The sequence below is a fragment of the Phodopus roborovskii genome, unplaced genomic scaffold (genome assembly GCF_943737965.1).
Source record: "Phodopus roborovskii unplaced genomic scaffold, PHOROB, whole genome shotgun sequence".
NCBI classification, from domain to species: Eukaryota; Metazoa; Chordata; class Mammalia; order Rodentia; family Cricetidae; genus Phodopus; species Phodopus roborovskii.
In genome coordinates, this window is record NW_026126460.1 from 5,027,815 (window position 1) to 5,099,903 (window position 72,089).

At 40.3% G+C, this 72,089-nt stretch overlaps 3 protein-coding genes and 1 non-coding gene across 4 annotated transcripts; 2 read left to right on the plus strand and 2 right to left on the minus strand.

Moving 5' to 3' along the window:
* Window positions 1–900: 900 nt before the first annotated feature.
* Trnak-cuu (transfer RNA lysine (anticodon CUU)) lies at window positions 901–973 on the minus strand. The gene has a single exon. It is a non-coding gene; the product is annotated as a tRNA-Lys (tRNA).
* A 12,280-nt stretch (window positions 974–13,253) lies between these two features.
* On the plus strand, window positions 13,254–19,408 carry CUNH2orf69 (chromosome unknown C2orf69 homolog). The gene is made up of 2 exons (XM_051190230.1): window positions 13,254–13,598; window positions 18,508–19,408. Exons 1-2 carry the CDS (start codon window positions 13,323–13,325, stop codon window positions 19,330–19,332), a joined length of 1,101 nt encoding a protein of 366 aa, XP_051046187.1. The 5' UTR covers window positions 13,254–13,322; the 3' UTR covers window positions 19,333–19,408.
* Window positions 19,409–24,045: 4,637 nt separating this feature from the next.
* On the minus strand, window positions 24,046–44,268 carry Tyw5 (tRNA-yW synthesizing protein 5). The gene is made up of 8 exons (XM_051190231.1): window positions 44,180–44,268; window positions 39,816–39,970; window positions 32,590–32,659; window positions 30,209–30,253; window positions 29,265–29,402; window positions 27,345–27,432; window positions 26,522–26,638; window positions 24,046–24,631 (listed from the first exon to the last, which is right to left on the minus strand). Exons 1-8 carry the CDS (start codon window positions 44,255–44,257, stop codon window positions 24,378–24,380), a joined length of 945 nt encoding a protein of 314 aa, XP_051046188.1. The 5' UTR covers window positions 44,258–44,268; the 3' UTR covers window positions 24,046–24,377.
* A 261-nt stretch (window positions 44,269–44,529) lies between these two features.
* Window positions 44,530–52,425, plus strand: Maip1 (matrix AAA peptidase interacting protein 1). The gene is made up of 5 exons (XM_051190232.1): window positions 44,530–45,015; window positions 48,220–48,291; window positions 48,531–48,657; window positions 49,991–50,138; window positions 52,175–52,425. The coding sequence occupies exons 1-5, from the start codon at window positions 44,581–44,583 to the stop codon at window positions 52,251–52,253; spliced, it is 861 nt and encodes a 286-aa protein (XP_051046189.1). The 5' UTR covers window positions 44,530–44,580; the 3' UTR covers window positions 52,254–52,425.
* Window positions 52,426–72,089: the final 19,664 nt, after the last annotated feature.

The window sequence follows — 72,089 nt, forward strand, 5'->3', positions numbered from 1 at the left end:
TCCCTGCCACCAGCTACTCATCTTCCTTTTAATGTGCATGATTTGCTCATCCATTCTCTCTCTCTCTCTTTCTCTCTCTCTCTCTCTCTCTCTCTCTCTCTCTCTCTCTCTCTCTCTCTCTCATTATCCCACACTCCCTCATCTCTTGCTCTCCTGGAATTCTCTATTTTATCTCTCTGTGTCTCCTCTGCTCTCTTTCACTCTCTGGCTTCCCTTGCCCTGGTCATCCCTGTTTGCTTTTCTTTCCTCTCTTCTCTGCACTCTTCCAGATGCCTCTAGATAATTTTTCTCTCTTATGCACACTAAAAACCTCCCCCCTCCTACAATAGAGCATTGACATCAGCAGTTTCCTTACTGCACCTCCTCACAAAACATTATTCTACCTTTGTGTTTGAAATTCCCCAAAAGAAATAACTGACTTGCAATCTATCTACTTCCCCTTCTTGTTTCTTTATTAAAAGCAATGTCTTTGATGATAACACGAACCTGTGTCCCATTCATGATTCACCTTCTTCCCAGTGAATAAGATACGATGTCTTAGACATTTTATCTTGATGGGGATGTGATGGGAGAGGTCATTCTGTATGTTTCTCATACTGGCTAATAATAAAGCACTGTTGGCCAACAGAAAGGAAGATAGGAGGGACTAGGAGACAAGGAGGAAATAGGAAGTAGTAGGGAGGAGTCAAGATGGAGAGTCTGGAGAAAGCAGTATGCCGCCAGCTCCCTGGTAAGAGAAATACATAGATCAGCAGAAATGGGTTAATAATTAAGGCAGAGCTAGCCGATAAGAAACAAGTAACCAGGCCAACAGTATTGTATCAAATACAGAGTCTCTGCGTATTATTTGGGGCTGGCGGTGTGGCGGCGGGAGGAAAAACCCGTACTCGTTACAAATGGCACCCAACGTGGGGCACGAACCCACGACCCTGAGATTAAGAGTCTCATGCTCTACCGACTGAGCTAGCCGGGCCGCCTGAAACAGAGTACCAGGTGATCCTACATTCAAAACAGCTAAACAAAATAGCCTTACAGACTACAGCCAAGATTTCTACATCTTCTCAGGATCCCCCATGACAGTGCCCCCTATCAGCAGGAAGTAGTTTGGAAAGAACGACGCCCAAATTCCCAAATGTTTATAAATGTTTGTTTTCATTTAAATGGACTTGGTTATAAATGGTTAATGATCCCAACCAATATCTTTTTAAAGGTAAAAAGGGAATTATGATATAGATATGAATACTTTGTTTTGGAACAGATTTTATTTTGGAACAGATTTTATTGATACAATTTAAGGTCAATAAGGTGATATGTATATTTTTCCTCTTGTTTAGGTATTGTGTTTATTGAGCTTAGTTAGAAATGTAATGTATAATGGAGTACAGATTATAGATAATTACCTATGATAGTCAAAGCTTAGAGTTAAGTTAGTTAGGTTTTTCAAGATACACAGAGATGTATTTGAGATAGATATTCTTCAAATCTTTCAAAGACCTACAGAATATGGCATTTAAAATGGTTTAGGGTTTTTCTTGACAATGAGACATAATTGTTCCTGGCAACACCACCTGCGTCAGAAAGGAAGATGAAGATGGACATTGAAGAAACTCATTATGGAGTTTACTTCCAATATGGCAAGACTAGCCATTTGGACAAGATACTCCTCTTGTCTGGACTGTTTGACTTTGTGATGTATAAACTGGACATGCAGGACCCACAGGAAAGTGACTTCTGATTCAAGATGGACATTGCTAACAGAGATCCTGCTTCATGGAAGAGTCTGTGAGACAGTATGCAGGACACAGAGAAAAGTGACTGATAAACTGCCAATACAAGAAGACAGTTTAAAGTTTCCTGCGTTGCTGAAGAGTCTGCCAGACACACTATGGCCTATGGGCTGAAGATGGAAGATTACAAAAGAACTTCGGGTGACCAGGCTGTGAGTTGTCTCTGTCATTTCTAGAGTTTATATACTATCCTTCTGTGGTCTTTGAAGGAGTTGAAGACAGATAGTAATGGTTATAGTTTTCATTAGTTAGGATTAAAGATAAGTTACTTAGACTTTAGACACACAAAGATAGAATAGATGATGAAATATTTTCTTCAAATCTTGCTAAATGTTAATGGACTAAATGTTGTTAACTGTGATTGTTACTTGATAACTGTTGTATAATATATTTTGCTATGTTAAGGTTAAAACCCTTCTTTTTATTTAGACAGAAAAGAGGAGATGATGGGAGAGGTCATTCTGTATGTTTCTCATACTGGTTAATAATAAAGCACTGTTGGCCAATAGAAAGGAAGATAGGAGGGACTAGGAGACAAGGAGGAAATAGGAAGTAGTAGGGAGGAGTCAAGATGGAGAGTCTGGAGAAAGCAGTATGCCGCCGGCTCCCTGGTAAGAGAAATACATAGATCAGCAGAAATGGGTTAATAATTAAGGCAGAGCTAGCCGATAAGAAACAAGTAACCAGGCCAACAGTATTGTATCAAATACAGAGTCTCTGCGTATTATTTGGGGCTGGCGGCGTGGCGGCGGGAGGAAAAACCCGTACTCGTTACAGGGATGTCCTTCTGTATGCTGAGAATATATGTTTCTCTTATTGATTGATGAATAAAGCTGTTTTGGCCAATGGACAGGCAGAATATAGCCAGGCGGGAATTCTGAAGAAAGAGGCAGGAAAAGAAAGACAAAGGACAGATGCCATGTAGCAGCCAGGGAGTCAAGAAGCCCAGGCATCACCAGCAAACCAGGGCCATGTGGAGATACACAGATTAATAGAGATGGGTTAATAATTAAGAGAGAGCTAGCCAGTCAGAAGCGTAAGCCATTGACTAAATAATTGTAACTGACATTAAGTCTCAGAGTGGTCATTTCATTAAGTGGCTGCAGAACCTGGTGGGTGAAGAGAAAACCAGTCCAGTGACCGAGATAGACAGAAAAGAGTCTCCTTCTACATTATCTCCTAAACGTCTTTCAAATTTGATATTTTTCATTTTTGGCCTATTTGGACCCTAATACTGCTTACTTAAACCACCTTTACATGCTGCTAGCTGGTCTCCCGTTCTGCTGTCAATCTCAGTTAATTCTAATTCATTGTCCTTGAGCTGTTGCAAAACATTAAGAAATTTACTTGCTTAAGATATGCAATGCAAACTCCTCTGACTGGGTGCACAGAAAAGTTGAAGGAACATAGGAAAACCCAGAGAATCACTGGGAAGCCAGAGAAGAGTGATGCCATAAGCTTTGTCATTTTAATGCTTAAAAGTCTCCTAGACCTGGCCTAGTGAGAGTGGCTGTCACGGCTGAGCCACGAACACTAAGTATGCGTGAGGCCACTCCCATTGTCCAGCAGAGCCGCTGCTGTGTTTGGAATTCAGCCCTATCAGAATTTCTAGCAATTATGAAATTATTATGGACATTATGAAATTTACTTGTTTAAGATCTGCAAACACCTCTGTTAGCAAAATGTTCTCAAAGATACAGCTACATTTTACCTCTCCCGTTATATCCCTTTATGTTTTCAAATCCCAACATTGAAGAGCTGTAAAGTTTGGACGTCTAACCCGTAAAGTTCCCTTAGGCCTTCCTGCTAGTGCATGTACTGCTAACTGAATTGGCCAGCCCATACTCCCTTCCTTTTGCAATACCCACACAGCATTAGGCTTGCTACAGGAGAGCTACAGGAGAGGAACTGTTCTCGTCTGACCCACTAGCTTGTAAGCTATTGTTAAGGCAGTGGTTATATCTTTTATCTTTGAAACCAGAAAAATTTTGGGTGTTCATATTATGTGACAACATTTTTTTTTTCATAAAAGCCAGGTCCCATGTGGTATATCTATTCAGGAGAAGGACGATCTGGATAAACCAAATACATATAACCAAAACGGAAGGCATAGGATACACCCCTAAAGAACTCCAGGACTCCTTCTTTTGTTATTATTTTAAGAAAAGAATGCTTAATTCCAGTTTTAGGATATAATGGGGACACACAATTGAGAAAAGTTAAAGACAAACATGCCAACTGAGAAGACTAACAGGTGGAATTTCAATACTTGAGGCTCCAATGCTGATTGCCTAAAATGGATTGTAATACAAGACTAGAGAGTAGTCCCACTGAGCATGTAATAGAGTACTAGAAAAAGCTGATGATGCAAGTAAGGCATTAAATGCTGGCTAAGGAGATATTATTCCATTTATAAGGAAGTGCAGTATAACAAAAGGCAACAATTACAAGAAGAGTATTTCAATAATGGAAGGTACCAGTCCAGGTATGGAAGAACAGGTCATTTTTCATCTTTCACAAATTGGAACATGCAGACACACCAGCAGACTGAGGTTCAAGTATTTAGTGAGATGATCTTGAATGTGTTACTTAACCTTGCTAAGTTTACATTTCCTCATTCATTAAATTGAGATAATGAGATTTTTCAGTGTTCGAATAAACGAGTGGTTTGTTTCAGCTGCAAGGAAGAAATATCCAGCTCAAATTAGCATAAATAAATAATTGTCAGAAGATCACCGACTAGGTCAATAGAACAAAACAGAGATAGAGGCTCATGCCAATGTAGTGATTGATCTTTGATAAAGGAACAGGGTTATTCAAAGGAATAAAATCCACTTTTTCCCACAGGTGGTTGAGCATCTAGAATAGCTAGCTGTGTATTCGAAAGTTAATGTCGACATGGAACATGTAATTTTAGAAACATTAACGCAGAATTCATCATAGGCTTAAATCAAAGCTTCCTCCCTAAAAACCCATCTGTCACCCTCCTTTGCTGTATTTTCTGGAGACTGGAGTCCTAAGAGAGTGGGTTGACCTTGAACTCTTGCATCTGTTTGTCAGCTTCTTCAGGGCTGGGACTCCAGGCAGGAACTGCATCCTGCCATCCCAGATCTTCATGGCAGGCATCTCTGCAACATGGGAACTTGGACTGAGAGGACTTACCACAGTCTGAGAAGACATGCTGTGTCCTAGCCCTCGCCATTATGACTGTAGACAGCACTTTGATCAAAATAGCATTGCTATTTTGAAATGGAAAACTGTGAGTCTTCCAACTTTTTTGTTTGTTTGTTTTGTTTTGTCTTTGCCAAGAAGGATGTACTTTTTGAATCCCTGACCTTTAATGTGTATCTCAGGACCAGCAAAATAAGGTAGATGAGATTTTAATGTGGGTAGCCTGAATTATCAGATCAATTTTTAGAGAAGTAGCAGCTTTAACAATATAACATCTTCTGACCCATAGGCATTGGATTTCTTTCTACTTATTTATGTTTTCTTTAATTTTTAAACAGCTTTGTGGCTTTTGGTATGCATGTCCTACATTTCTTTCATTAAATGTACTCATAAGTGTATTTTTACTAGAGTAAATGAAATTTTTATTACTTTATTTTTGGACTTTCCATTACCCATGAACTGAAAACCACTGCATTGTTACATATTGATTTGTAACATTGCTCAACTCATTTATTACTTTCAGTAGGTTCCATAAGACTTTTTCATATACAGTATCAAGGCATCTGCACAGATTTATGTCTTCAGTTTGGATGCTTTTTTTTTCCTAATTGCTCTAGTTAAACTTCTAGCATGATACTGATTAGAAGCTGCAAGAGTAGACATTTTATCTTGTTCTATTCTTAGAGTGAAAATATTCAATTCTATAACCATTAAATATTAAATTAGTTGTAGGTTTTTCATAGTGACTTTCATTAGGTTGAAGAAATGTTCTTCTATTCCTAGTTTGGTGAATGGTTTTTTATCATGGAAGTATGCTAGATGTTGCCAATTCTTTTGTGTGTGTCTATTAAGATGTCTATGATATTTTTAGTTTTATGATATTCATATGGTATAGAATACTGATTTTCAGATGTAAAACCAAACTTAGATTCCTAGAACAAATCTCAGGAATTGAGGAAGCAATCTGTTTGTTATGTTCTCTTAAGACAGGGTCTTACTATGTAGCTAGCTGACCTCAAACTTATAATCCTCCTTCCTCAGCCTCCTAGGCACTGGGACTATAGGTGAATATCATCTATCCCAGCTGGAAATTCCACTTGGTTATGACACATAACCCTCTTTATACATTGTTGGATGCCACCTGACTATAGTATTTTGTTGACAACTTGTCTATAGTTGATTATATTCTTCTTACACTTTGACAGTGAGTGATGGATGATGTATGCAGACCCTGTTAGTTAACCACTGAGTGTTCATCTATATTATCTTGATATGCATGACTTACATTTTGCAAAAGTGTGTGTTCAACTCATGTTACAGGAAAGCAGAGTGTACAATGTGTTACTTTAGCTAGCAAAACTTGCTGAAATAAGCCTTCTAGGGCAAAATTATAAGTTATAGTGGCATATCTCATCATTTAATGTCTGGTCTCCTCGGGGTCTAGTTTCAGCATGTTCAGCATGGAGGTTCCTTAACACACATACAGACACACAAATAGTCACTACCTGTTCACACACACACACACACACACACACACACTGCCCACCACCAATTTGAAACAAAGAATAACAGAAAATAATTAAGTTTTTGGTAGAATATCAACTGAGATTCCATTTAAATCCCATGGAAGAACTTGAAATCTTTACCTTCTCCAGTTTCACCTCCTCTGTCTCTTAGAGGAAGCCACATTTAAAGACCTTGTCTCTTTTTTTCCATTCCCTGGTCTTACATACTCATTTGTAACCTTTTAGCAGAGACGTTGAGGATTTGTAGCCTGCAGGCCAAATGTGACCTGTACATACATTTAATTTGATACAAAATAAGTTTAATTAAATACTGACATTTATTTGTTAGCAAATGATAAACATCTGTGTATCTGGTTTCTCCTGATAAAGACTTGAAATGCTTGCAGGACGCTGCCTTCATCTTACAGCTGCCTCACAGTGAAGAGTTGACTTCCTTCTTCAACTGTGACACATCCCTTCAGTCCTTCCCAGCCGTTGCCACTCCTGCTGTGTTAGAAATAGCCAGGGTTACTACTGATGACTCCACACGGCTTCTGTTGCTGTCTAGGTTCACACTCTCGCTGTTGTCCTTACAAGTCTTTCTCAGACCCCTTCTAAAAGTTTAAACTTTCTTCTGCTGTATTGACAGGCAGGACAAACATTCTGAGGTCTCACCACTAAACCTTTTGAGAACTGAGAAGAAGCCCAGACATAGGCCATAGCACTTTACACACTATGAACAATAAAATGGTTAGACATGTGGAAAATTCACTCATCTGGATATAGCAAGTTTGTCCTTGTAAGACCTCTTATTGGTACTGAAAGTCCAGTTGTTCTGAGAGAGGCAAGAAATTAGAGTTCATTTATATGGATGCTTGTAGGAAGAAAATCAGACGTTGGCATCACTGGTTTTGTGGAAGAAGATGGACGAAATGAGAGAAGACAGCACAGCAATAACAAGGCGACATAAAAGCGGGAGCTACAATGTCTGTGACTTACCATATAACAGCACACGTACCTGGTGGGTAAAGGTATGGTTTAGATGGGATATAAGTAGATTAGCCTATTTCCTTGAGAATTTGAGTATGAATGAGATAGTATTTTACAGCTTACATTGTTATGTATTCCTATGTGGTAAGCTATGTAAAATTAAGTTTATATTTTGTTATATTGTGTTAAATGTTTCCACTTATAATATTTATGCACATTATTTTTTACCATATTCTATGTATGTATACTTTTCTTGTGTTCAAGACATTTTGTATATTGATACAATTTGGGATATTTATCTTGCTGCCCTTTATAGTTCTACCTCTTGTCTTGACACTTATACTCTACCTCTATTTTAGGGATTTACATGTAGGTATATGTAAATAGTTATATTGTTTAAGTATTTGTTCCTGCTTTACTCAGGAAAGTTTTAATCAGTCTTTTTAGCTAAGTTCCCGAGTATTACAGATTATCTTCACTCACATTTCCTGTACCTATGAGATTAGTCAGATATAGATGCTTAATCTTCAATCCTTCATAGACATGCAGAACATGGCATTTAAATGTTTTAATATTAGTACTCCATTGACATGAGACACTGTTGCTCCTGACAGCACCGTGCATTTTCCCGAAAATATGTTGGACACTGTTGTTGCTCCTGCTGGAGTTCAATCTCGCCTCAGCTAATGGCCTGTTGGGCATAGAATTGCCCCCACCTTGACCACTGATTTGGACATGCAGTCCTATGTGCTTGCAGGAGACAAATATAGAAGACTGCTTGACCTTGCCAAGTCAGGGTAAGACAGCCATTCTATTTCCCTGCTGTTGTTGTGGTCTGTCAAGTTCTCTTGGCCTTAGCCAAATCTGGGTGTACCAACGTCGCTGTGAGACCTAGGGTGACTGTTCAGGTGGCTTGCTGTTTCTGTCCTTGCTGCACCGTTTTGGAAGTTGTCCATCCGCATTTCCTGTCTACTCTAGTATTGTTATTTTCCTTCTCAGGTCTTGATGAGGTTGAAGATTAAACTATCACAACTATTATTCTCTCTTCCTAGTTAGATATTTTAGGTACTAGACTTACGTTTTCCAGCTTAGGACAACTCTATTGTAAACTCCATTATGCCCTCACCCTAGGACTAGATATGTAGGTCATTTTGTTCTCGATTTTCCTTTTCTTAGAGCACACTTGTTATTCACTGTTTTGTATATAGTTTTGTATTAAGCCTAAATCTTTTCTTTAGACTAAAAGGGGAATTGTAGTGAGGTAGTCCTTCTGTAGCACTGACCACGCCCATTGGGGGGGTGGAGCTATGGGCGGAGGTGACCTGAGGAAGGAGGTCGGAGGGGGCCAGGAAGGCGTTCTCTTTCTGGCGTGACTCGGACAGGAGAGGATCGGGTTGAATTTCCTGGTGTTCATCTGTCTAGGTTGTAAGTTATTTCTCCCTGAATAAACATCTATTCGGCTTAAAAAAAAAAAAAAATATTTAATTGTAGTAAACTATTTCTATATAGAAATCTATTTCTCTCTATTATCTAGTATTCTTGAAGTCCCAAATTTTGTAAACCAATGCTGGCTTTGGAGTTGGATTTGGCTTTCCTTCTCTAAATTCAAGCATGTTGTTAAGATTAAATTCATGGTTTCTGCCTTAAATCAAGAAGCCAATTGGTGTAAGGCAGAAGAAACAAAATCTGGGGACTCATATCTTATGCAGTTTTCTCTCTGAAATCCTAATTTTCTCACATACTTTTAATGCTTATTGTTGTCTTTCCCTAATGCATACCTTAAAACTTGAAAATTTTACTTTAATATTGATGTGTAACTTTTCCACAAGGAATAATAACGATTCCTAACAGCAGTCTTTGAACTTTCCGGAAAGAAGATGGGGCCCCACATCATCATTTCCACTTGACTCAACCTGATGCATCGGAACTACAAACATCACCCTAAAACCGGTTTGAGACTGTTTTGCTCGAGACAACTCATGACTAGCTAGCTGTAATGGTGCACCTTTTTATTACACCCTGGCCAGTTTCAAATAGAACTACAGTCAAGAATTTTCTGCCACACAGTGCCTAACTACATATATCACAGCCAGTTCCTTTTAAAGGTAAAAAGGGAATTATGGTATAGATATGAATACTTTGTTTTGGAATGGATTTTCATTTATTGATACAATTTAAGGTCAATTTTGTGATATATATATTTCTCCTCTTATTTAAGTATTGTTTAGAAATGTAATGTATAATTCAATACAGATTATAGATAGTATCTATGATAGTCAGATATAGTTAAGTTAGTTAAGTTTTCTAGATATACAGAGATGTATTTAAGATAGATAGGAATTCTTCAAACATTTCAAAGGCCTACAGAATATGGCATTTAAAATGGTTTAGGGTTTTCGTGACAGTGAGACATAATTGCTCTTGGCAATACCACCTGCAACAGAAAGGAAGATGAACATTGAAGAAACTCGTTATGGAGTTTACTTTCAATATGGCAAGACTAGCCATGTGGACAAGATACTGCACTTTTCTGGACTGTTTGACTTGTGATGTATAAACTGGACATGCAGGACCCACAGGAAAGTGACTTCTGATTCAAGATGGACATTGCTACAGAGTTCCTGCTTCATGGAAGAGTCTGCGAGACAGTATGCAGGACTCAGAAAAGTGACTGATAAACTGCCAATACAAGAAGACAGTTTAAAGTTTCCTGCCTTGCTGAAGAGTCTGCTAGACACACTATGGCCTATGGGATGAACATGGAAGATTACAAAAGAACCTTGGGTGACCAGGCAGTGATTTGTCTCTGTCATTTCTAGAGCTTATATACTATCCTTCTGTGGTCTTTGAGGGAGTTGAAGACAGATAGTTGTGGTTATAGTTTTCCTTAGTATTAAAGATAAGATACATAGACTTTAGACACACAAAGATAGGATAGATGATGGAATATTTTCTTCAAATCTTGCTAAATGTTAATGGACTAAATATTGTTAACTGTAATTCTTACTTGACAACTGTTGTATAATATATTTTGCTATGTTAAGGTTAAAACCCTTCTTTTTATTTAGACAGAAAAGAGGAGATGATGGGAGATGTCATTCTGTATGTTTCTCATACTGGTTAATAATAAAGCACTGTTGGCCAATAGGAAAGGAAGATAGGAGGGACTAGGAGACAAGGAGGAAATAGGAAGTAGTAAGGAGGAGTCAAGATGGAGATTCAGGAGAGACCTGGATGCCAGCCGCCTCCCCGGTAAGAGAAGGCCATGTGAAAATACATAGATCAGCAGAAATGGGTTAATAATTAAAGGCAGAGCTAGCCAATAAGAAACAAGTAACCGGGCCAACAGTATTGTATGAAATACAGAGTCTCTGTGTATTATTTGGGGCTGGCGGCGTGGCGGCGGGACAAGACCAGAGGCGGCAGGTGGAAAAACCCGTACACCTTACACGTACCTCTAATGACAAATTGAGGGACGGCTGCTGCTTTCCCAGGAAAACACCTCCTGCAGGGTTATACAAATGAGTGACTGAGCAGCTGCAGGTTCTTCCCACTTTGGTTTGTTGTTTCACTCTTCAGCCCTTCTTCTGTATGTCCCAAAGGCCTCAGTTATCTTAGAGATACTGAGATTACTTCAACATATTAAGTATCTGATAAATTAATTTTCTCTCTAAACTCAAGTATGTCCTGTTCCCCTTCAACATATGACTATTTCATTAATCAGTTAACCTGGAAAACCAGTCCATACGAATCAAAAGCTACGCTAGCAATATATGTCTATACTTGGGTTTACAGACTACTCCTCTGCCCAGTGAAAGCAACATGTGATTTGCAGAACTAAAGTGAAGCCTGGCTTCCTTGGTGGGATTACACCAATTACTGTACAACTAACCTCTATTTCTTTTCACTAGTGATTTTTATAAAGCAATTGAGTTACTTTGTTTGATTAACTTTTTTCTTGGTTTCTACCTTAGTTACGTTTCTATTGCTGTGATTACAAACAAACAAAAAACAAAAGCCTACAACCAAGGCCACTTATAAAAGAAAGCATTTAACTTGGAGCTCATGGTTCCGGAGAGATAGAGTCTATGACCGTCGTAGTGGGGAGAATGGTAGCAGGCAGGCATGGTGCTAGTGTAGTAGTAGTAGAGAGCTTCTTATATCTTGATCCATAAGCATGGAGCAGACAGCACATTGAGAATGAATGGCTTTTGAAACCTCAAAACTACATTCAGTGACACACCTCCTCCAACTCTACATCATAATCCTACAATAGTTCCATCAAATAAGGACTAAGTATTCAAATATGAGTGGGTGGGGTCATTCTCACTGACAACACCTCAGTTACATTTATTATGTCAGATGATATCCAATAGTTTATGTCAAAGCATGGTAAATTATCCCTCTCTGAAGCCATTGAGAAAATGGTGGCTAGTGAAATCCAACAAAGCAATTCAACTTTACTATTGGCTAATGTTTTCCTCCTACAAATACAAGAACTTTTAAAAGGCAGAGTAGAGCTGGGAGATGACTTAGTTGGTATGGCACCCCACTTCTTTCCCCAAAGTGTGAGCACCTGAGTTGGATCTCCATCATTCACAAAATACAGAAAGACCACAGCCCAGGGGTTGAATCCCAAAGCTGGAAGGGAGAAACAGGCAAACCCTTGGGGCTCCTTGGCTATCCCATTGTACCCTAATCCATGAGCTCCAGCTTCAGTGAGATGCTGCCAAACAATAAATCAATAAATAAAAATGTTGGAAAGATGGAGAGGGAGGGATGTACTGTTGACGCAAGAAACTGCTCTCACCTCAAAGGTGAACTGAATATGAGTGAATTCAAGTTTTACAATACCAAACCAGAAAATTTTATATAAATTAAGACATTTCAAATATACTGCTGGAAACACTGGGTGGAAAATCTCTGCTACAGGCCCCAGATGTGATAACATTCTTAGCTTCTGGGCTGTTGGAAACTAGTGCCCTGCAAAGTTAATACATTCTAACGGTCATCTACATTTACTGGGATGCTGGCTACTCAGACACACAGGTGGGCTAGGATAGGCTATTAATTAAAGGAGCTGAAGGCAGTCCAAGATAAACTATAATTAGGCTCTGGACTTGCAACATTATAATTTCTCCCTAATCACTCCAGCTCTAATAAGTTAATCATTCTTGCAGGAACTTCCATTTAAGTTTCAACTTCTTTCCAGCAATCTCAATTGCTACACCCAAAGTCCACTTCAGGCCTACACCAGCAAACAAACACATGTACATGTCTGAAGTATGTCCCATCTTTAACATAAATTTGGCTCAGCCCTATCTCTACACTTTTCAAACTGGTTTCAAAACCCTAAATAGAAAGTCCTATTGGCTGTAAACACCCCACAGTAAATGTGCGAACAAGAAAGGCATTCCTCCATCCTTCCCTAAGCCATGTGCCCTGATCGCTCTTACCAATTAGAAATGCCCAAGACTAGATGTGAAACCTACTTGGGGACGTTAGGATAAAGGAGACTCCGTTCACTTTCGGGCACGTAAAAGACTTCCAGAATTACTACTCTACATTGCCTCTGACCGGATAATCTTCACCGTGAAGATGAACCTACCCAAACTTTTAAACACAGGACTTGATTGCACAGCGACCCTAAGCAGCTGCTACTGTGCATGAGCCCAAACTGCCTCCAGCTCTAGGCTTCGGGATCCCACACTAGCGTTCGAATTTCCCGGCTAGACCTAGTCCACGCCCCCCGCTCACCCCTCCCTCCTGACGTACCTGGCGCGCTGACGTCACCGCGAGCCTGGGCGGTTGGGCGGCCGAGGCCCCGCCCCCGCCGCCCGGAGCGCGCGGCCCTGGCGGCCCGACCCCCATGAGGGTGTTCCTGCGGCCGAGGTCTCCGGCCCTGCTGCTCCTGTTCCTGCGGCCGCTGCTCGCTTCCGGAGACTTGGCGTCCGGCCCGCAGGCCCGAGCCATGAACCCGGGCGGCGGCGCGCGGGGCTCCCCGGCGGACAGCCACCGCTTGCAGCGCTCCACCGTGCCAGGCTCCGACCCACAGCGCAGAAACGAACTGCTCCTGCTGGCGGCCGGGGAGGGAGCAGCCCAGGAGCCGAGGCACCACGTCCTCTACTTCCCCGGGGATGTGCAGGTAACGCGGGCCCGGCCTCCTCGACACGCCCACGCGGGTTCTCCCACGGGGTCGGGGCCGCTCCAGTTGCTGTCGGAGCCCCACCTGGGGAAGGGGTCCCGGAGGGTCGCGGTCTCCGGAGGGCGACTGTCAATCCAGGTGCCACCGTGGGAAGGAGAGGCACGACGGGGACAGGGACACGCACGCACAGCTCCAGCCTTGTCTCAGTCGACTGTGTGTTTGTGCTGTTTAGAAAACGCTGACTAACCAAAAATACATCCATTGCTTAAGTGTGACCTTTTCTGTAACCCTAAAACACGGTAGTGGAAGAAATGTCATTGCCAGCAATGCTAGCGGTATCGAGGCCCATTTGAATCCAGCACATCTGTTTGGTTTGTTTGTTTTTTTGTTTTTTTTTCCGTGTTGCTGGTCTTTATAGCTGCAGACAAATGACCATGCTAGAGCTGTCCTGGAAGATGGGTTTTAATCTAAAACTTCATGGTGTAATGAATACATTAGCCACATGAGGGTATCTGGATTAGTTAAAATGAAGAGTCAGAATTCACTGTGTCATTAGTTGTATTGCCAAGTGTTGAATCACCACAGGTGACTTGTGTCTACCATGTTGACAGCGAAGATAAAGACAGCATTTCCGTAGAAAATGAGCCATCCCAGTAAGTTCTGTTAGTGCTGGGGTAGACATCAAGTTAGAACATAGCTAGGTATCTTCCCCATACTAGAACTATAACTTGAACTTGGAACTTGAAAATGATATACTTAAAGGTCATAGTGCTCTTGCTCTCAAACCAGTGAATTGACTAGTTAATTGCTAATGGAGACCGGTAAAAAACCTTGGATTTCGATTTAAGGAAATCTATGTGTCCTTGTAGTCAGAATGGAAAACAAACATGTTGCTTCTGACATTAACTTCCAGAGATTTGTGACCAGCTACTTCATGCATTCTGGCAGCGGCAGTGGCTGTGGTGGCGGCGGTGGTGGTGGTCATGGCAGCCGAGCACTTTCTGGTGGAAGTGTGCCAGAGGGACCATCCACCTGTCTTCGAACAGAGCCTAAAGTGTTGTAGTTTCACCATGATCCATCCCATTAGCTCTTTGGACAGTGGCAGAGTGGAGTGTGGCATTCATAGAGGACTAGGTCTTCTGGAAAAGAAATGGAGGGAAGTGCATCATCGCAAGGCTTCAAGGCCAAACTGCCTAGATTTAGCACTCCATTCTGTACTTTTTAGCTTAAAATCTGTGCAGATGTTAAGTTTTCTTATTGAAGTACCTCAGTTATAAAATGGGGCAATAGTTCAAATGGCATCAGTCAAGGTTAGACGCTGGAGTAACTCAGTGAGCACCACCCCTCCTCATCTCTGGTGCTCCAGTGCTGCATTCCGGACCTTTTCTCTACGTTTTCAGTGATCTCTTTCCATTTTGTGGCTTTACCTATTGCCTATGCCCTGACAACCCTTGGTGTTCATTTAGTTTAGACATAAGCCAGATATTTACGGATTCACCAATTGCATTGCCAGTTAGTAGCCATCTAAAACTGAAAATCTGTTCACTCCTAAGCAGTCTTCCTTATCCAAGTTAATGAAAATGTCTATTTCAGTTTAGAAATCTGATGTCAAGCCAGGTGGTGGTGGTACGCCCCCTTAAACCCAGCACTGGGAGGCAGAGGCAGGCAGATCTCTGTGAGTTAAAGTTCTAGGACAGGCTCCAAAGCTACAAAGAAACCCTGTCTCAAAAATTGGAAGAAAAAGAAACCAGAAGTCATCCTTAGATGAATTTCATACATCATCTCTAATTAACAACAAATGCAATGCCTCCACCCTCTTAGTATATCTAAAATGATGAGACAGTGGCTTAAAAGCGAAGGTCTCATTATACAACCCCCTTCAAAATCCTTCATATGGCTTCCATGTTCCTCAATAGTAAGACCTAGTTTCCTGAGGGTACCAGAATTGCAGATGTCACCAAATCTTGCTTTCCTAAAGGATAAATGACCATGAGGATTTGTCTTGATCATTTTTCTCTGGGTCTTCTGGCGCTTTCTTAGGCAGTTCCCTTCATTTGGCCCCTTGCTTGCCCACTGTGTACTTGGGCTGTATACTTTATGTTCTGTAAAGATGGTCCCTGGGTGCATTTTTAGAGTGTACCTTTCCCTCAGTGTAGCTCTCCTCATTGTCCTCAGTTGGTTCACAGGGTAGTCCGTCTGCTTTAAATCCTTATCACGAATGTTTCTAAACACTTGCAAACAAGAAGTTTGCTGAAAAGATTCTTTGGACCCCACTTCAGTGCAGTGTGGGATGGGCCTTTCAGGTCAGCAAGCATCTAACTGGGCTAAGCATCTTATGTTCTGCTTCACTGGGGAAGAGAAGCATAGCCTCCAGGCCTTACCTCCTACAAACATAAGTGCATTATATCCCCAGTAAGATGAAAACCCCTTTCAGTGGGTTAATTATAGTTAATTGCCTGTGTGAGAATCAAATTGACTGTGGGGGCATCTGGTTCTGTCTCAGGGTGTGGAAGTACTTACCCTGGTTCTTGGATCTGGGCTTTGATGTAACAGTAACAATTCCAGTTTTCATTTTGCTGCTCAGTTCCTCCCTATTAACATTTTCTCCTCCCCTTTTGATCATGTAATGAGGGTGATGATGTTTAGATTTATAGCACCTTCTGTGAGGTGCTGAAATTCATAAAGTCAGCTTCACTCAGGTCCATTAAATAATTAATGTAAGTAATTTTATAGTTTCAGGATTTGGGGGTTCTCAGTTATAAGAAGCTTGCTTATTTATTTATTTGTTAATTAATTCTCAATGCTTTCACTATGTGTAGCCCCAGTTCCTCTTGAATTCTGGAGCCTCTTGGGTTCAGCCTCCTAAGTGCGAAGTCTACAGACATGTGTCACCACACCTACCTTATAAAAATGAATTAAATAGGAGGCAGGAAAAGCAACTCAATGTCATTTTCACTACACAATGAGTTTAAGGCCAGCCTAGACTACATGAGACCTTGTCTCAAAGGGGGGGGGGGTGGGATCCAAGATGGCTTTGTGGGTAAAGGTGGCTCTTGTCACAGTGGACAACTGAGTTCAGTTCCCAAGACTCACATGGTAGAAGGAGAGAACCACTCCTGCAGGTTGTCCTCTGACCTCCACACATGCTGGCACACACAAAATATAATGTTTACAAACAATAACAAAAGGTAATGGGTAAGCCCTTCCAAATCTAAGCTGTTTCTTTTATGACAGTTTGTGTATAATAAACCTGGATGTACAGAGGGTAATGGCAAAATCCATAAAAAGTCAACTTATCCTCTTAGAATGTATTTAGAACATACATCGCAAACTACTAATAGATAAATGACAAATTATTGATGAAATAGTAATATTAATGAAACCATAAATGAAATAGAAATATTGGGGAATTGAAAGTTACAGTGAAAAAATTATCAAAGGACACATAGTTAACAAAAATAAAAAATTGCCAGCAGACAGAAAAATGTTTAACCTAATTTGAAATCAAATATGCAAATTAAATCAAGCATTGCATATTCTTATACTATCCGGATTTTAAAAAATTAGCTATTAGCATTGAAGTTAAGTAAGAGTGTAGAAAATAGCTCAATCTTGTACATTTCTAGTGCAGGTTTTACTGCTATTTTCAGTAGTATTTTAATGATGTCTAAAAACTATTATGCAAATCTGTATTGGTATAGAGTCATGCCTTTCAGCATATTTTTAAGGAAAAATTACATCTAAGCTTCTGGTTGCTTAGTAGAGAGGGAAAGGATATTTTCTTGTTACATAATTGCATATTTGGATATGTACTAGAGAAAATTGAACTGCTAGCCACCTAAATTTTAATTATTTCTAATACAGGTAAACTTATCTTTGTAGATAACTTTTTTGTAGTCTATTTTTGATAGGAAAAAAATGTACATAGCAAATATTCCAACTTTGAAAGGTTTTAAAGTGAAAAAGTCAAGCCTCCTGCTACTCAGAGAATTGAAACAGGAGAATCACAGCCTGGGCTGTATCATGATAGTGTCTCAAAAAAGGGGGGAAAATAAATATCACCATTAATAAAAGTAAATGGAAGAAAATACACATATATTGTCGAAACAAAAATATATTATTACTTTACATAGAACACATCTAGATAAATGAAATCTATATACAAAAGGCAAATGGAATGGACAGACAAGAGTAAAAATCTAAATAACAATAAGTAAGTGAACAAAATTTCAATGTAATCCTAATTTTAATAATCTAAATTTGAGCTATTCCATACATGTGAAATTGAACAAATTAAAAAGAAAACCATGGGAGGCAATTTTGTAGTCTCTGTTACCAACTTTAAATTATGATTATTTAAACCTAGTTTTGCACCTATAGGAATTTTAGAATGTAGTGACAAATGTATACTAAGATTTTCTGTCCTGTCCTTGCTGCTTGGTAGCCAAAAAAACTGAAGTCAGGCTTAGCAGTTAGGTTGGTAGCAGAATCTCCATGCCTATGACAGATTTTATTATAGATTTGCAGGGCAGCAGCTCATTGAAAAGGAAGTATTTTTAAATTATGTCTTGATCTAAAGAGCTAACCAAATTTATATTAGTTGAATTAGGGGACTTTATTACATGTGTACTAAATCAAAATTATAAATTTATGAAACTAAAATTTATCTTTCTAAGTTGTTGTTCAGAAATTCTTAATACTTAGTGTAAGTAAATTTATTACCTTGTCTCTTAATGAAGATTAACCTGAGTGAAGTGTTTCATTCAAAATCAGAGCCAGAAGGTGATAACAGCTTTTAGGTTTTGAGTACGTTAACCATAGGTTGGTCATCAAAACTTCCTCAATAACAATGTAAAGTTTTTCTTATAGGTAAATCCACTTTTAATGCCTATTTCATCTTTCTTTTCAGAATTACCATGAAGTTATGACTCGTCATCCTGAGAATTACCAATGGAAAAACTGGAGTCTAGAAAATATTGCTACCATCTTAGCCCACCGTTTTCCCAATAGTTACATTTGGGTGATAAAGTGTTCCCGAATGCATTTGCACAAATTCAGCTGCTATGACAATTTTGTGAAAAGCAACATGTTTGGTGCACCAGAACACAATCCAGACTTTGGGGCCTTTAAGCACTTGTACATGTTATTAGTTAATGCTTTCAACTTAACTCAGAACGGTGTGCTGTCCAATAATAGCAGTGTTTGGGATAAGGATTGTAAAGCATCTAACTGTGAGTCTAATTCTTCTACTGCTAGTAATGGTGGCCAAGAGGAAAAAGAAAGGACCTGTGAAAATGGGGATGAGTCTGCTGTGAGTTTTGCTCCACTATCATTGAATGGTGCATCATTTACTTTGATTGGATTCAGTAAAGGCTGTGTTGTTTTGAACCAGTTGCTGTTTGAGTTGAAGGAAGCCAAGAAAGACAAGGACATAGACACTTTCATCAAAAGTATAAGGACGATGTATTGGCTGGATGGTGGCCATTCTGGAGGAAGCAATACTTGGGTCACATATCCAGAAGTCTTGAAAGAATTTGCTCAAACAGGGATCAGTGTTCACACTCATGTAACACCTTACCAAGTACACGATCCAATGAGATCCTGGATTGGAAAGGAGCACAAGAAGTTTGTTCAGATACTTGGTGACTTGGGTGTGCAGGTGACTAGCCAAATTCACTTTGCGAAGGAAGCTCCCTCCATAGAGAATCACTTCAGGGTTCATGAAGTGTTCTGAGACTTAATGTGCTTGCTTAGTGGGAGAACCAAATACTTATTATAAACACAGACGATAGATTAAGTGTAATTAGATGCATTGTCACTGTGTGGGCTAATAAGATGTACATTCCAAAAATACGAGTGTCATATGTGGTAGAATTCCTTGCGTGTAAATGTGGGCAGCTTTAAATTTTGATTGGATTAGAATTAGTTTGGAGTCTAGAAAGGTAGTTTCTGGTAATTTTATGTCTTTTAAAAATGAAAGAAACTTGGTGTTAGTCTTTTTAAAAGGTAACAAAATTGGTGTTGGAAATAGTTGATTTTCTGAGGCCTATTTTAAACTAACACTGATAACTGCATTCAGCTGTTGACTACACTTCTTCCTGTGCTGCAAGGTTTTGGCGGGTGTGTGTGTGTGGGTGGGTGGGTGTGTGTGTGGGTGGGTGGGTGTGGCTCTTGCACCTGCCTCCTGGGGAAAGTGAACCCTTGGACTCATTCTCAGTTCAGTGTTCCACCAAGTGTTTGTTTTGTTTTGTTTTTTAAAGTCAAAATAAATTCCCTCATATCCAAGATTATAGAATTGTATAGTTGGGTTTTAAAACATATTACAGTAAGCACTGTAACGTAATTCTTAATTGACAGTTTTTAATTATCTGTTGGTGTGCTCTCAACAGGAGACAGATTCCACGGACCTAAATCAGCATTTCTTCAGAAGCATGGTTTTGTCTGCCAAGAGAAAATAGCTTCCTTTGCCCAAATGTAAAATTACATTGAGATAAGAAAGGTTACAAAGGAAAGTTTGAAGACACAAATAATTTAAATTTTGGCCCAGAAACTGAATTTGCTTAACACTGCTCCATAATTTGGGTGAAGTTTCCTTCTGCCTATTTTTCTTTACTAGATAAATGCATTTTGAAACACCAAAATCTTAATGACTTTTAAACAATATTGGAACAAAGATGCATAGTTATAAAAAGTGGCACTTTTTATTTATGAATAAATAAATAAAGCTTTATAGGTCACAGAATAACCAAACAGGGAAATAACATGCTACTTTTGGGACAGAAAAAAAAAAACGTGTACTAAAGATTAGTATCTTAACATATGCAAAGTGTTCTCTTGGTTTCTTCAAAAATTACATTATCGCAAATTTCCTTAATTTTAAGCACTGTGATTGGGTGACTACATTCAATTTGTTTAATAATCGTCAGATGTGTCACATAATGTAAACTAGCTGAATTACTGAATGGTCATACAGAGGGAAGGCTTTAATTTCCACAGAATTAACTGAAGTGGAATGAAGAGGTTGGCTTTTTGTTTGTTTTTTCATTTTAAAGAATTCATTTTAAAAGCCCGAGTTAGTTCTTCACCTCTCCACTCATGTGAAAGTATTCCCTTGTTACAAGGTAAAGTGATATTGCTCCAAGGGACACCTAGAACTGCTGTTGCCTCTGGAGGTAGTGTTGAATAGTACAGACACTTTGTGGAAATGATTGTTAACTTATACACAGGTATTTCTGTATACTACTACAAATTCCACATCTGTTTAAAACTGTGTATGTTAAGTTGTTGTGTGTGTCCTACTTACTTGATTGTGCCTTCGTAAAGAGTCACTGAGAGAAGTGGTCCTACAGATGTGAACATTGTTGCCAGCACAGCATGAATACCAAATTGTATTAAAATAATAATTCCCAGGAATGTTATTTGAATGTTTGCCTGTTCACTTAGACCATCGGAAAGGAAGCCTTCACTGGCCGTTTTGTGTGTCCGCTTTTGTTTCCCCGTGTCTGCTTTTGCTTCCCTGACTTTCAAGTGAACTTTCCTTTTCATTAAGTATACCTCTTGTTAATTAGTTTATAACTGTTGGTATTATACTCATTTCTTCTGTTGGTCTCCTAGAGGAAGTCCTTAAAAACCTTTTCCTTTTCTTTGCTGGTCGTCTTAGCTGTCTGTATTCCTTTGACCCCATAAAAGACAGTTGGAATATAGTGTGATTCATTTTATTTCTGAGTATCCAAGCACCCACCTAGTGTAAGGAGAATCTAAGCCACAAGGATCTAATGTCAAGTCCCAGTATGTTAGTGGAGAAATACACAACAGCCTAGAGCTTAGGAAGGATAATTTGAAGGCTTTCCTTTTAGAAAAACAGGAGGGAAGGAATGGGGTAAGTTAAGTGATCTCATCGATAACAAGAAATGCTTTAACTGAAGTGGCCTCACAATTCTGAGTCATTTTAGCATCCCCTGGTATGTTTAAGACACCCATTGATGACTTGTATGTTTGAAGCAAGGTTAACACCAGAGTGGCAGCCTGTCAGTTCCTCCTGTAACACTGGAGGGAAGGAGTCATGTTGGCACATTCCCAAATTCTATCTCAACTTGCCTTTCACCTCCCTGAATGACCTATCCTACTCCACAATTCCTAAGATTTAACTTCAACTTTTTATAGGTACGATATATGCCTTGTTATTGGGTTCTTTGCAAATGTTCACATAGCTGCTACAAAAGGAATCACTTAATGTCATATGCTAAGGTAAATATTACCTCTTGAAAGCTAATAAGTTTTGAAATGTGTTTTTGAACATAATGTACAAAACCACAGATGTGTCTCCTGGGACTACTCAGCCTCATCTCAGCAATTGCTGTCATTGGTTAGTTGTGTACCTAGCAGAGCTAATTCTGTCTATGTAAACATTTATACAGAGCATGCATTGTACAAATGGCAGCAGAGTTTTAAGGTTTGTAATGTTTGTATTAAACTGGATCAATTCCATGCCAACTCACAGCTGCCAGACTCCGTGGTTGAATATTTTGTACTGTGTTCTGCCATCTTCCCACTGCCTGTTAGTTTTCACTTGTGTTCAGGTCTGTATATAGTAAGCTGTACATAAGTTTTGATGGGAGGAAACTAGTTTAAGCCTCAAATCAGCTGGAAGACTAGGGTAGGACTAAGATGGTCATTACCATTGTAATCTTTCTGTAGAAGCTCACTTAACTAGAACCATATATGCAACCCAGTGTTGTAAGGAGGTTTTTTGTTCAGGCAGCCCTGTGGCTCTTGAGCCCCAAATAAACACATAAACACTGTATTAATCATGAAATTGTTGGCCTGTGGCTAGGCTTCTTATTGGCTAGCTCTGTCTTAATTATTAACGAATTTCTACCAATCTATTTATTGCCATGAGGCTGTGGCTAACCCGCTATACCTTGACATGTTGTTACTCCTCTGGCAGCATCAAGACTATGTGGCTGGCTCACTCTACCTTTCCAGAATTATCCCCTAGTCCTGCCTATCTACCTGCCTCATTGGCCAAACTGTTTTATTCACCAACCAATAAGAGAAACATTTATACTGGGTGATTATATTTCTAACATTCATCCACTCAAAAAAATAGTTCAAATCCAATGAATTAGTTAATGAGTATGTTATTCATTTGGCCTTAAAAGAAAATAGTAAAACATTTTTGTTTAAAAATATGACCAGGAGGATTTTCTTAAAACTTCTCAAAGGATTCATTACAGTGCTACAAATATACTTCAAGAGGAGTTAACAAGTCTTATAAGAAATAGACTGGCTAGCATCAGTCATTATGTGCTGGCCCTTCTGGGTTTTGTGGTCTGTTGTAATCTATCAGTTATACTTTCAAGATGAAGGTGTAAACATAGACCCTCCAGTTTCCTTCTATGCTGCCTAACAAGAATATTCTATAGGTCAATTTGGTTCTAGTTATAACTTTTCTATATGACCCTGTCTTTTGCTGCTGGGATCTGAACCCACTTAACCATGATAGGTGAGTGCTCTACTACTCTGTTCCCAACCCTCTATGACTGACTGGTTAGTTTATGCAAAGCTAAGTAAATACTGTATGAACTAAGGGTTTACATCTTTTCCTTTAATTAAAGTTATTAAGTAAGTGCTTTGCTCAGGCTAAGATTAAAAAAATCTGATAATTAGACCTGGCTAGTATATTAAAACATTTTCCCCAATACACATTTAACCTTTCCTCATCTCAGTAATTTCAGTTTATCTTCCAAAGACAGCTAAGTCATAATTATTTATACTTTTCTTTTTAATGCCTGAAATTAATCCAGCTCTAAATAGAGCATTAGTAAATGAGTTACCTTCAAGAGTAACTATTTCCTGTAATTAAAATGTATAAAATTGATGGACTCAGATTACTTTAGATGGGCACACGTAAAGACAGTTGTTCTTGATGGCACCGAGCAATTAAGTACAAAGAATATAACCTGTGTGTGCGTGAGTGCACATGCACACACACACAACACACACATGCACGGCTCACTGTCTTTAGAGATTTATTCATGGGCTAATGTGGATAGAACTCTCAGGATCTATCTAACACACCATCAAATCTACTCATTTTTAGCCCTGGTAATTTAGCATCTGTAAGCTTTATTAAATGTCTAAACCGTCCTGTTCTCTCATACAATTCCTCAATGGAGTGCATCCCACTCATATGTTTAATTTTATAGTGTGTGATGACAACAGGCCATTTCAGAGCATTAAGGCTAAGGGCTTGGTAGAGAATTCTGGAAAGCAGCTTCATGTAAGAAGGAGCCTGTGGATTCCAGCTGCATACAAATGAAGACACACAAGGCCCCAGCTGCTACTGGCAACCATCCCATGACCACGAGAGTAGCTAGACCTAAGATAATGCCAATCCTGTGGTTGAAAAAGTGGGGTGGGGGTGGGGTACACAAAAGTTTCTGGAGGCACTGCTGAATCACTACAAAGACTAAAGAAGGACATCCATCAGTAGACTTCATGTAGTGTGACTGAATACATTTTAAGTTATTTACATCTTAGAGCTTAAAAATGGTTCCACTAAGCATTCTCAGTCCATACCTCCTTTATACCATGAATCTGAGACTGATTTACTTCTAAAAAGTATCTTTAAATGTTTATATCTTGTATAATTTTCAAATACTGGAGCTGATTTTAATTTATTTTGAAATTTTTACTACATTTCATTTTTTTTTTTTTTTTTTTGAAGTTCTACACTTGATCTTAGTCAAAAAGCTAAGAAGAGAGAAGAGATTTTACTTAAAAGTTCTTGCTGTAGGCTTTGTCTTGAATGCGCAAGACCATTTGGCGTGCATAGAAGTCCCTGTATTCCTCTGGTAGTTCAGCCAGTGTTTTTAAAGCTCTGTCCAAGATTTGCACAGCTCTGGATGCTGCTACAGGATCTTTGTTGCCATAGGTATCTGTTTTGTCATAGCATTCCGATGGAAGGTGCTTCCAAAAGACATTCACTCCCACTCCAAACTCTTCAGAAATTACATTATGGAACCATAAAGCTGTAGAAAGTTAAAAATAAAACACACAGTTAAAAAACAAAAAAACAAATGTCAGTGAAATATCAAGAATTGCATATAGCCAATGTAAGAAACAGTCTTTGTAGCAGTTCCTGTCGCTTGCATACTCCCTGCTTTCCACTCACTCATGAACAGCCAGTCAGCTCAGTGTCAGGAGCACAGCCCTGTTCTAAACTCCTTAGGAATTTTTATTTTTCCCATCTAGCTTGAAAAAAACTAGTTGTATTTGCTTTGAGATTCTCTGATTTGGGGCAATCTTTTGTGTCCCATGTTTACACTTCCCAGAGCACACAATCACATCAGAACACGGACTGTTTTTGTACTCAGAGCATTTTAGTTATTTGAAGACTATGCCTGGTCTTTTGTGATTCAATACAGTACTTGTTCTCAAAAAAAAACATCCTGTTCCAAAGGCAATCTGGTTGCCTAATTTAAGCTAGCACACACTGTAGCTTCTGTTTTTAGGCACTCAGATCTAGCCTCTATTTTTTCAGCTCCTTTACCATGACTGTGAAAACATACCAAATCCTTTGATGATGGTGGTAAAGAAAAAAAACTTGGTCAGATTATTTAGCTATATTATTCATTTTCACTAGAAAATTTACTGTTTTCAACTAACATTTTCCAAAATGTAAGTGCTGTAAGAATATTAAAGAACACCTCAGTGTAAGAGATGTAATAATAATCATGCCAAAAGTGTTTAGTTTTATGAAAGGAGGGTTTACATTTTAGAGACAAATTCCAAGAGTGTTCATAGAAAAACAATACTTCTATTTATAAAAGTAGTCTTCAATGTTTTGGTTTTAATTATAAGATCTTTCAGAATCTTTATTCACTTATTAATATCAGAAAAAACTAAACATTCTGTTAATTAAACCTAAAGACAGAAATCTTGTTTGGCATTAAAATATATGCCAATACTTAATTTTGGGAAAAACTAAATACCGAGTAAGAAAAAACTACATAGCTCTAGTCATATTCTAAAGACAAAAAGCAAAACTCTCACTTATAAAATGGCAATAGACTTTAGATAAGGTGCTGTTGCTGAAAAACTACAGTAGTACTAAGTCAGTGCATCATGGTTCAGATCAGCTACATGAAGGGTGCTGCCCTCTGATGAATATCAAGATTAGCAAGAATGCCATTCCTTGTGCTCAAGGAATTTACTATCTAACTTCAAGTATGTCACCTGACTTTCACTGTTTATGTTTCAAAGGCTAATTCTATCACTGAATAAAGGTGTCAATAGTTTATAAACTACAAATTTATGAATTACAACAATTAACATAAGTAAAACTGGTCAATTAACTCCAATACTTATGATTTTAAAAATCTTAAAGTATTCACTTAAGTGTTAATTACAGATACTATATCACCACAGTTATTAACAATATGGAAATTTTATGAGCATCCAAACTAATGCTTATTTATTGAACATAGGAACTCTTTCTAGTTTTGAGATGTTATTATAATATTTTGGTATTTAATAAAAAAATTTATAATCTTAGAAAATATTTACCATTTCTAAAATGCCTATATATTTTCGAAATAAAATGATTTTTAAAAAAACACCAGGTACAACCTTTCCCCAGATATAAGGTTTATCACTCTATGCTATTTAGCAGAATAACTTAGAATATTATCTTAACAAGTTATGGGTTGCTTTTATGACAGGAATACATTGAGAATACATCACTGTGCAAATAGCACAAATGGAATGGCCTATAGTACAGCCTATTGCTAGAGGGTATACACTTGTACAGCAGTTTACTGTCCTGAAGATGGTGGGCAGCTCTGACACAATGGTAAGCTCCTGCATATCTAGACACAAATAAAGACAGAAAGCACATTAGTGTGGTCTAGAAATCTTACCAGGAATGAACAGAACATCACCAGCTTCAAGGGAACACTCATACCTCCTCGCCTTAGGGAAGAGTGGGTATTTATCCAGATCAGGGCTGTCAATATCAAGCACTTCCGATTTAGAACCTAGAAAGTCCCCAAGAGAGATCATACAGATTGAACCAAGTTCACAGTTTTATAAAAGTAATCTTAGCCAGGCAGTGGTGGCACAGGCCTTCAATCCCAGCACTCGGGAGGCAGAGGCAGGCTAGTTCTAGGACAGCCAGGGCTGTAACACAGAGAAACCCTGCCTTGGAAAAACAAAAACAAAAACAAGCAAACAAACAAACAAAAAAAAAAAAAAAAAAGAAAAAAGCAACCACAAATATAAACTTGAAACTTCATTCTTTTCAATTACTGTATTCAGATTGTGAAAACTATTCTTCTGAAATGTACGATAATTTTCAAGGATCATTCTGTAAACATGACAACCAACATCCACTATCCATGTATCCAGGCAGTACAATAAGATAATCTGAATTTCTTTTTGTTGTCTTTTTTTTTTTTTTTTGAGACAGTATTTCCCTATGTAACAGTCCTGGTTGTCCTGGAACTCACTCTGTAGACCACGCTGGCCTCAAACTCAAGAGATCTACCTCCAAGAGTGCTAGGATTAAAGGCAAGGGCCACCATGCCTATCCTTGAAAACTCATTCTGTTTACTGCCTATCATCACTACACGTACACAATGAAAAATACAGTACATAATAAGGAAGAAGTTTCCTACAGTGTGGTCTTCCTATATTATTTAAAAATAACAGAATAAACTGTAGAAACATAAATTTAAACCATACCTGATAAATATAAATAGTGTGCATCTCGAGGATTGAACAGAATAACTCGCTTTTTTCCTGTCACTTGTATTAAAAAGTTATCCATTACCTAAAGATCAATAAGATGTATGTGTAAGTATTATCTAAAATTCAAGTCAATGGAACCAATGGCATTCTAAATAGTTAAAACACATTTTTTCCTTTTTTGGGGGGTTGGGTGGGGTTCACAGCGTCTCCCTATATTGCTTAAACTGGCCTTCTGATGCTCCTGCCTCAGCTTCTGAGTAGCTGGGATCATGGGTAGGTGTCACTGTTAAGCCCTATTCCTTTTGTCAGATTTGACCCATATAAAACCTTGCAGTCATAATTCAAATCTAATGATGAAAAACTGGTACTACACATACAACAATGTCTTTATTGAAGACATTTATTTCCATGTTTTTTAACATGGGAAAGACAAGCAAACTAGGAAAACAGGAAGAATAACAGCATAAGTGCACCTGAGGCTGCCCTCGGTTAATGTTTGTCTTACTAAGTTGTTGAGGAATGCCCTGAGCTGAACAGAAAACACCACTGCAGCTACTGTTAAACACTGAATACATGTCCACCCACAACATAGTTACAAAAATTGTGATTATGACACTATTTGTATAGGAGTACAATCAGGCAAATTCCCAGAGTATGCTTTTAAATGAATCCATGTTAACTTCCCCTGTGTACACAAAGGGTACCCTCTCTTGGTACAGAGTGTGAAAACCATTAAAAGGCAGAAAGGCACATGATTCAGTTAAAGAATTAAGACATACACTCATGAGATGTATGTATTGTCATCAAGTCCCATGCTGGATTCCCAGCTATCAGTCTGGGGGCCCATTAGCTCCTCCTTGTTCAGGTCAGCTGTCTCTGTGTGTTTCTGTAGCCTGATCTTGTCCTCCATCTCTGCATCTGGATTCCAGTTCGGCTCAGTGTTTAGTTGTGGGTACCTCTGACTTATTTTTAAAAAATGTATTATATATTCTATTGTAACTGAAGGTCAAAGGAAACAACTTAAAATTTAAAGCATAATCTATAAAGTTAAAAACATATGAAGCACATCACTTTCTCACCAATCATTCAAATAAAACTTCGAAAATATGCTAAGATTCCATGTCTGTCTCATCTGATTATAGAGTTACTATGTTGAAATCTCCTATAAGTTTTAAAATATACTAGGAGAACCATGTACATAACAGTTTGGCATGCTGCCATATGCCTGAATTCCTGCCAGCTGAAGCAGAGAAAGAAAGATCTAAGGTCAAGTCCAGCCAGGGCTTCAGAACACAACTCCCATTTCAAAACAGCAAACATTTGGAAATGTACCAGGTATTGCATAGTTTCTTGTTTGTTCAGCTGCCAACATCAAACCATACACAATACCGTTTAGAATTTGCTTACCATGCTTACATATAGGCAGCAAATAAAGCCAATGAGAGCACAGAAGCAAGATCAAAGTCTATACATCCGGCTCATCTACAAATCAGCAAACATTTGGTGTTCTCAAGGGACATATGTCCTAGGGGCCTTCAGGTACCCCTAATTCTTATTCTTGCAAGCCATTCCCCACAATCTCTTCCTTTCCCCGAAATAATGACTTGGATGGCCAGTCAACTGTTCTATCACACCGTGTTTGCACATCTTCCCCATTAAACCATAACTCATTTCACATCTACACCTTACAGTGTGTGTGAGGATGAATCAGGAGCCAGACCACATAAAACTAGGTTTTGCTATCAGCTGACTCCAAATTACTGCTGTCCTACAGATGGCTTATTCTCACAGCTCCGTGTTCCAGCCAATGACTGCACAGATCTCTAAAGGAGCCTATAAAGCTCAACCTGTGAACATTAGAGCCATAAGAGCAACAGATCTCTGAACCTTTACATTTCTTATTTTGTAACATACATCATAATGAGTCCAGAGTTGCAATCCAGGTGAACTAATTCGAAAGACACTGGAAAAGAATTGTTCCTCTTCAAAGAACATTGGAAACTTAATATCTCTTCCTAATGATGGAAACTGCTGTCTGATATCTGCAACATCCTGCATTGACAGACATACAAAAATACTTAGATTAAAAATAACATCTGGAGAGAAATTTCAATAGTAAGCAATATTAGCCTAACAATTACTGTTAGGCACAACACAGGAATAGTAAGGATGAAAGCATCTGTTCAGTGCTGTAAAGCCCAGTGATGTGACCACCACCAACATACGCGCCTCCCCCAGCCCCCGCCTGCCTGCGCCCCCACTGGTGGTTCTCAACCTGTGGGTCACAACAGATACTTACAATTCCTAACAGTAGCAAAATTACAGTCATGACGTAGTAATGAGATGATTTTACGGATGGGGATCATCACAACATGAAGAACTGTTAGGGAGGCAGGATCAGGAAGGTTGAGAACTGCTGCTCTAACAATCTGAAGTATCACTACTGTCAACTTTACCCACTCACACAGAGGTTCTCACTTTCAGAAGAGTCACACAATTTATATCTAGTCTAGCCTTATTAATTTGACTCTGGATATACAGAAAGGCTCATTTAATAAGTCTTCAGCAATTTTAGATTAAGTATTTTTTATTAGCTGAACAGCCATCTGTATAATATATAGCAATAGGGATCCTTTTTGCATAAAAATTAGATGACTCTAAGATTCCATAGTTCTGAGTAACTACATAATCACCTTTTAAAGATTCCTCATTCTGTGCCTCATTCAGGGGCACAGAACATTAAAGAAACAGAAAAGGAAGAGATGGGTTATGTATCCATCAATAATATAAATTTACAGTGATAATGTGAAAATGCTCACTGACATTTTAAGTAACTGCTTTAAATCCACAATTCTTACCTTCCTAGGGTCTTCTCCAAGTGATCGTAAGTAGTATTTTTCATCCTTAAACACCCAAAAGAAAAAATAGCATCAGTAGTCATAAAAAATAGCGAGAAATAAGAGATGGAGTAAATCTTAAAATGTGGCCCAGTTATCTAAAAAGTTCAATTATCTCACCCTTTCTACTGATGCCCCCTAGTGGCCACAGACAGAAACATCTTTATATGTTGCTCATGATTGGATTCAGTAAAGGAAATATTCTAAAGGCAACAAAAGCACATGTAAAGCCACCCATTTAACTGATACTTCAATGTACACATTTTAACATTTGATAAATAACATGTGAACCCAACAACAAATTTCTTAATACAACTATGACATGAGATAAATAAAAATCATATCCTTTAATACATTAAAAAACAAAACAACAAAAAAGCCAGGGAGACTGCATTACACCAGACCATGCCTATCCCCAACAACCTGCATTTTCCCACCAAATCCTTAAGAGTCAACTCATGCATGATTTAGAAATGCATCATTATAAGAGTAAATTATTTGAGTAGCGTTAAAAGTTATCATTTACACTTCTGACTACCTGAGGTGCTACATAAGAGAACTGATGAGGAAGCAGTCACTGCAGGGCTGGGGTGACACTCTTGTTTTGACACTCGGGCAGCATCTGCAAAACCCAAGACTCTATTCCCCAGCTCCACAAACCACAACAAAACCACCCAGTGCTGGGTGCATTTCCTAGAACAGAGAATTGAGATCTACAAGTCAATCCAACTCAAGAATTCTGCCTTCCAGAAACTAATGCAGACTGCTGTAATAAAAACTTTATATCTCATTTAACCTTACAATAAATTATAAATCTCCACTCATAAATTAACAATTTAGCTGTTTTCATATTTTTAGTACTACACTGAAATGATTCTTTAAATAGGTTTCAAAGAATGTTCTTCAAAAATTGAACTGTTATTCAGCAAATAGGCAATGCTCAAATTCTTCACCAAGAAAGGGTGCTTTTTGCAAACGATGCATTTAACTTGGGGCTGCAGCTGTACATTTTTCTTAAGGTTCAACTCAGCATTTGACCCAGAATTACACTCTTCATATAGGGTAAACCCAAGCAACAACCGAAGACTGCAAGTGGTCTAGAGGCTGCAAGCTGCCACCTGATGAACAGTCTTTGCCCAGTGTTCCAGAGAACTGGTAGACTGCCCGTGTGTATAGTTGTGGCCAGTGCCAGCTAACTCCTTTCCTTCTACAGTCTCAGCTTTCCCTATGACTTAGCTGAGAATCAATCTTGATCTGTTTGCATATATTCCATAATTTTTCGATTAAACCCTTTGTTTTACTGCACATTTCATGGCTATTTAATCAATGTCATTCTTTAACTTTTGATAGGAAAAATACCTAAGAGCAATGAATATACATCCAAAGAATAGCTACAGTATTTAGGAACAACTAATGCAGATTGGTTTTAAGAGACATTCTAATTATGGTCAGGCTAGAAGTCAACACTGTTGCTTCTCAGGATATGCTTTTCTGAGATATGCTCACCAATTTGGCAATGGTGGCTGACCCGCGAGTCCCAGGGTCCTTCTGTCATTGCCTGCCCAGCACTAGAATTACTTTGAGGATATGCCAGGGTACTCAGCACTTTTACATATGTGTCAGGGATCAAACTCTTGTCCTCATACTTGCTTTGCAAAGACTTTACCAACTGATATACCACTCCAATGCTAACATAATTAACTTGAAACTGTCATTTATGGATAAGCCTTAATTAATGCCCTAATCAAGGTCTTTTAACTCAATAACTCAGAACCACACTATACTGTAAAAATACTGCTTTAATCTTGAACAAATGTTACACAGATAAAAGAAACAATACGGATAACAATATGGAAATTTTAATGACATGAAAATAAAGTTTTCTATTAACATCTAAATTTGGTGTATAACACCAGAGTATTTTCAAAGGAAGTAGGATTCATGATTAATAGTTGATGAGCAGTTTCTGTGTCTATCAGGCAAACTGCAAGTATAAATTATTTTGTCTAATCCTCACCAAAACCTAACAAAACAACTTAGTGGATCTTCACAAAGAAATCCATTTAGGGAGGTCTGGGAAGATGGCTCAGCTGACCAAATGCTTGCTGTGTAAACATGAGGGACTGAGTTCAACAGCTGCATGAGGTGGTATGTACCCATAATCCCAGTACTGGGGACAAAGACAGGAGATGCCCTAAAGCTTGTGGGTCAGCCAGCCTTCTAGGTTCCAAAAGATCTTTCCTCAAAAAAGTCAAGTTGCTGGAAGAAGACACCCAGTAACACCCTCTGGCCTCCACACACATAAAATCTATATGGCCATTAATGATTTCTTTAAAAATTACCTCTGAAATAAAGAATTCTTTATGAGTTTCTTCAGCAGCTCTCTGGACCAACTTGTTAAATGGTAAAGTTCTGAAATAAACATAACAGAATCCTTAGACATAAAAATAACACACCAACTAGTAATGCCAACGATGCATGTAGGCTTGGCACAGTTGACTGCCATGTGTTTTGAAATATCCAGCTTTTAGTATAATCCATGTGGACAGAATTCTGAATATTCAAAATTCATTTAGCAGCATATAAATCTGACCTGTTACCTGAATTTTTAGACTTAAAGATTTTAAATCTGTGGTTCAGATGGCTCTTCAAAGGTCAATACCCTTCTTTCCAAGTTACTAAGAGAGATGTTTCCATGGTGCCAGGGCACTTTGACATACACAGATGGGAACTGAGAAGAGGGTTCAGTGCCTGAGAGCACTCGTTACTCTTGAAGACAATGTACACTCAGTTCCCCGCTCCCACATGGTGGCCCACAACCATCCATAACTCTGGTTTCAGAGGACCTGATGCTTCTTCTGGCCTCCATGGCACCAGGCACACATGCAGTGCTCTTACATACACGCAGGCACGCAACCCAGACACATAAAATCAAAGTAAAGTTAAAAAGTAAAATACACAAAGTTTGAGGCTCTGACTGCCACCTGCCCTTATGGGCCAAGGCCTAACCTGTGAATGAATGGGACAGCCTCCAGACTCACCCCAGTAATGAAGTGTGACACATTGCAGCCCCTCCCCCTGCTTCTCTACCTCAGCACAGTAGGCAGCAATGTTGCCCTCCCCTCCTGCTTTACCTGCCATGCTATGGCTTCTGGAGAATGCTCATGGTTTCCATTACTCCTTACTCCTCAAGTTAGAGGGTTTCTTTGCCCCAGTTATCCTAGTATCTTTCAGAACCAAAATCACTTCCTAGTTGTAGTTCAGAGGCAGAGGGCTTCCTAGCTTTCATCAGAACCTTGTTTTTAACGCCACCACAATAAATAAATAAATAAATAAATAAATAAATAAATAAATAAGCAAGCAAGCAAGCAAGCAAGAACAACCATTCTGTAAGGAGTACGGGTTTTTCTGCCCGCCTCTTGGTCTGGTCCTGCCGCCGCACCAGCCCCAAATAACACACAGAGACTCTATTAGATATAATTCTGTTGGTCAGGTACTACTTTCTTATCGGTTAGCTCTGTCTTAAGTATTAACCCATTTCTGCTGAGCTATGTATTTCTCTTACCGGGGAACCGCCTGCTTTCTCCGGTCTCTCCATCTTGACCCTCCTTCCTCTTTCCTCCTTGTTTCCTAGTCCCTCCTATCTTCCTTTCCTATTGGCCAACAGTGCTTTATTCATTAACCAGTATGAGAAACATATATACATAATGGCATCTCCCATCAGATGGAGCCCAGGTGGCTAATAAGAACTTCCACTTAAAATTTAACAAAAGCTTAAAAAAAGGGTTTTAGAAACAAAAGAACAGAGTCAAGCAAGGCTTCTTACTAACAGCATTTTTCTTGGTTGAACTCTGCTTTGGGAGAGACAAGCAGATATTCGCGCAGCTCCCTTAAGGGAAGGTTCCTGACTCAGCATAAGCAGCAAAAATCCACAAGGCTTTTAAGAAGCACTACTAACAATTTATTGATGTGTACAAGAGCTTGCAATGACAGTGACCACATCTCCAAGCTGGCAGCATGGGGCTGGACGGCAGTGCAGACCAAGGCGGTAAGCACAGCTCTCACTGCTGGCGGTAAAATAGACGCCGCCATCTTTGATAAACCGCAGCAGAAATAACTATGACTTTCATTTTAGCAATGTTGTTGTTTACCAGATAAAAGACTTGTGGCCAGACAAAGATAAACATTTACAGTAAAGACAGATTCATATTAAGAAAAAGCACTACAGAGCACTACAGGTTTACAATATGTTCTAATATATATGTAGGCGTGGGAGAGAAAAGGAATAAAATGATTTAAATAGACAGAGAGGAGCTGGGTGTGGTGGCACACACCTTTAATCCCAGCACTTGAGAGACAGAGGCAAGCAGATCTCTTGTGATTTCAAAGTAATCCTGGTATGCAGAGTAAATTCCAAGACAGATAAGAGTTACACAGAGAAACCCTGTCTCAAAAAATAAAAGAATAGAAGTAAAAGAAGCAGAGTAATAAAAAAGCCACATAAAGATGGAAAGCACAAAAAAATTATGGATGCTATATGCTATTCAGTTGTCTTTAAATAGTTTGACCGCTGAGGAAATAACAACTGATAAAAGAAATGCTGCTGGATTAATTCAATTTATATATTTTAAAAATGCTTTGACTCCAAAATTTAAGCCTAAGGACAAGTTACTGGGGAAAAGGATTTCTACTTTTGTTTCCACAGAAAATGAAAAGCTGTGGATTCCTTCCAGACTAATGTGGTTTGATCAAGCCAGACCCCCTGAAACAGAGTCGCTGGTGATCCAACATTCAAAACAGATTGGACAAAGCAGCCTTACAGACTACTACCAGGATTTCTGCACGTTCTTAGGATTCCCCCATGACAGCGCCCCCTATCAGCAGGAAGTAGTTTGGAAAGAACGACGCCCAAATTCCCAAATATTGTTTATAAATGTTTGTTTTCATTTAAATGGACTTGGTTATAAATGGTTAATGATCACAGCCAATTCTTTTTAAAGGTAAAAAGGGGATTATGGCATAGATATGAATACTTTGTTTTGGAATGGATTTTCTTTTATTGATACAATTTAAGGTCAATTTTGTGACAGTATATTTCTTCTCTTGTTTAGGCATTGTGTTTATATAGCTTATTTAAATGTAATGTATAACTTAGTACAGATTATAGATAGTTACTTATGATAGTCAAAATTTAGAGTTAAGTTACTTAGGTTTTCAAGATGTATTTGAGATGGTTAGGCATTCTTCAAACCTTTCAAAGACCTACAGAATATGGCATTTAAAATGATTTAGGGTTTTTCTTGACACTGAGACATAAATGCTCCTGGCTATGCCCCCTGCACCAGAAAGGAAGATGGACCTTGAAGAAACGCATTATGGAGTTTACTTCCAATATGGCAAGACTAGCCATTTGGACAAGATACTGCTCTTGTCTGGACTGTTTGGCTTTATGCTGTATAAACTGGACATGCAGGACCCACAGGAAAGTGACTGCTGATACAAGATAGACATTGCTACAGGGTTCCTGCTTCATGGAAGAGTCTGCCAGACAGTCTGCAGGACACAGAGAAAAATGACTGACAAACTGCCAATACAAGAAGACAGTTTAAAGTTTCCAGCTTTGCTGAAGAGTCTGCCAGACACATTATGGCCTATGGGCTGAAGATGGAAGATTACAGAAGAACTTCAGGTAACTGACAAAGGCAAGATGTCTCTGTCATTTATAGAGTATATATACTATCCTTCTGTGGTCATTGATGGAGTTGAAGACAGATAGTTAGGGTTATAGTTTTCCTTAGTTAGGATTAAAGATAACTTACATATATGACTTTAGACTCACAAATATAGGAGATGATAGAATAGTTTCTTTTAATCTTGCTAAATGTTAATGGACTAAATATTATTAACTGTGATTCTTACTTGATAACTGTTATGTGATATATTTTGCTATGTTAAGGTTAAAACCCTTCTTTTTATTTAGACAGAAAAGAGGAGATGATGGGAGATGCCATTATGTATATATGTTTCTCATACTGGTTAATGAATAAAGCACTGTTGGCCAATAGGAAAGGAAGATAGGAGGGACTAGGAGACAAGGAGTAAAGAGGAAGGAGGGTCAAGATGGAGAGACCGGAGAAAGCAGGCGGTTCCCCGGTAAGAGAAATACATAGATCAGCAGAAATGGGTTAATACTTAAGACAGAGCTAACCGATAAGAAACTAGTACCTGGCCAACAGAATTGTATCTAATACAGAGTCTCTGTGCATTATTTGGGGCTGGCGCGGCGGCGGGTCAAGACCAGCAGCGGCGGGCGGAAAAACCGTACTCTTTACACCATTCCTCAACCATAAAGATGCCACCATATCAGTAGCAAGACAAGGAAATCCTTAATGCCAATCTGTGAGTCTCACTCCGAAGTATGTGTAGGGGAAGAGGAGGGAGAATTGTAAACTCTCCTCTATGAGAGGCTGACCTTGGGCTAGCTTAGCTTACCTTCCCCACTATTGCTGTTTCCCTAGAAATACACTGAGAAGGATAAGGGTTTGATGTCGGCTATAATGGCAGGCAACACTGTTTACTGTACAAGAATATGGTTTTCAGTGTGTGAATATGCCCCTTACAAAAATCGATTAGCTACTGTGGCCTATTTTAAGCCACTAGCTTTGGGAGACACTTAACTAAGTTGGGGTATGTTTTAGTACCACCTCCACAATCTTGTTCTAACTAAGTTGTCACTAGATGACCAAAAATGACTCTGGGATCACACAATTCACTGATAACACTCTGCTAATAGGCTGATTCCCGCCCTGTATTCTTCTGAAAACCTAAACAAATTTCTGTGGCACTATGGGGTGTGGATCCTGTGAGTGTAAATGTCAATCTGAACTGAAGCTATTGCTGGGAATGGTGTACAGCACTATAGAAAGAAAGGAGTCTGCTATTTACTCAGTCCAATGCAGGGCCCTGCCACCTACCACAGTTTCTGATGGATTTTATCAGCAAACTTACTTAGTATTTTCCTATTCAACACTTCCTACCAATAGCCTCACTATATACACATCATTAAGATCTGGGGAGGCTAAAGTGGCCCATAGCTACCTATGTAATTGATATAATTGCCCACCCTTAGCTTTCTATTAGGGAGAACAAAGACATGCTTGCAACATCTTCACAAAAGCAACACGGACCAGTGACCCTGTAAGAGCAAGATGAAGCAACCCCATGCAAAGTTGAACACCAGTCTATCCACGACCTGCCCCTACACAGCAGTTGAGAAGTTCCTCAGCCTTAGTCTTTCTCTGTCTCACTGTGTTCTGAGCAGGTCTTCTATTACAGTGCCTTTTCTCAGCACCAGCACACAAGACAGTAAGTGAGGTAGTATCGATATGGATTCTGTGACTAACAAATTTGAATATACACTCTGGGTTTTATCATTTTAAACTACATGATTTTAAACAAATTTTAAATATAAGTAAACATATTTTAAATATAAGTAAAAGATTATTACATGTATTTATTCGTGGGGATGCTGGATATACTCATTCACACTATGCATGTGTGTGGAGGTCAGAAGACAACTTGCAAGAGTCAGTATTTCTACCATGAGTTCAGGGCATTGAACTTCGGTCATCAAAGCTATCCTCTGAGCAATCTAATGAGGCTCCCCCAGTTACTTTTTTTTTTAACCTTCATTTTCTCATCATTATAAGCAACATCTACATCACAGGCTATCTTACAGTTTAAATGGGAAATATAAGCTATTGTTGGCCCAGTACCTAAGACATTGTGACAAAAGTAACAATGTACCTTTAGCAACATACAAGTAGTTAACATAAAAAACAAACAATAACAACAAACCCCTCAATTTGTCACCCATTCTGTTTCTGGAATGGCTGATTTACGAGAGCAGTACCAGGTTTGAAGAGACAGTAAGAGGAGGATGAGGACTGACTGAGATGATGCGCTAAGTGGAGACTCCAGAGCTAGGCTTTGTTCTGCTCAGATTACCCTGACTAGGGAAGAACAGCAGCAGCAAACGAGAGAAATGGACATGCTAATGCTTGGTAAGGCATCTGAGAAAGGATAAAAGCAACTCAAGCTGAAGTGATTATATATCAATGCATGTTACATATCTATCTACAGGATTTCTGACGTTTTAATATCTCTAGATTAAATTCCTTCTTCCTGACTGCTTAGGAGATGCTTAAAAAACAAAACAAAACAAAACAAAACTAAATCTACTTTTTTTTCTTGCACAAAAATAATTTTCCACATTTTTAGTAGCTCTAGTGAAAGACTTTGAAGAAGCAGGAATAGAACTATTACATAATATATATGTTTTAAAAGAAATTTAAATTCGACTCAAAATGAAGTTTCAATACCCACTTGTTATGGCATTAGATTCCAGAAAATAAATAATATTAACCACAGGCTAAAAAACACTCATCTGCAGCGGTACCTAGCCTGTAAATCTGCAACAGTGGCTACAACCTTTGGTTTCAGAGGTGGTCACAACCCGTTTAAGGTAGAGGAGTTGGGGACAGGAGCCCACTTGGGTTGCAGAGAGCATTGGAGATGCAGGGTCTGCATCCTTCGAGCAGGGACGCTGTGACAGTGACTTACTGTTACCTGTGTTAAGTTTATCCCCAATAAAACACCTATTTATCATTTATCTTGGGTCTGGTGAACTCATTTAAACCTCACCTTCACTCATCCCGCCAGCACTTTCTTCCACTTCTTTGACTGAACAAAAGTACAAAGTTCTTAGATTTGGAAAATTTAGGGAATTAAGTTCGATCCATGGCTTATGAAGTAACTGGTCAATCGGAAACTGAGAAGTGCTTTGGCACTCACTATAGGAACCTGGCAAACACCCATGAGAGAGGAATGGCCCCAACAACAGAAATCCTGCCTAGCTCATCTCTGAACTGAAATCTGTGACTAACAAGGTCTTTCAACAGATTGAACCTGCTGGGAACTGCACATGCTCAGAATGAGAACTTGTTTTTTACTCTAACATTTGAATGACTCTCATGGGAATAAATAGCACATGAGATCTGCTTTCAAAGGTAGACGCTCAGCAGCTGATTTACCTGTCAGAGATTGCATAGCTGCATACGACAAGCATGGAAGGAGCTGAGAGTGGGTTTTAAATGCTACAAAACGGAAGTCAGTACACAGCAAATGCAGGCTGCCCTGTGCTTCTTGAGAGGAAAGAAAAGTCAGCCTCTATGACAACTTCCTGCACTGGACAATGGCAGCAGAAATGGCTACAGCACACCATTTCAGAGGGGACCTAACTCTAAGAATAGAAATTCTGTTCTGTGACTCCACAGGATACAGGGTACATCTTTATTTGAAAACTAAGACTGTAGCAATGTCTCTGTATAATTATACAAACTCAGAATTCTTGCCTTTTAAGCCACATTAAAAAGCAGTAAGCTAGCCCACAATTACATAAACTAGACTATAGATGAGATGCAGTATGGTCTAGACTATACAATGATGTAGAAATCTTGAAGGTCTGAAAGGGTATCTGTGTCCCCAGAGTAACCTCAGAAGAAAATACCTATACACAAAGTTCTTACTGATGAAGTCCATCTGTGGAACTGCAGCAACGTGAATCTTCACTTCTTTCGTCCCTCCAGCTTGGCTCAGGTAATCCACTGTCCACTTGCTTGTACAAGACCCCAAATCAAGTCCTTCTAACACCAGAGGCTTTCTCTGTAACGAGAGTAAAAAACACAGTTGTAAAAATGAAGGACACTCCATCAGGACCAGAGTGTGGCTTTGAGCTAACCTAAGATGCTCCGATTTAAGGCATCTAACAATTTGTGACATTACTAAAACATGCAAATTACTTATATCACACACGCAGAACAAACCTAAGATTAGGAAAACAAAACAGCTTTATCAACAGATAAAAGAAATCCAAATACTCAAGTATTTTCATGTTATTTATGGCACAAATATAATTAAATTTTACTTCACTTTTGTAACTTTTAATTTCACTATCACTTTAAGCTTTCTAAAAATGTAAGAACATAAGAATCTCCACCTGCTCTCTCCATGACTCACCAACTTTTCAATATGGAGTCCCATTTGTGTTATCGATTGCTCATACACTCAGTATTTAGAGACAGACATATTATTAACCCTAATTTTTCTGAACTATTTCAAAGTTATGTCGTTAACATTGTCCTCATCTCTAAAACTGAAGTATATTTTCTGAAAATAAGGCCATTCTCTTACAGAGCAATTATCAATGACATATTATTATGTAACACACCATGAACATTTAAGTTTCACCAATTATCCCAATAATTTCCTTTAGAGTTCTTTCCCTGACCCAGAATTCAGGCTAAGATGCCATTACGATTCAGTGATTACATCTCTTTCCATCTGAAATGGTTCATCAGCTTTCTTTGTCTTCTATGACCTTAATATTTTTGAGCACACAAGCCAATTATTTTGTTGGATTTGGGTTTATCTAGTTTTCTTCATGATTAGATTGTAGGTTATGCAATTTGAATGAGGAATGTTCCACACGAGGAATGGAGCAGCCCTCCCAGGGTACAGCAAGTGGCAGATGATATTCCATCCTAACATTCACTCAGTCTCTCTGCCTCCAAGTTTACTGATAGAATTTTAATGCTCAAATTATCACATAATTGACCAGTGGGACTCTTTGGGCTGGTTCCTGTGACTTTTAAAACTAAACATTTCCTTATTTTATAACAAAATAAAACAATCCAGTTATCATTTTCATTTTTTCTGCCCAGCCCTGCAATCCATCATTTCTTTAAGAAATTCTCGTTTCTCTTAAGTAGGAACTTTTCTTTGGCCTTTTAATTATATACATAATGTATTTTTATTATATTCATCTACCCTAAAGGGGCTGTTTCAGTCCTGTACATAACTTCTGCCTTCACAATGGCAAGATCTAAGAAACATGTAAGGGCATCTGTATAATCCCCCAAATGCACAAATCTAGACATGCAATTATGCATCTTTATCTCACCAAATATGTACATATACATAAACTTAATGTATTATAAATATATGTCAAAGTTAAATTTAGTTTTTATTGTTTGTATCTGCAACTTTTTTGTTCAACAATGAAAAACTCATCTCCCAAGATCAATATTTAATCATTTGCAAAATTGCAGAATTTCCAGAAAATACTTTCAGAACTGCTAGTTCACAAACCTATAGCTAGAATTGTTTTCAGTTCCTGTCATCTTTAAATTGAAGACACATGATATCCCCTTTCTCCAATAGGCTTTTTCTTTTTTTGTTTTTTTGAGAATGGGTTTCTCTGTGTAGCCTTGGCTGTCCTGGAACTCATTATTTTATAGACCAGGCTGGCCTCAAACTCAGATAAGTCTGCTTCTGCCTTTCAAGTGCTGAATTAAAGGCACATGCCACCAACTGCCTAACTATTTCTACTTTAGGGCTGTTTTGTTTTTAAGTAATTTCTCACTTCTGTTTTGTTTCATTTGAGACGTCTCTCACTAAGTAGCCCTGGCTAGCCTAGAACTATGTAGATCAAGTTAGCCAAAAATTCATAGAAATCCACCCGCCTCTTCCCAGCCATGCCACTGTTTGCCTTCTTAATTAGCTTAGGATGTAAAATATTAATTCGATTCCCCTCAAAGCCAGCTATCTCACCACATTCTTCCTGTTCATATTCAGTCATCTTCTAGAGACAGCCATTAATTTTTTTATTTGCTTTTGTTTTTTGAGACAAGGTTTCTCTCTGCAGCAGTGGCTGTCCCAGAACTCACTCTAAAGATCAGGCTGGCCCCAAACTCAGGAGATCCATCCATCTGTGCTTCCCAAGTGCTGGGATTAAAAGTGCGCACCACCACCGCCTGTATTTCTTTATTGGAAGTACCCTCAAACACACATTTGCATTTTTCTTCAAAAAAAAAAAAAAAAACACTATGTATTTTCCTTTTTAAAGTTTAAAAACATATACTTTGAAAATTATTGCTATCAATTCCCACATTATTTTTATAGCTTAGTGTATCAAAGAATATAATGAGCAATACTTTATCTAATCTCCCTTTCATGTTAATTCTAATAATTAATTGTATAATAGACTCCTGAATGTATTATCATACATTTAGAGAAATATCTGCAAAGTAAAATTCCTAAATAAGAAATTATCTGGGTATAATTAAACTCAGTGGGGCACTAAATACAAGACATGAAGTAGGACAGGGGTGAAAATGAGCAAAATTAATTATGCCATGTATGAAGCTGTCAAAGAATAAAGAAAAATAAAATTTAAAAATTGCTGGGTTAGAAAGTAAACATGTAGTTGATGAGCTGTACCAATAGTTGGATCACTTGGTATAAATCATTTGGCTGCCATTTCAACACACCCTTTCACCAAGGGTGAATTATCAAAGTGTCTTAATCTTAGGCAATATATGTGGTAAGAATTCAGGGCAGGAGTGAGCAACCCAGCCTGGTTCGTAGACATAAATATTGATGAAAACTGCTGTGTTTTTCTGTTGGTTTGCTTAGTTCTACCTCAACCAGACTTCCTGTAATCATGGCTAAGCAGAAGGACAGGGAAAATGAAGAACATGGGAAAGGATGGGAGACTCACTCTGCAGTCTGACATCTCTCACCAGCTGAGAGTTAAGAATGCAGCACAACTAGACCTGCTTGGTGATGCACAACTTTAATCCCAGCACTGGGGAGGCAGAGGTTGGTGGATTTCTCTGAGTTCCACGCCAGCCTGGTCTCCCCACTGAGTTCCAGGACAGCCAGGGGTACACAGATAATCTTTTTCAAACCTCCCCCCCAAAAAAATTCCAGCACAATTAACAAAATTTGCTGCGAGGTTGCCTCCATGAGGCCAATATTCCTTTTTATACGGAAATAATTCAAATAAAAGTGTTCTAGCAACAAAGCATGTCTTAGGCCAAAGCATATATAACCAGGTACGGCTTTTCTCTTTTGCCAAACTTGGAAACCAGCTATTTTCTAGGATTTTCACGAGCAACACTAAAATTCCACTTGCAGTAAAACCAGATCTTGGCCTCCTTGTACAACCTTAGTTACCCACGGTTTTACCCGGTAAAATTATATTATGCAAAGCATCTCTCTATTGAAGTGTGACCTTAAGAACTCTTAATAAACTTAATAAGCTTTGCTTCGTACTAACTCCATCAGAAATTCTTTTTGGTAATGCCACAGGAAATGTGCCTTCTGAGCAGCGAGCTCTCAAAGGTACACTTCAGGCTGCTCTAGCAGCACGGAATAGTTGCCTCCCCAGATTCCGTGCCACTGCCACTAACACAACCTTAAGAGACCTTTCCTTCGAAAATTCGCCAGAATCCTTACTATTTTTCTTGAAACTTGGACTATCTTGCAAAGTCCTGGAAGCAAATTAAAATCTAACTACTTTCTGCTAGTTTTTCTTTTTAAAAAACTAAAGGATTTATTAAGCCTAAATTATGATCCAAGTGAAAAATCAAAGGCCTATAGCAAAGGAAAGCACGGAAAGATTCCCATTGGTGTTTCCCTGTTGGAATCCCTCACTGGATTCAAATGTTGCGTTTCAAAAATCTATTATCTTGGAATAAACAGAGACCGCAAGGACCAAGAGCGGGGCGAGGGATCCTGAACTAAACTTTGGGAAACCCCGTAGAAGAGGAGCATGCGAAGCCAGGAAATCCACACTCGTCTTAACAGGACTGACACCAAGGCCGCTCTTCTCTTGGAAATGCTTCACGTCACCCAACTTTCTCCTTTCTCCGGTCATCCTGCTCCCCAGAAACGTGGGGCCGTTTCCTCCATGGGTCTACCGGCCCTTCCGCCCGGCCGCAAGCCAGCCAGTGAGCAGCGGCTGTCCGCCGCCGCCCACCGCAGTGCCAGTAGGTGTCTCCGCTGGTTTCCCGCGGCGGGGCTCCTCACCTGTGGGTAGAGATGCTCCATGAACTGCTCCCGCGTGACGCCCCGAAGCCGAGGCACCGGAAGACGCTGCTCCGCCATGGTGGGCTCTGGTTAGTTTTCGCAGGGCTAGGAAATTGGACGTGTTCGTCCACGAGTAATCCTCCCGGAAACACAACCCGGGGAGAAAAGGGCCGCGAAGGTGACGGGCGCCGGAAGGTGGCTGGTTCGAAGTTTGCGTCTGGCGTGGGGGAGCCAATGGCCGGCTGCCTGGGCAGAGTGTGTCACACAGCCGCGAGGAGCAGACCCACCAGAGGTGGCAGCAGCAGGCGGCCTTCGCTCCACTTCCCCGATACCGCCGTGCGGGTTTCCCTCCGGCCTCCTTTCAGTACTGCACAGGCATACAGAGGTGAAAGGTCACGAACATGGCGCTGGCCGCCCGTCTCCTGCCTCTGCCCGGCCGGGCGACCCGACTCCGGACTCTCGGTGCCACCGAGGTGAGGCTGTCGCCAAGTGAATTCTGCTGCTTATGTCGCCGCCGCCTGGGCTCAAGCGCGGCCCCGGCCCCGGCCCCTCGCTGCACTTGGCCCTGGGCAAGCCCGGCGCTGCGTTCCTGGGGGCCCCGGAGGCCCCTGCTCCGCCGGGCAGAACTTCCCCCAGCCCTCGCTTCCTTACCCGCTGCTCCCAGCCGTAGCTACAGCACCGAGGAGCAGCCCCAGCAACGCCAGAAGACTCGAATGATCATTCTGGGGTTCTCCAACCCCATCAACTGGGTCCGGACTCGAATTTACGCCTTCCTTATCTGGGCCTATTTCGACAAGGAGTTCAGTATCGCTGAGTTCTCGGAGGGAGCGAAGCAGGTTTGTGTGCTTCCCTACCCTGTTCGCCTCATGCATTTCAGCTCTTGCATGCTCAGGTGTTTAGCTGTGAAGTTCTTCGTTGCGATCCAAGTTACCAAACCATGGTAGTGACCCAGACGCTGAATTCTTCATTAATGAACATCTAGGTGTGTTTGCGTGGTCGTTGAGAAGGAGGGGTTCAGTGGAAAAACTAAGTTGAAGGCCTTCCAGTTGTATTTTTCACTTCAGGCCTTGAGTCAGAAGTGAGCTCAAAGCCTGTTTGTTCCTGCCCCTTTAAAACCGTTTAGCTTTTTTCTGGGTATGATTTTTTTCCAGAATTAGATAATTAGAGAAGTCAGAGCCCAGCACACACAGTAGGCACTCCATAAGTATTTGTTAAGTAAATTGAGTGGATAAAATTATAGTGAAGAATAGTGAATAAACGCAGCCAGAGTACTATGATATCATTTCAGGTATAAAGGCGGAATGTACTTCCAGCTGTCTGACACAACTGTAGTACCCTACTCCTCCTCCTCTACCTATGTATTCCTTCAGGATTGTGAGGCATTTGCAGAGGCTGCTGGTCTCCTAAGTGCCCAGACCAAGCAAACTAGGACTACTTAGGCTTGGTGGTTCCTAGTTCTGATTTGCCCATCATGACCTTCCTGAAGGGCAGATGCTATTGCCTTACAGTGGTCACTTTGAATCCCGAGATTGTTTACAGGCTTTGTGTGTACGTGCATCTTTCTAGGATGGAAAGCTATTTTAATTTTCTCTTCAGTTTTCTTTGTCAACCCCTACCATTTCTGAACTATTGACTGGTAAAGGTTATAATTTATCCCCCAGTTCATATTGCCAAAGGCCATCAGCATAATAATTTAATGGCATTGACTGTAATTAACTATGTACCAGTATTTATAATTTTACTCCTGACTTATTTCAGATTTTCCCCTAAATTGTAGCCATTTATACCCAACTTGTGTGAGGTTATTAGTTATAAATTAGTGTTTGCAATTTCATGTTATCACTGTCAGTATTAGCTCCTTTCCTTGAGTCAACTCTTGGCTGGTGCATGTGTTGACACAAAAATAAAAGGGAGAAAGCATGAGTAATAATGGCTGCCTCAGTGTCATAATGAGGGTGAATTTGCTACTTGTGTTCGCTGTGTCAGTTGTCCATGTGGAGATAAATTGCAGTGCCCAGGTGTGAGTCTACCTCATCACCTGTACATGACTACACTAGTTCATTTATGTGTCAGGAATAGAAAGCATCATAGAACATGAAATTGAAAGGGCCTGTCTCTTGTCTAATCCTCTTTTAGGCATGATGAAGTCAAGTTTTAGAAAAGTTAGTGTGCTAAATTTAAAGCACACAGCTCAAAAGTAGTCTTGGTGCTGGAGAGAGAGCTCAGTGGTTAAAAAACACAGGCTGCTCTTCCAGAGGCCCTAGGTTCCATTCCCAGTACCCACTTGGCAGTGCATAACTGTCTGCAACTCTGGTTCCAGGGAGTCTCACCCTGTCCTCTGGCCCTAGAAAGTACACTATGCTCACAGTGGTTTATAGACATGCATGCAGGCAAAGTACTGAAACACATAGAATAAGAAGAAATAAATTTCTAAGAATAAAAACAGCCTTGGTCTTCCAGCCATCAGCAGTTGGAATGAATACATATAATCTAGGCAAATATTTATCATGAGATAAGGAAATACATACTCTAATGCACCCACTTGCCATCGATATATATAACTTTGTCTTCTTAACTACCCTTGAGTCAAGTACTATTTCTTTGAGCTTTCTTGTACAGTCATTCAGTGTTTTCTCAGAAAAAGAGGCCGTTTCTAAAGTGTCTTGAGGTAGACATTTCTGTGTCACTGGAATCTTACCAGGGAAGCCTCACTATAATAATTACTTTTTAGGACAATTTTCTCAGGTATGATCTCAACCACACAAACTAGAGATGAGGTTTCTGCATAATGATTATAGTTCCTTTTGTCTAGATTGTCACTCATATTACATGTGAGAGCTTCCCAAACATTGTAAGACCTCTGACCCTGAGTACCATTTGTATATGTGCATTTTCTCAGAAGTCATCTGCATTGTATTAGAGCAGAGGGCCACAGACTGAATAGCTTAAACAGAAGTGTTTCACTACCTAGGCATCCAAGGGGTTGCTTTCTCCTGAGGCCTCTGCATTTGTTTATCTGGCTTCTGGATACCATCCCTCCTGTCACAAAGATACCAGTGATACTGGATTAGGACTTACATTGACCACCTCAGCTTTTTTTTTTTTTTTTTTTTTTATGACTTCTTTAAAGGGGTTGTCTGCAAATGGAATCACATTTCAAAGGAGAGTTCTGGGCTTCAACATAAGCATGACAGAGAAGACAGGTAGACCAGTAATAATTTGCAGTGTTCTCTGTCTCACATACCCATGTAACTCCATTCTCCAGCCAGTTCTCCAGATCTCAGCTGCTTCCATTAGGGAAACGTCTATGTTCCTCCAGGATTAGAGTAGATGGCTCTCTGTGTGCTTCTTAGATCCCACTGCTCTTACCCCCTACTAATCCGTGAACTTGTCTTCTCTTAGCAGACTGAAAGCTCTGGAAATACAAGATAAGAATGTACCAACTTTCCCCCTCATTGCTGGGAATGTGGAGAATTAGGCTTTCTCTTCTCTCTCCTTAAGACCTCATACTTCAGGTTGAGAGTCACTGTTGTAGATGATAAACTATTTCCTTTTCTCCCACTTTCCTAAACTTACCTTATATCTCTTCCAGAGGTTCTGTATATAATCCAGCTCTCTAAACTTCCAGTACAGTTCAAACTCTGGAGCATCCTACTTTCTCATTGTTGTCTATAAATGATTAAGAGGTAGATCATAGTTAGTTACATCATCATTTAAAAATAACATGCACAGTAATTTTTTTTGACATATCTAGTATACATATGCCACACACTAATTTCCCAGGACCTAAAAATGGATTCATAATTAGTAGTTGGCTCATTTGCAACTATATATGTGACCACACTATCTGTAAAACGTCATTCAGCTTAAAATAGCAGGCATGACCAACATTATTGTAACAGTTTTTTATATCCCATTTTTCATAAAATCTTTGTTACAATAACCATCTAAGTATGTATATTGTATGATATTTTATATGATCTTTTGAAATAATTGTAACCTTTTCCCCTCTGTTTTTTTTTTTTTTTTTTTTTTTCAAGGCTTTTGCTCATGTATCTAAGTTGCTGTCACAGTGTAAATTTGATCTATTGGAAGAACTTGTAGCCAAAGAGGTAAAGTGTTCTTTTAATTTAAAAAGTGTATGACTCTTGCAATAGAATGATACCTAGTCTCACTTATGTTCTGTCAGTAATTACTTAATTGAATAACTTTTAGTTTTATTTTTGAGGATGAATAGATAAGGTACAACATTTTAAAAATAGGTCTTGGAAAATGCCATGATAAACATCACTTTTTAAAATACTTTAAAAACTTGAATGGGTAAACTGCTGTTTTTCTTTTTCCGACTCAGGTGCTACAGTCATTAAAAGAAAAGCTCACTTCACTGTCTGATAACCATAAAAATGCACTTGCTGCGGAGGTAGATGATATTGTCTACACATCAACAGGGGACATCTCCATTTACTATGATGAGAAAGGTAACATTGGCCAAGGCAACTTTACATGGCCATTAATTGTTCAAATAACCACAACAGTGAATACCACAGGATAGACGAGTTACGTCTGTGTGAACAGACATTTGTAGGCCTTCAAAGCCTGTATCACATTTCTAGTTTGTAAAACCAACAACCTAATATACATAACAAATTAAAAAGTATGAGTTTAAAAAGAAAAAAAAAATGCTAGATTTGCTATTTAAATACCTAACTCTGAAAGGTGGTGCCTGGCTATATCTCTGCCTGGTTACTGTTACTACACAGCAAGAAAATCCAAGGCCAGGTGTGATGGCTCACAACTTTCATCCCCCCCCACCTTCCAGACGGAGGAGGATCTCTGAGTTCAAGGCCAGCCAGCATTACAAAGAGAGACCCTGCCTCAAAAAAAAGAAAATCCTCACATATGTTGATGAAAATAGTTTGTTTACAACAGGCCACTCCCGTTTTCAAATAAAAATATTAATATATCATATTTCCTAAAGTGTAGGAAACACTTGAATAGTTTACATTTCTGGCTGTGTATTACAAGGAAAGAATAAAGTATAAAAGAAAACAAAAACAGTATCAAATAAAGACAGCTAAGAAAAAAGATTACAAAACTCCCAAGTTGAATTAGGTAACAGTGTTCAAGCTGGAAGGAACTTCGGTGGTTATCTGGTTCTTTTTATTTTCCAGTTCATGAATTTTATAATAGCACACCCAAAAGTTCATTGATTGATCAGTCCATATACAGATTTTCATATGTGTGCATCATAAGGCAGGAATTTAAGAGGGATAGCCACTGCTGTAAGGCCATGACAATAGAGGACTTTTAATAGATGAGCTCACAGGCAAGTTAATTTGAAATACTTGCAAAGGTATCTTGGGTGATATTTCATTCTTCCCTAACATTTCAAATTCAATTTTAGCACTCTAGTTATTAACTGAGTTACACATACATTGTGAGACTTAGGCTCAACAGAGTGAAAAAACAAGGGCCTTTCTTTGGAACAGTTGAAGTAGGAGCAAAATTGTAGGTGTGGCCTCTCTCTTCTGTTGTGTGGGGGTCCGGTATTTGCCTTAAGATTGTTTTAATCTTAGGAAATGGTGTAAGTTAAAAACAACCCATGTAGTGTACTTAGAAAAGTATGTTTTCAACAAAGAGGACAAAGCTCTAAGACATTTTTTTGGAAAAGAAAATGTATTTTAAGTTACACTGGAGTGTGCACAAAGGCTGGCCTGGGACAAGTGTACTGTTCCTGATCTTGTTACGGCTATGTAGCTGATAGATATGCTGATTGTGTGTGTGTGTATTTGTGTGTGTTTTCTCTCTAAGGAAGGAAGTTCGTTAACATCCTGATGTGCTTTTGGTATCTGACTAGTGCCGACATCCCCACTGGGTCTGTAAGTGGGGCCAGTGTGTTCCAGGTGAAGTTGGGGGATCAGAGCTTGGAAAGCAAACAATTGCTGAGTGCAAGCTACGAGTGAGTATGATCGTACATTTTGTCTTTGTTGTCTAGAAACTGGAAGGCAGTGTAAAAGTATGAAAACTGAAGATAGCTTTAGAAAGAGAGGAACTGAAATTTGACAAGTTATTTATGAAGAAAAACTGAATATGAAATGGGATTGTTTAAAGTGGGAACATTTCACTGGGCGTGGTGATTCAGACTTTTCATCCTGGTCCTCAGGAGGTAGAAGCAGGTGGATCTATCTAGCCAGCCTGGTCTGTACAGTTGAGTTCCAGGGCAGCCAGGGCTACACAATGAGACCCTGTTCAAAAGAAAAAGAAAAAGAAAAAAAAATAATAACCAGCAGTCAATGGCTTCAAAGAGCCATTGTCTTTACCTATGAGTCACTGCTTTATTAGTTACAGAAGCTCCCTCTAGAATTTCCTTGGTCTCTCCTGTGTCGGGTAGGGTGTCAGGGACAGGAGGATTCATTCCCACAAGGGCTTCATCCCACATGTGGCATCGCTTTCTCTAGGACTTTTGCAGCTTTAGTTTAACTTAACACCATTTGCCTGGTGACTGGATGCTGAGAGGTAGAACTTGGAAACTGATGGGCTCATAAACAGAACTAAAGCACCATTATTTAGCTATACTTTGCTGTCAGTAGTCACAGCATTTGTACAGTTTAAAGGGTATCTAGAGATACCCCAACCCCCATTTTGAAAAACAATAAATAGTAAGGTCACATTGCAGAGGCATGTGTGGGATGAAACATAAGATTTCTCCATCTTTGAAAATTCAAGTCTGCCATAGTTGGCATAGGTATTATTCATTCATAAGATGTTTATAACCTCTCATATGCTGAACACTCCAGGTTAGATGCTAAAGTGAAGGGATGCTGTCTGCCCTTAAAGAGATTTAGAAGAGACAGTATTTTATAATATTTGGAAAGATGAGCAGTTAAAATATGTCAATGAAAACACACTTTGTAAGAGAATATTACTGTTATTTTGCCAGTTAATTTATAAATTTTTTAAAATATATTGTACTACGAAGTTATATAAGAATCATATTCTTTTTTTTATTCACTTGTGTAAGTTTTCTGTTTGTGCTTGTTTGTTTTGAGACAGGGTCTCACTATGTATTCCCAACTAGTCTGGAACTTACTATGTAGACCAGGCTGATCTAGAACTCACAGATCCACTTGCCTCTGTCTCCTGAGTGTTAGGATTAAAGTAGTTTGCTATCATTTCTGGTCTGAGAAATATTTATTGTTGTTGTTTTATGCTTTGATTATAATTATTCAAAATATTATCTAGATTTTAAATACTTGTTTAGCCTAAATCTATTAATTGCCTCTTTAAAAATATGTTTATAGTTAAGATCTGTCTCATCAGTACTGAATTTTGTCTCATCTAATATTCCTTATAAGACCAGGGTGCTTCAAAAATATCAAGACTGGGGCCTAGGGAGATGGTTCAGTGGTTAAAGGTACATATTGCTCTTGCAGGAGATCCAAGTTCAGTTCCTAGGTCTTACAACCATCTGTAATCCACTTCACTGGGAGCTAATGTTTCTGGCCTCTATGAGCACCCACATCACAATCTCTCTCTCTCTCTCTCTCTCTCTCTCTCTCTCTCTCTCTCTCTCTCTCTCTCTCTCACACACACACACACACACATACAATTAAAAATAAAAATCTTTTTCTTCCACAACTTCTCACTAAATTGGAAACAGTGTGATGTTCAACCGTCTTTTCCTGTATGCTGATATTTAAAGTGCTATTTGTGTACCCAGAGTCCAGTTTCCTTCTGCTCATATTAAGGCATGTACTTAACAAGATCCAAGTTTCTTTCAGGGGCTAGTGAGTGTTGAATATAGATCAGGCTATTAAAAATGTGGGAGTTAGGGTGTACTTCAGTATTATGTTGTAAACATTTGAATTGTGACTTACCATTAACCATCTGATTAGCTTCTTTCTAAATACTGCTTCTACTTCATGCTTTCCAGTTGTATAGCTATCTGAGCATGTTTGGGTCAGTGGAAGATCACAATATTTATGTTTTTTCTAGATTTCAGAGGGAATTTACACAAGGAGTAAAGCCTGACTGGACTATTGCACGGATTGAACACTCAAAGTTACTAGAATAATTTTTCTTGGAACAAATCAGGGTATGAACTCTTAAATAATTGCTGTGAAAATAAGGAAGAAACGTTTCTGGATCATTTGATTTTCACTTAATTAAGTCTGTGGATTACTTTTGTATTATTTGGAAATGTCTCTTGCAGTATATTGACATGATACAATAAAGCATTTTCCACACATTGATAGTGTTCTTTAAAAGAGGTCAAAGTAAAAGACAAAACTACAGCACCACAGTGGTGTTGTGTTTAGTGTCATTCGAATATGATGTGTGTGTACATGTAAACACAAAACTACGGCACTGCATTGGTGTCTTTCTAATATTTTATATGTATGTGTCAGACTAATTTTATAGACATGAATTATTGAGACTACTTTTATATCTCTGCATTAGTAGACCCAGGTTTTTTGTAAGATTTTAAGTCGATGTGGCCTGACATGTTTTAATCAACATCCAAATAGAAAGACTGGATAGAACTATAGCAGCTTGACCTCTGTAGAGCATCTATGTTTGTTCACTGTTAACAGCGAAGAAATGGAGCCAGCCTAGATGTCTGTGGACACTGGAGCATGTGAAGAAAATGTGATGCATACACCCAATGGGATCTAATTCCCGTGTACAGAAGAATGAATTTGTGACATTTGTAAGCAAATGAATGGAACTAGAGATCAGTATGTCTGGTGAAACAGGTCAAACTCGTGCAAAAATTGCATGTTTTATATGGAGGGTCTAGATTTAAATTTCTGTGCATTGGAATAGACCAGGAAAGTAGAAAGGATACTAAAAGGGGGGAAGGATATAACAGAACATACTTGAAACAGGATAGGGAACTGAAAGGGAAGTTTAAGTTGGGGAAAAGAGGAACACTGGAGAGGCTCAGGAGGGTGGAGGGGTCAGAGATGAGTATGAATAAAGTAAAATGTGCATGCGTGCATGTGAAAATGCCAGAGTGAAACTCAGTGTTGGTATGTTAACTTAAAAATTAAAAAAAAAAGTGAACTAAACATTCGTTAGGGCTTTAAGCATGGAAACACACAAAGAATCAGGAGTGCAGTGCTGGTTCAGCCAACTACATGAAGAGAATCTTATACACTTGACTTTGAACTCCTAAGGCTAGGCCAAAAAGACAAAAACAACGTATCAAGAAAAAAATGGCTAAAGGTTTTCCTAATGGATGAAAACTAAACCAACAGCCAAGAAATTCAACCAGCACAATAATTTTTTTTTTTTAATTACTTTTTCTCCTTTTGAACTCTCCCATATATCCCTCCTTGCTCTTTCAAATTCACGGCCTTATTTTTTTTTATTGACTCTTGTTACTTGCAGTCCATATTACTTGTATATATGTTGTCAGTACTGACCATTTAGTATTGGACAACCAATTGATGTGCTCTTTCTTGGGGAAGACTATTTCTCCCATTCAGCATTTCTTAGTTGCCTATACATCACTGATTAGGGGATAGTATATTTTTTAAAGTCTCATAAGGCATATCAATGAAATTATCTGAAGCCAGGCAGTATTGCAAAAACATCTGGAATGCAGGAGCTGGGGAAATGGATATTCCATACAGAGAAACCAAGCTAAAAGTGAACACACACGTCTTAAATTGCATTGGGAGATCTATTGGATAAATCTTTAAACACTGACACTCAGTGCTACCTTTATAAAAAATGAATGTGACAAAAGACTTTCAGAGGGAAACTCTGAACAAATTTGTTGCTAATAGCCACGTTCCTAAGAATTGCTATTATGAACCATTGGATAAAATGGAGGCCAGAAATTGAAACACCTACTTGGACAACTGATTTGACAAAGGTATCAAAGTAATTCAATAAGGAAAGGAATCTCCAACAAATGGAACAGTTGTTCTGACAGGAAAGGAGCTTAAACTCTTGGCTCCCAATTTTGGTGCAAAGCTCAGATTTAAAAAATGAACAATAGACTTAAAAGTCAAAAGTAGAAGTTCTAGAAAGAAGCACAAGTTTTTGCTGTTTTGGGATAGGAAGAATTTTGTTTGTTTGGTGTGTGTGTGAGAGAGAGAGAGTAGAGACAGTAAACATAACCAGGAAAGATAATCTCAGATTTAATAAAGTTGAAATTACCCTTTGAAAGACAGCCGTAAAGAATCAAAAAATAGTTCCCAGGTTGTTAGGAACTGCTTATAATATATGTGTCTTGCTGAGGCATAACAGAATGAGTAAGTAATCCTTAGAGTTCAGTAACAAAATGCTGAACAGTGGGGCAAATTTGAAGTGGCTTTCTCTATGAGAGAAGTCAGCACCCCAGGCACCGAGAATACAAACAAGACACAAACCACTACATCACCAGGGTAGCTTCCCACAGTTGCTACTTCAGTCTCCATTTCTGTTGATGGCAACAACCAGCCTGGGTGAGTCCTCCGGCTTCACTTTTGGGTCAGTTTGGCAGGTACCAGGTTGAGTGTCTGCACCTGGTGATGGCTTTAGTGGACCTTGCCTGTGGAGATAAGGAAGCACCCAGGTGTATTGTACCCTTTACCAGGAGATCGTGGGGGTTCCACCCAATGACCTTATTCAAGGCCCTACTTCCAAACACTATAGATTAACTTTCACTCCTCATAAACTACGATAGGGATCGGGGTGTCATACATACTGCCTGTGCGTATTCAGGCCGTGTGCCAACCCACAAAACTGCTGATACCAACTGTTGAAGACATGGAGTAACTGGAATTGTTGTAATTGCTGTTAAATGGACAGAAGTAGTGCAGGTACTTTAGAAGCGTGTTGGGCAGCTTCTTATAAAATTAAATACATACAGACTTACCATAGGATCTGTGGTAGTTTGAGAAGTCTCCCTGCTGGATTCACATACTAAACACTCAGTCCCTGGTTGGTGGATGTTTGTAAAGGTATAGGACAAAGGGAAGTGTGGAGGAAGTTTGAGAGTTTATAACATCCCACTTGAAAATGATCCCTCAAGCTTCCTGCTCTGGCAGTGCTGTCATGCCCCAGCCTCCCTGGCATTATGGATTCCCTCTGAAACTAAGCCAGAATACTCCTGTATAAGGCTCTTTTGGTCCTGGTGTTTCATTACAACAAAAAGTAAGGCAGGATCCCTCAATTCTATTCTCAGACATTTATTTACCCAAGGAAGGTGAAAAACAAATTGTGTTCTACATAATTCCTTGTACAGGGTTTTTGGATTGATTTGTTTTTCTTACTACCTCCAAACTGGACAGGCCTGAAGCATACAACAAATGGAGAGAGAGCTGCACAAAGCAAAGAGCTGCTTATTTAACTTATGGTTGAATTTCTGAGGAATTTTAGCAGAGGTGGTCTATAATGACAACCCAGTGGGTGCCTGAGACTATGAAACCAGACTTGGGGTGTGGAGCTTTGATTGCTAATGTGCTCAAAGGAAATTTGAGGGTATATCAACTAGGGGCTGTTCCTTGCCTTTATACAATTAAGACTTGTCAAAGTCAGCTTAATATGAGAGAATTGTGCTATATTATTTTGTGTATAGCAAGAAAGTTTCATATTAAAGTAAGATGAAATGATTCTATTTTTGTAAGGTATTAAAAACCTAATCTATATTCCCTCTAAACTTAGATCTAATCTTCGTGTAATTTCACTTAATACATCATAGATGAAATACAACTACATGAAATGGAAAAGATAATAGCTAAAGTGGATAGGACTAAAAATTGCAGCCAATTATCACTTGCTATCAAGTTTTAAGATAAATCCCGAAAGATTTTAAAATGGATGAGGAAAACGAATTACAATCATGGATTTCTGTTTGTCAATTATGCTTCAGTAAAGCTAGAGGCAGCATTGGGGGGAGGGAACAAGGGGTGTCTAATTCCTAGATCATGGCCTTTGTAATTTCAGTAAAATGAATTTGTTAGGATCAATAAATTCCTAGTATGCAGAAAGTAAAATTACTTGAGAAATATTCTTGTACAAGAAAAATACCATCAAAGATACCTAGGATACAAAGGAGCCAACATGAAAGGGCAGCTACTAGCTAAGATGAGCCAGTGTGAGCATCAGTGAAATCGGGGGTCTCACTCAGACTGCAGCACAACAGATTTTGATAGCTATCAGTTTCTTTCAACCATAAAAAAAATTGTTTTGAGTACTTGGAGCGTCGTTAGGTATTTAATTTCATTATAAAAATTGATCAGGATAAAGAAGCATTTGTGATTGTTAATATTGTGAACTTGATAGGATCTAGTGGGAGGGAGTTTCTAGAGTGGATTGGTGAAAATGGAAACTATTCCTGGACTGAGGCCTTAGACTGAATAAAGAGAGAGTGAAATGAATTCTCTGCTTGGATACTGTGGATACAATGTAACCAGAAGCCCAGAGTCCTGCCATCTTGGCTGCTCCCAACTGTGAGCCCAAATAAATGCTTTTGTTGCAGGATATTTGTTTAAGGTGTGTTGCATTGGTTTATACTGGGGAATATGTGTTTAATGCTACAAAGAGGTTGTATTCTTTTATGTTGCATTTGTTTTAACTCTGAAATTGTTACTTTGCCTGTCTAAAACACTGATTTGTCTAAAAAAAAAAAAAGGGAGGAGAGAGTACACCAGGGACCAGCCACCCAGCCACACTACCAGTCACGGTGTACGCAAGGAAGAAAGGAATATAGAATAGAGAAAGGTAGGTGGGATAATTAAAGAAAAGCTGGGTAGAAACAAGCCCAGCCAAGGCTGGGCATTCATAAGTAAGAATAAGTCTTGTATCTATTTGGGAGCCAGATGGTGGGCCCTCAAAAGAGTTTTTTTAAAAAAGGTTCCAACTACACTCTTTGTCCCTTCAGTTGCTTTTGTCATATTTTTTCACAGCCACAGGTCTTATCACCATTGTGGGAGCTTGAAGCAGTTTGTCTCATTACAAACACAAGAAGGAAGCCAAAAGCAATGATTACCTGTGCTCAGTTCATTTTCTTCTTTTCATTCACTTCAGGACCCAAACAAGGAGTGGCTCTGCCCACTCTTAGGATGGGTATTCCCACCTTAATAACTTGGCAACGTTAATCCCTCAGAGGTGATTCCAGATCCTGTCAAACTGACAGACATTGGGATTCAAGCTTCAAGCTGAAGATCAGAGAAGCTAAGCAGCTAGCCACTATCTCTTACCTCTATCTACCTCATGCTAAAAGGGCTGTCCTGTCTTTAGTGTGGCTGGAGACTAATTCTCTTTTTTTATACCTCTCAAATCCTGAGATTAAAGGTGTGTGATCCCAAGTATTGAAATCACCGTTGTGTGAGCTCCTCTATAGGACCAGATCAATTTTGTGTAGATCAGTGTAGCCTTAAATTAACAGAGATCCATCTGCTTGTCTCTTGAGTCTTGGAATTAAAGGTATGTGCCACCGCCAGCTAGTTCTATAGCTAGCTAGTATGGCTACTGGGATTAAAGGTGTGTATCACCATTGCCTGGCTCCATGGCTTGTGGCTAGCTTTGCTTTCTGTGCCCTCAGGCAAGCTTTAATAAATCATAAATACCACTACACACCTATTGGCTTTTTTATTAAACCAATCACAGTGAAAAATCTTCATAATATACAAAGAGATTGTTCCACTGCATCCCTATACCCTGACCCTGATTTTATCATCCTATTGTCTGAGAGGCAGGAACTTGTAAACTGCTGTATTCCCAGGCCCTGCACAGTAGAGCTCAGTAGATATTAATTAAGTGTACAAATTGTGACTCACTCTTGGACACCCGGTTCACGTGAGAGAAATAATTTTCCTTTTACTCCTGCTTTAATGTCCTAGCAAGCTGGATGAAAAATTTTAAATAATGTACAATCCATTCTCAAGGTGTGTATGGTATTGGATATGTGACCTTGCTTTTATGATTGGCCATTTATTCCAACTAACCACATGGTGGAGCTAATTGTGTATGGAATGTAAATGTCAGCTTTGGCACTAAGTTTGGTTGGATCTAGTCACTGAGGAATGGAGAATTGCTTTGCTTATTGACGTACCTTTGTAGCAAAGATATGTAATAAATCCTTTCATTAAAAAGGTTTGATAAAAGTTAACTTCTTGTTAAAAAGTTGACACAAAGTAGGGGAGGCTTTCTCACATTTTTGTGATGGCTGGAAATGAAGAATATATCATTCCATCTCTCTGATTGCCCTGCTCTCAGAAGGCTGTTTTTGGACTGTAAAGTATGTCAGGACAGTACACATACAGTAATGGCAACTCTAAACCAATGGATAAAAACAAAAGTAAATGTTTAATTTTTTTTGTCATACTGTATGTCTGGGAAGAGATGTGGTGATATATTGTTTATACTCTAACAAATAAAGCTTGCCTGAAGATCAAAAGGTAGAGCTAGCCACTAGTTAATCATAGAGGTCTGGAGATCTGTGCAGACAGGAAGTGATATGGCTGGGCAGAGAGAGGGGTATAAGGCAGGAGGAGACAGAAGCTTGGTCTCTTTCAGTCTAAGGATTTTGTAGAGGTAAGAGCTCTAGTCACTGACTGTTCAGCTTCCACCCCCTAATATTTGACCCTGGGCTTATTATTAAGACCTATTAGAACTCGTGTTACAAGGAGATACGTGGGCCTGTGTACAGTAGTAGTTATCTGCCCCTGTGGACACAGGCTAAAGGGCAATCACTGCATGGCACACTGTACATGAAACATACAACTTCAAAGGGCATCACATGAGCTATTATGTGTTGAACGGGACAGTGAGAAAGTTTGATGACTAGAGCATGGCCCCATCAACCATGAGGATCCAGGAAGAACAATTTACCACATTCCTAGCAAGCTACCACTGCACCAGGGGTAGCAGGGTTCATATTCTGCTGTTCCCACGATGAACACCTCCTTGGCTTATTCCATTTTTAGAAAAGAAAACCTCAGCCAGGCAATGCATGCCTTATTCCCAGTGCTCCAGAGGCAGAGGCAGAAGCAGTTAGATCTTTGATTTCGAGGCTAGCCTGGTCTACAGTGAGTTCCAGGACAGCCACAGTTATACAAAGAAACCCTGGTTTGAAAACCCAAGGAAAGAAAGTGAACAAGCAAACAGTAAACTGCAACTCTTGCTCACTTTATGTGACTTCTGTCTTACCACAGATCCAATAGAAATTGCCAGCTGATGATGGTTAGAAACCTCCCAAACTATGAATCCTCTTATTTTAGGCATTTGTGACAGTGGTGGCAAGCTGTCTTTTGTTCTGTAGAACAGCCATGTGAAGTGCTAGCCAATGGAAGCCATTGCACAGGCTTTGTTGGAATCCTCTTTGACCTCTCATCTCCCTCTTTCTGGGCCTCAATCATATCAGGTTCCTACTGGGTTCCTTGGCTGGAACTATGTTCCCTTGCTGTGCCCTTTGTCCAGGTAGGTCTTCAAGGACTGGCCACTTCCTGTCATTCCACCTCTTCTGAGAATGGATGACTTCTCTGGTCATCCAAGAGAAAGCAGTTCCAACCATCAGTCCACCCTAACATATAGAAGTGCTTTCCACCTATCAGTCCTTTCTATCTGCTATCTATCTATCCTTGTCTGCCATTTGCCTGCCAGCACACTAGAGTTCACTTCAATGCCTCACTGTATATGTTCTACTTGACTAGTGCTCCATCCAGGGCAGGGGTACCTGACCTCAGACTACTGACATTTCAGAATACATAATTGAAAGGACTGAAGTTGACACAGGATACACCAATTCTCAGCACAGAGGAGATGTTCTTGCCCCCGGGGGTCAGAGGGCATAAGAGACAAAGGCAGGAGACAGAGGACAAGGGAGAAGGGGAAGAAACAAGGGAGAGGGAGAAGGGGACATTTGCTCAGACAAAGGGCTGCCTCTGAATGGAGAGAAGACAGATGCGGCCCATTGGCAAGTGCAGTTTATAAAGGGAAAATGGGAAACCCGTGTTAGGATGAGCTGGTTTGTTTTGATTAGGCGTGTTAATTAGGGCAGCGAAGAGGGGGGACTTCTGATTGCTGGACTTTAATACTTTGATAGCTGGACCTTGCTATCAGGAGGAGGGAGTCCTAATAAGAATAGACCTTGATGGCTGGCCTTAGGGGCGTAGTCTATGGTTTAGCAAGGAAGAGGGAATGGGGGAAGGGCAAGACCGGCCAAAGCCATGTTTGCCAAGCTTAGGCCTTCTAAAGCTCTTCAACAATTCTTCACTTCCAGCTTCAGGGAGTGCTGTCCTCTGCACTGTGGAATATTTAACAGTGTTCTAGCCTTTGACCATTAGATGCCTTTCTAATGACAACCAAAATGTCCAGACCAGACAGTGCTAAATGTCTGAACAGTCAGTGTGAGAGCCAAAGTTACATTTGAAATCTTAATTACTATGCCTTAGAGACCCATGAAACAAAAATGCCTCTTATCTGCAAGCCCTTTGCTGCACAAGGACAGATAGTACCTAAAATGCTGGAAGGCTATTGTTTATGGGAGATAACTACGTGGTTTTCATTCCCATAATCAAGTTTGTTTGACTCATCTGCACCTCATGTGCTTGGTCACATGTGGGCGGGAGGTTTACAGGCAGGAAATACGTCAGGATGTGTGCTTGCCCTGATTGGACCTGATGGGAAATGCTCTGAATTGTCAGTTTTCCTTCTTAAGTCCTTGCAAAACTTGATTCAGGGCCATTTTTCTGGGGAACCAGAGACAGGTCTGGCCAGGGCCCATCTACCTGGCCATTATTTAATTAAAACTTGTTTCAAATTTGGTTTTAAACTGTGGTAGTGGTCTTATTCTTCATTAGTGGGGTTAACATTAGCTGCTGCTGTGGCTGTTAAGGTAAGAAATTCTTTTTTTTTTTTTTTTTTTTTTTTTTTCTTTTTCTGTCAAAGGTGGCCAGCGCCTGCCAGGTAATTAGTAACACATGTCTTTAATCCCAGCGCTTGGGAGGCAGAGGCAGGTAAATCTCTATGAGTTCTAGGCCAGCCTGGTCTACAGAGTGAGTTCCAAGACAGCCAAGACTACACAATGAAAATCTTGTCTTAAAAAACAAAACAAAACAAAACAAAAAAAAGGTCCTCAGCCCAAATAATGGGTCATAACTCCTCAACTTTCCCCTTATCTCTGCATCTCTGCAGCAATTAACTAATCACATCTGACTGTGAAGCCCAGTTTCCATGAGACACAGGCACCACCTACTTTAGGACAAAAGGCAGAAGCTATTCTGGCTGAGTGTGTAAATTAGCACCTTAAAAAAAATTTACTTTGCTGATTTCCTCTGCTGTGTCCTTTTGTGTGGCATAGGGATTACTTTTTTCTCAACACTAGGAAGCAACACTGTCTTATAATAATAATCACCATCTACAGAATGCATACAGTGCTCTAGGGACTTACATTCACTATTTGCAACAACCCTTACAGAGGGGTCATCGTTATCTTCATTCTACAGCCAAGGAAACGGGGCATCAAATGACTTAGAAACTTATCTAGGATTGTGCTGTTGGTAAGGTCTGAGATTCGAACTAGGTACAGGCTGCAGAACACTGTGCTAACAGGAGTGGGCACTGTTTGTTTGTGTCCTTGGTAAAGTCTTGAGATTCAAACCAGGCTACAGGCTGCAGAACATTGTGCTAACAAACAGGACTGGGCAGTGCTGTGGGAATCTTTGCTTACCCACTAATGCAGAGACCGGGAAGCAGCCAGGCTCCCCAAGCCATGCAACCACTAAGCGATCATGCCCACTTTCCTTTCAAAGCCTTGGTTAGCTCCCTCGGCTCTCATTAGAGCAGTAACAAGCAGGACTGGGCTAGGCATTCCAAGCAAAAGCACATGTGAAAATACTTAGCTGGTTTCTGGCACACAGCTAGTTCTGAATTCATTTTCCTTCCTCTCCATATGTCTCTGAGCCTCAAGCACTGAAAGAAGATCCTAAAGACCTTGGTCAGACAAGCCCATTGGGAAATCCAACCTTTAAGCAATCTGTACTTTCACTGTTCCTGTTCTGAACAGAGGAGAGCGGCTTTCTCAGAAACAGACTGCCACGCTGGCATCTTGGCTCACTTTGCTAATGACCAACAGTACCAGCCATCAGCACTTGCCTGTTAAGCCAAAGGGAGCTTTTAAATCTGTACTGATTGGATGCCATGGGGCCAGGTTGACAAGTCACCTCCTTCTCCATTTCTTGATAGGAATGAATAACCTGATCCATTGTTTTCTAACACAGGCAATTAAGTGAACAGCCTGAATCTTTTGGCCAGCAGGGGGCAGCCTTTGCTAACATAAAGGTGATTTGCTGTCTGAGAAAACCTCACCAAAAAAAATTGGTTGCCTGTGAAATGTGAAATTTACCTAATTGGGGCAGGGCACAAATCTCCATGGATAGAATTCAGAGTATTAGAATGGGAGAAAACACCGTGGTGATTTTCATTCATCTCCAGCTGAAATTTAGAGTTTGATTCCATTGTGAGTGGTGCAAGTCACAGATATTTTCAGATCCCACACTGGATAGCTAGAAATACTACTCATACTTCTTATTGCTTTAAACTGCAGTAGTTGTAGAACCTGCTGCTGTCTTGTGTTATTTAGCACATTAATAAAAGAAGAAAACATAGAACCATATCACAGATCTGTTGGTTTTGTTTTGACATTTTAATAACTAACTTTTGACATTATTGGCACACTTTGAATCTTTATGAACTGTTGTACTTCATTTAAGTGTATTTACTTTGAAGCATTTCTGTGAGAAGAAATCCATGGGCCTCACCACACTGTCGACAGATCCAAAACTTACCAATAGTAGCAAGGGCATCTAGCTCCCAGGATACCCCAACCTTCCCTGGAGAAGACCCCCCCCCCCCGAAGGTTCTTTGTTCTCAGGAATTGTGACTCAGAGCTTTTCCTTCCATCTTTTCTAACATGTATCATGCCTCTATCAAAACTGTTAGCCATGACACCTGGCAGAGCAGGGGGAGAGTCTGCTGTGTTCAGATCATATAACTAACTAAAGCTCTAGCATCTAGGCCGTCCTGGCCTTGGGAAGGAAGAGGCCCAGCTCTTACAGCTACCTTCACATTTTTTTGTTCCACTAGATTTATGGCCACGACTCAGGAATCCCCTAAAGTCACTGAGAGCGACTTCCTTTTCAGCAAGAAGTCCTAGGCACACTGACAGAGTTGCTTCTGGAATCTGCTTTCCTCCTCTTCCCCTCCTCTTTTAAGAAACTCTGAAGTTCATTTACCAGGAGAAGGAGAAGTGAGATCTTAAACACACTCCCTTTCCCTGTCTATTTCCTTTCTCCCAAGTAAGGGAAACCACACTAATTGGGCAGACCCAGCCCAGGGCCTGGGGCTATGTCCATTCTCCTGACATGTATCCCCAGTGTTGCCATGGAGACTACAGGAGCCAAACAAGTCCACTGGAGGGATGTTACCTAACAGTTTGTGACCTTCCCTTTCCGACTTTCCCACTGATCTCCAGCCTTGCTCTTCCAACCCCAATGAAAGTTGTGAAGAGACCTGGCCAAGGCAACTTAAGGGGGAGAGTTTGTTTTGCCTCAGAGTTCCAGAGGGTAAGAGTCCCAGATGGCAAAGAGGAGCCATGCAATAAGCAGCAGGGGTGGCCAGAGTCGCAGGAAGCCGAGGCTCAGGTTCGGAACTGCAGCCATAAGCACCTAGGACTGGAAACCTGAAACTGCAGGAGGCTTGCTCCTCCTCCATCCCTCCCTCACTCTGGCTCCGTCCCTCCCTCCATCCTTTCCTCTATCCCTCCCTCACTCCATCCCTCCCTCCATCCTTCATTCCTTTTTCTTTCCTTTCTTTTTTCTTTCTTTGTGTGTAAATTAAAAAAAAAAAACTTTTTAATTCTTTGTGAATTTCATATCATGCACCCCAACCCAGCTATCTCTCCATCCTTCCATATCCACCCTCAGCCCTTGCAACTCCACCCCCTCCACTCCCTGCCCCACCCTCACCTCACCCCCTGCCCCTTCCCCTCACTCCTCACTCCCCCCCCCACTCCTCAGCTCCCCACCTCCACCCCCACCACCAGGAAAACAAAAACAAACAAAAAATGATGCTGTGGAAGATACCCTTTTGCCCAAACAGCTTTACTTGTAAACGTTTATTGCAGTGAGTCATTGGTCTGGTTCCAGGCCTCTGGCTTCTGCTACACCATCAATATTGAATCCTCAGTGGGACTCTTCTTGAATAACATGTTGTTGCCCTGCGTCATGGAGATCCTGTGGCTATGGCTCTGCAGGACTGACCCCTTCATGTGCTCTAGCAATTCATAGATGGGGTAGATATTGGGGAGGGCCAACTCATAGCTCTGGGTCTGGGGCTGGGTGGTAGCTGAGTTGGTCAGCTCCTGTACCCACACCACCAGGGCCAGCTGTCCAGCCCTTCCCCAGTGGGGCCACCGCTCACACTCTCACACCCATAGGGATGGCTCTCCAGTGCCCGTGACACCAGGGCCAGCTGTACTGTGCTGCTCAGGTGAGGTGCACGGCTCATTCTCCCTGATGCTGCTGCTGATGAGGGGTGGCGTCAGCTCTTCCACACCTACACCATGAAGTGGGACAGGCTCCCCTGTGGCCCATGAGGGGCAGAGCCAGCTAAGTATGGCACTTGGACTTCAACACGGTTTCAGGTGGCAGTCCAGACCACGGACATCCACTTGACCTTTGGTAGCAACACAGGCCACAGTCATCAATATAGACCCTGGCCACAGCAGGGCCCTAGGTGGCAGCCTGGGCCTGGACATCACCATGGCCCCAGATGGCAGCACAGGCTCCTCAGACAGTATGCCCCCCCCCCCAGCAGCAGCATGGCCCTTAAACATGAACAGGGCTCCAGGTCGGGACACAGGCTCCCCAGACAAGTCTGTTCCTCACCACTGCATCTCCACTTCCAGCTCTCTCCATCTCCCATCTCTTCTCCACCTGCTCTGACTTTCCCATTGCTCCATTACATATCCAGTCATCATAGTGCCTCCTTCTACCCTGGACCACAGGGGACTTGCAAAGTTCAACCAAAGTGATATACTTCCTAGAGCAAGGCCACACCTTCCAAACCTCCCCAAATGGTGCTACCAACTGGGCACTAAGTATTCAAATGCCTGGGATTATGGGAGGCATTCTCATTTAAACCACAACACTCCCTTTTTCCTAAAAAAGATACTAACAATGTCTACACCAGCAAACAAACAAAAGCAGCAAGATTCCCTCTTGTTTGTTAAAGACTGATGAGGAGCAAGGACTGCTTGGAGTATTTTTAACTGTCCCTTTCCATGTATCCTCTTGACCAGCTATTGTGTAGCATTGTGTAATTTGTGCCTGCCAAATCCACATCCACCTGGAACCCGAGAACTTGATGTTTTGGGGCCTTTGCATATGTATCACATGAGAGAGAGAGAGAGAGAGAGAGAGAGAGAGAGAGAGAGAGAGAGAGAGAGAGAGAGAGAATATTTGAGAGTATTCTGGGTTAGGAGGGTGAGCCCTGAGTCCAATGACTGGTGTTCTTTTGAGAATGGAAGAAGTCACAGAGAGAAGGCTACTACATGAAGATAGGGTAGACACTGGAGTGAGTGATGCTGCTGCGACCTGAGATGGTCTGGGGCCACCAGAAGCTGGAGAGGTAGAGGATTCGGAGGAAACATGGCCTGTTCATATGATGATTTTGGACTCCCGGGTCCCCAAACCATGAAGGAAAAAGTTCCTGCTATTTTGAGCCACTAATTTGTGGTACTTTGGGAGAACTAGCACAATTAAATGAACATAATGAAGTGATAGCCGATGAAATGGGGTAATTGGATGTTTCTCTCCTACCTGCCTGTTCCCAAATACCCAACAGCCACTTCCCAAATTACTACCCAAAGACTTAATATTATTTACAAATGCTCGGTCAATAGCTCAGGCTTATTACTTACTAGCGCTTACAATTTAAGTTACCCCATATTCCTTAGTTACACTCTGCCACATGGCTGTACCTTTATTATCATGGTATGTTCATCTCCTGATCCGTCTTGGTCTGGCTGGCAACTCCTGACTCCACCCTTTTCCCATTCTTCCTTAGTTTAGTTTAGTCATCCTGCCTGTGCTTCAGGCCAATCAGCGTTTTATTAAACCAAGTGGCAAATCTTTACAGTGTACAAGAGGATTATTCCACAGCAAGAAACTGGGAGTGCTGGGATTTGAGTAACCCTAACACCTTCTACTGTCCCTTAGTGTGGATCTAGTTATTGTTGACTGTGCATGCTGACTAAGCTGATTCATATTCAGGTGTGAAAGGGTCATTTGACAGAACCCATGGTAGCTGTGCCATCAAGGGGATACGGAATTCCCAAAGGACCTACTGCTTACCGGAGGAAGGGAATATTGAAAAAGAGAGTTTCACCTGCCTCCTACTAGTCGCAGGGCCCTGCATCCCGGAGCCTTCACCAGGTGCCTTCCCTTCCTCTCCTCCACTGTCATTTCCTGTCAGGCTGTTGCAAGGATCCAGAACTGTTCAGATGAGTTGCAGAGAGCATGCTCTGAGGTGAACATCTCATCTTCAGAGAAAGCCTCCTAGTTCCCAGCAGAGCATAGCAGGGGCATTTTCACAAGTCAGAGTGGCTCCACAGTGTGCTGACATAGTCATCTGCTAGGGAAGAGCAGATGGTGCTGCTTTGTCCAGGAGCGTATTTCTTTTTATGCTTAGGGACATTTCTAATAAAATGAAGCACCGTCCATACAAGGTTATTTCACTCCCTGTGGTCAGTCCTCCTCACACCACCTGCTTGTCTCCTGGTGTTTGGGCTCCAGAGATTCCCTACAGCCAGCTTCAAGCCATGCCCACTCCCTGTGGGGCTGACCTGTGACTTGCTAGGGTCAGAGTGAGTGTCAGGGATTCAATGATGTCACGTTCCAAGGCTGAAGCAATGGCGGTCTATCAATGTCCCCATCCCAGCTTGTGGAAAGTTACCTGCTTCAAACTGACAGCAGGGTTTTCATTTGAAAAAATGGGATTTCTGTGACAAGATTGGTGACTGCTGTAGCAGTCCTGATATTGTCACTTTAGGTAAAGCTCATGCCAGTTCAGATGGCTGCTCGGGTCTCACCAGGTGGGTGTCCTCTGGTAATATTAGCTCATCTCAAAGGCTTCTTCTAGACTGAACATTTCAGTCAAACAGGAAATACAATAAAAGTGAGAGAAAGCAGAGCAATAAAAAATGTGTTATCTTTCTCCAAACTTAATACAAAAGGCTATAATTGGATGTGGATATGGCCAGAGAGCTACTTTCCCCAGACGAGAAGCAGCAGTTCTTTCTAAATGAGAAAAAAAAAAAAAAAGCCAAAGAACCTGTTGATTCCATTTTTTCCAGTTCCTATCTAAGGCTTAATAGGAAAACATAAATCTACGCTGAGTTGGCATTTTATAGCACATCATATAATGTTATCTTATATTAATTTTGAGCAGTCAGAGACATATGGCCACATGTGTGAGCCAGGGCACTGGTGCTCACTCATAGAGTGCCAGCATTTTGTAGCAGGGAGCGCCAAGCAACACCAGTTGGTGTCCTCTCTCCTCTTGAGGGAGAGGACACAGGGCTGAGAATGTCTAGCCTTGCTAGGTCTCCCTCCCTTCCCACCCCTGTAGACAGGGGTGACAGGTAGTCCCCATCTTTCCTCCTTCTGTGTTTTGAGGATGTAGAATTGTGCCTGATAGATAGTCCGGCCCACGCCACTGTGTGAGCAGCCAAGCTTGGTCATGAGGGGACTCTTAGACTGCAGGGCTATTATTTTGTGGTGCTGGTGGATTTCTTAGAGGTTTTGTTCCTCATGGATTTCTGAAAGGGTTAAATCACCTAGGGCACACAGAAAGCCTTTGATGCCTGGTGAGTACTTGTTGATGGTTATTTAAAGGAGATTTTGTGGGTTTTATGTGAGTGATCAATTAGTAAGGGAGGAAATTAAACACTCTTGTCTCGTCACCATCAGCAGGTTCTAGGAAAGCAAGGCACCTGGACACACAGATGTGACAGGTTGAGGTCCAGCTTCTTTGATGCTATGTCTGATTGCTGTGACTGGGTTGTGATGGGCTGTTTTTCCTCCTCTTCTATTTTGTAGAACTTATTTATTTTGGTGGTGATGGGGCTTGAACCCAAGGCCTCATATGTGCTAGAGAAGTACTTGACCACTAAGCTGTATCTCTTGCCCATTTTTTTAAAATTTAAGTTTGTATTGTGTGGGAAAGGGTACACACACATGTGTATATACATACGTGTGGAGGTCCGTCTTCCTTCAGACACGAACCAACCTTTTCATTTTAAAAAAAGGTTTGTTTATTTATTTATTATGTATGCAATGCTCTCTCTGTATGTATCTCTGCAGGCAGGCAAGAAGAGGGAGGCAGATTCCACTATAGATGATTGAGAGCCACCATGTGGTTGCTGGGAACTGACCTCAGCTCCTCTGGAAGAGCAGCCAGTGCTCCTAACACTTGAGCCATCTCGCCAGCCCATCTTTTCATTTTTTTTTTTTTTGACACAAGATCTCTCCCTGGCTTGGAACTCTTGAAGTAGACTAGGCTGGCTGATCAGCAAGCCCCAGGGACCCACCCCAGTGCTAGGGTGCCAGTATGCCAGCACACCCAGCTTTTGGAAAAAGGGTTCCGGACATTGAACTCAGGTCTTTGTGTTTACAGGACAAGCATTTTACTGAGTTATTTTCCCAGTCCCTAGGTTTTTGTTTTGCTATGCAGTCTTACTAAGTTGTCCAAGCTAGCTTCAAACTCACCATATAATCCAGACAGGCCTTAAACGTGCAGTTCTCCATTCTCTGTTTACTGGGTGACTAAGATTATTGGCATGTGCTGCTGGACCTGGCTTGAATTGTGTCTGTCCTCTCCGACACTGGTGGAGTTTACAGCACAGCTTAACTGGGTAGTTCACCAATACACTTTATCCATGTCCCTGGGACTCAGAGAGCAACACAGTCATTTGTCTCCATTGGGGTGGCTGGAGGGGGGCATGTATGCCACAGAGGACAGTGGGGGAAGGAAAAAGAAGGATGAAATGTTTCCTGTTCCTATACAGCAGAGCAGTATATTCCAGATTGCAGTGTTTGCGGACTCCCTCCTACCAGAGCGCTGGCGCCCCTAAGACAAGAATGCTCGAGAGCTGTGTGGACTATGTCCCAAGCCCCTACAGTTCCGTGTTCCCAACCCTTGTTCCTGGCCTGAGGCAGTCACTTTTTGCTGCTGCCATTTCTTCTTGACACTTCAGTGACTCACCTTTTCTCTTTTTAAAATCCTTATTGCCTAGTTAATGTTTCTTCATACTAAGTTCCCACAGATACAATAATTAGACCAGTGTAGTTCTCTTTACTTGGATCCTGGCTGGTACTTACACAAATATTTATTTATATATAATATAAAAATATAATAATAGAAGTAGAGGCAAGTTGAAAGTCATCAATAATAGCCCCCTCTTTCTCATGCGCCAAACTGTGTTCATAAGCATTATGTCTCTTTTAGTGCCTATCAGTTCTTTCACTCTAAAACAACAACAACAACAAAAAAAAACTAAACAAAACCCACAGTTGTCATCTGGTGTTGGTTGCTTCAGAAACTTAAACATTGCAAATGTGTACCTGGGGACTGGAGAGAGGGCTCAGAGGTTAAGAGCACTGGATGCTTTAACTCCAGTCCTAGGGCATCCTATGCCTTCTTCTGGTTTTGGCAGGCACTAGGAATATAAGTAACACACATGCGCTCACACACATACATATGTACAGGCAAAACATAAAACAAACAAAGACTGTATGTGTGCAACAGATGTTGCCATGCAGTAGGCCTTTACATAATCTTTTTTAATTTTTAAAGAAAACTTGTAAGCATTTTCAAGTTTTTGTTAGGATAGGCTCTAGTTCTTTAGTTTTAATCTATTCTGTTCCTCTTTCACCATTCAAGATACCATGACAACCTAACTTATGCTGTATAAATGTTAAATACACAATGAAAGATGTCCAATGTTATTGAAACATAGTCCATTGCCTGACTTGCTCTGAAAGCCAACCTCTAGGAAGATAAGGTGTAATGAGTTCATTACAGAGTACTTGCAGGAATTTCACTATCTGAACCCCAACTCAGTCTTGAACCCCTTACCAAAATGTGCAGTGAGAGGAACCAAAGGAAAACATACAAGACGTTGCCCCTGCCCTGAAATTGTGAGAGGTGGAGCAGTCTGCGAGAGTTCACATCACATGGGGAAACCATTTTGCAGAAGAGATCGGTGGAATTTGTGCTGAGCCTTGGAGGGTGTGGCTTAGACTTGAAATAGAAGACAGAAAAGAGTGTCGAGAAGCCTAATTTATATGGTCTAGATTCTCTATCAATGAAATAAGCTACTTCCTACATTCTAGAGCAGAGTTACACAAATTGCCCCTCTGAGGTGGACCCAAGAAAGCAGCTGCCTAGCCATCAACAGTGTCTCTCTCCAGTCTGGGGAGTGATGGTTCTTTAGTGCATGTCCCAGATGCTATACAATGGGCCATCTCTGGTTACCCTCTGCACAGAGCCAGCATTGCTCACTGTCCCTTTTCCCATTCAGCACTGCTTAGGGTCCCCTTTCCCATGCCAGAAGCCCAAAGCCCTCCTCAGCAAACAGAAAATCTTCTTACTGTTTTGTCATAATTATTCTTCACCAGAATGGAATTTGTGGGCCCTGATCTTACATTCAAAGCCAAGCTGCCCTGTTGCATTATCGTCTGTAATCCCCTTAGTTTTTTTTTTTTTTCTTAACACCTCAATGAATTTCTCTCATAAACTCCCTTCTTTGCTGACCAAGTGAAGCACAGTTGCTGATTTTGCAAGATACACACTAAAGTACATCTTCTCCGGGTCCCTTTATCACTTGGCTGCTCCCTGCTCCACCCTCTCAATATTTATGTCCTTTATCAGAGCTGTGCACAGTATTTCAATGAGCCTCAGTGTTCTTCCTGTCATGCCCTGAATATTGACTGTAGCATGATAGCCTATCCCAAAACTGGTTTGTGGGATTCTTTTTCTCATTGTAGTTAAAATAGCTTGCCTTGTAAATGCCAGAAAGTATTTTCGCCGATTAGGGCTTTTATGAAGAATGGTGTCAAATGCTTTCTAGGAAGGTGTTTAAATCATTTGGCTTGGCTGCACCAACCATTAACGTTTTCCTTTGCAGTGTAACCTCACAGGTTTTGCGGGATGGTTTCCCCCACTGGGGGAGGGGGGGAACTGATGCCGATTTCATTGTAATTAAACATAGCTTCCTTAGAGATTCTTACGAGCAAGCTACTATTTAGAGCTTCAAAACGCCTTCCCCTGCTGCTGAAATCATGAAGTCCGCGGTCTCCTGGCTCTCTCCTAAAAGCCTCTCTTCACAGAGTGGCAACCTTCACAGCGCCTGTCCTATTCAGCTGTTGCCGCCGATAATTTCAAAGGCATATTCACAGAGTCTGCTCTGCATCAGGCGGCTGTTATGTGGTTTGTAGCACTGTATCTTCTTTCAAGTTTCCACTTCCATATGGGAATGTCTGCTCCAGAAAGGCTTTGTGCTTTGCAGCGTGTTTCCTGTTTTCCTTGGGAGAGCTCTGTACTGTAATCATTTTTCCATTCCAAGTTCTCCTGGACTGAGTCGCTTAACTGTTCTGACGCCTTCCCTGTGTCTAAATTTGCACCCCTGCAATACGGTCTTCATCGTTTTCTTCATGTGGGAAGGAAATATTTCACTTATCTCTCATCCCTATCGTTTTTCTCTATTCTGTTTATCTGAGCACTTGTCACATCCTTCCACACCTGAGATCCGAAGCCTCAGTTTGTGTTTTCCAGTGCTTGGATGGATGTCAAGATGATTTATAAAGTGCTGGTGCCCAGTGCCATGGGCCAATGATATCATCAGGTGGGT

Coding starts and splice junctions, on each gene's coding strand:
- CUNH2orf69 (XM_051190230.1), top strand. CDS start 13,323: ATGAGGGTGTTCCTGCGGCCGAGGTCTCCGGCCCTGCTGCTCCTGTTC. Junction 13,599..18,507: donor ACTTCCCCGGGGATGTGCAG/GTAACGCGGGCC, acceptor CTTTCTTTTCAG/AATTACCATGAAGTTATGAC.
- Tyw5 (XM_051190231.1), bottom strand. CDS start 44,257: ATGGCGGAGCAGCGTCTTCCGGTGCCTCGGCTTCGGGGCGTCACGCGG. Junction 29,403..30,208: donor TTGGAGAAGACCCTAGGAAG/GTAAGAATTGTG, acceptor CTGTCAATGCAG/GATGTTGCAGATATCAGACA. Junction 24,632..26,521: donor TGATGTTCTGTTCATTCCTG/GTAAGATTTCTA, acceptor AACTTTCTACAG/CTTTATGGTTCCATAATGTA.
- Maip1 (XM_051190232.1), top strand. CDS start 44,581: ATGGCGCTGGCCGCCCGTCTCCTGCCTCTGCCCGGCCGGGCGACCCGA. Junction 48,292..48,530: donor AAGAACTTGTAGCCAAAGAG/GTAAAGTGTTCT, acceptor TTTCCGACTCAG/GTGCTACAGTCATTAAAAGA. Junction 48,658..49,990: donor CATTTACTATGATGAGAAAG/GTAACATTGGCC, acceptor TTTCTCTCTAAG/GAAGGAAGTTCGTTAACATC.